This window comes from Cetorhinus maximus, chromosome 4, assembly GCF_964194155.1.
Source record: "Cetorhinus maximus chromosome 4, sCetMax3.hap1.1, whole genome shotgun sequence".
Lineage (NCBI taxonomy): Eukaryota > Metazoa > Chordata > Chondrichthyes > Lamniformes > Cetorhinidae > Cetorhinus > Cetorhinus maximus.
Window position 1 is genome coordinate 108,619,554 of NC_135882.1, and position 72,089 is coordinate 108,691,642.

Here is a 72,089-nt window from a genome sequence, read left to right on the forward strand (position 1 = left end):
GGACAGCAGCTGTTCAAGGCTACGGCTCCGCAGCACCTTCAAGGGCAATTAGGGATAGGCAGTAAATGCTGGCCTAGCCTGTGATGCCCACATCCCATGAAAAGGTTGAAAAAAATCTAGTAATCTAGCAGTCCAGGTTAATGCTCTGGGGACATAGTTTAATTTAATGGTGGGTTTTGAATCTAATAAACCTGGAATTATAAAGCTGATGACCACGGAAGTATCAATTGTTGTAAAACCCCATCTGGTCCTCATGTCCTTTAGGGATGGATCTACCGTTCTTTCCTGGTCTGACTTACAGGCAATTCCAGACCTATAGCAATATGGTTGATTCTTAACTGTCCTCAGTGGCCTAGTAAGCCACTCAATTCAAGGGAAATTAGGGATGGGCAACAAAACCCATGGAAGAATAAAGAAAATGGTGGTTCACCAATTGCTGCCTCTCTCCCTCTAGAAGGATCATTCACCTGCAAGTAAGAACTTTGCTGTTCATGACCTCACAACAAAATAATCCATTAATGCCATGACACTGACAGAAACATATTTCTCAGCTACTATCTCCATCACCCCTACAGAAAAGATAAATTCCTGAAAGCTGGTGCCTTTTTAGTTGAAAACACTTTCCTTGCCACTACCAGTAGAATTACTGGCCTAAACTTTTCATTCTAAGTACATGGATTTGGGAAGGTACACATATAAATCTAGAAGGTACAATGAAGGACAAAAACTGTTAATTCCAAAAGCCGCATAGATTGTGAGTAGGTGAAAGAATGGGAGATGTAATTTCGAGAGAAAAAGTGATGTAGAGTACAGTAGGCAATAGATTGGGAGAGAATGTGTAGATGAAGAGAGGAATTTGGGGATCCATGTACATAAATCGTTTAAGCACTAATTTACAGGTTCATAAAGAATAACGACCTAAATCTTCTGTTCTCTGGATGGTTGTACACCAGAAGGTGGACTGGGGGACCCCTCTGAAGTCCGCACACACTCACTACACGGGAATTGTCAGGAAATTTCAACTTCCATTGGGCAATTACCTGCATCTGGAACCCTCTGAACCTCTGATTTAAAGTTGGAGACTTCGGATGGTTCTGACTCACTTAAAATAGGTACCCAGGAAAAGTGAGAAATATTAAAACCAATTCTACCTCATGGTAACTATACTACTGACCCCAACTATCCCACCCTGATCCCACCACCTTCCGACCATACCCTCACCCCTCCCCAACCCAGTTTTCCCTCACCCACTTACTCGCCATCCTGCTCCCTTACATCCATTCCGTCTCTCCTGTTAAAGTGGCTTTGGGATTTTGCTGGCTGGGCCAGCATTTATTGCCTAACCCTACTTGCCCTCGAGAAGGTGGTGAGCTGCCTTCTTGAACTGCTACAGTCCATGTGGTGTAGGTGCACCCACATTGCTGTTAGGAAGGGAGTTCCAGGATTTTGACTCAGCGACAGTGAAGGAACAACGATATATGTCCAAGTCAGGATGGTGAGTGATTTGGAGAGAGCTTCCAGGTGGTGGTGTTCCCATCTATCTGCTGCCCTTGTCCTTCTGGATGGTAGTGGTTGTGGGTTTGGAAGGTGCTAAGGAGTCTTAATGAATTCCTGCAGTGCATCTTGTAGATGGTACAGACTGCTGCTACCGTGCGTTGGTGGAGGGAGTGAATGTTTATGTGGTGCCAATCAAGAGGGCTGTATTTGTCCTGAATGGTGTCAAGCTTCTTTAGTGTTGTGGGAGTCACGCTCATCCAGGCAAGGGGGGAATATTCCATCACATTCTTGACTTGTGCCTTGTAGATGGTGTACAGGCTTTGGGGTGTCAGGAGGTGAGTTACTCGCCGCAGGATTCCTAGCCGCTGACCTGCTCTTGTAGCCACAGTATTTATATGGCTATTTCAGTTTATTTTCTGGTCAATGGTAACCCCTCGGATGTTGATAGTGGGGGATTCAGTGATGGTAATATCATTGGTCATCAAGGGGCATTCAAGAGATTCTCTCCTATTGGAGATGGTCATTGCCTGGCACTTGAGTGGCACAATTGTTACTTGCCACTTGTCAGCCCAAGCCTAGATATTGTCCAGGTCTTGCTGCATTTGGACATGGGCTTCTTCAGTATCTGAGGAGTCATGATGGTGCTGAACATTGTGCAATCATCAGCGAGCATCCCCACTTCTGACCTTATGATGGAAGGAACGTCATTGATGAAGCAGCTGAAGATCGAGGACACTGCCCTGAGGAACTCCTGCAGTGACGTCCTGGAGCTGAGGTGACTGACCTCTAACAACCACAACCATTTTCCTTAGTGTTAGGTATGACTCCAACCAGCGAAGAATTTTCCCCAATTCCCATTGACTTCAGTTTTGCTAGGACTCCTTGATGCCACACTTGGTCAAATGTGGCCTTGATGTCAAGGGAGTCACTCTCGCCTCACCTCCGGAGTTCAACTCTTTTGTCCATGTTTGAACCAAGGCTGTAATGATGTCAGGATCTGAGTGGCCCTGGCGGAACCCAAACTGGGGGTCAGTGAGCAGGTTATTGCTAAGCAAGTGGCGCTTGATAGCACTGTCAATGACCCCTTCCATTACTTAACTGATGATTGAGAGTAGACCGATGAGGCGGTAATTGGCCGGGTTGGATTTGGCTTGCTTTTTCTGTACAGGACGTACCTGGGCAATTTTCCATATAGCCGGGTAGATGCCAGTGTTGTAGCTGTACTAGAACAGCTTGGCTAAGGGCACGACAAGTTCTGGAGCGCAAGTCTTCAGTACTATTGCTCGAGTATTGTCAGGGCCCATAACCTTTGCACTATCCAGTGCCTTCAGCCATTTCCTGATATCACATGGAGTGAATCAAATTGACTGAAGACTGGCATCTGTGATGCTGGGGATCTCCAGAGGAGGCAGAGATGGATCATCTACTCGGCACTTCTGGCTGAAGAAGCCCCAGGTCTCAATTTAGGCAGGCAGCAGGCTCACCACAATGGCCTAATATATTTAAATATACGCCTTTTGTTGTTGGGATCCAAAAACCATTTTGCATTAATCAGCAATGCCACCGTTACTTTAACTCCACTACCCACCCTTGACATATCACAAGCAGTACAGGTGGGTGGTACGCATTTCCTGCTCTGCGTAACAGGATTCTCACTTGCTCTCACATACATTACTGAAAATGTTTGGCAAATAACTTGCACTCGGTTCAGTTATTTTAAGCTCGAAATCAATTTTAAAATTCCTTAAGTTGCTTGTCAACCTTTACAAAGCTCAATGGGGTACACAATGTTTTTTTTCTGAAAATGGGAATTATTTTGGCTATTTCTGGTTAGAGGAGAAGGAAGTGAAACAGCAGCAAAGGCAGAAAGACTATATGGAACCGTAGCTGCAGGAAGACAACAGGAGAAATCTTTACCCTTCCAACAAGAGGTGCACTTTCCAGAGATCTAGGTTACCACCTCCTCGTTGCTGTTGATCAACATTATTGTAGGATTCAACCTTTTGCCTCCAACTCCTTGTAGGTTGCAAACATCAGTATCATTCAATCTGCAGGTCATGTTTACATTAACCAGGCAAGCAATGCAGTTTCCTGAAGTAGATAATTTCATTTCCCCCCATGAATAAAATGGAAACAGGATAGGATTCTGGAATTCATGCAGATTACAGGCTTCCCTCATGTCCATGGTGTCATTGATGTTGCCATGTGGACTTCTGATAAGTCCTTTGTCTTTGTGAATCACAAGGGCTTCCATTCCATTAATGTGCAAATGATTAATAACCAGCAGCACATCATGCACAGTGCCCACTTTTCTAGCTGCTGCCAAGATACATTTATCTTAGTCTTCCTATTTGTTGCCACTGTACAAAGAGGAGCTGGCTTGGAAATGTGTGTTTATACGCAGGTAACAGTTAAGTGAATAAAGGGGAAGGAAAGGGAAAATATCCACCATGTCGTCAGCCCATTTCCACCGCTGCTTGTCCTCCATCTGCTAATAATGATGTTGAATAGAATCCCAAGGTGGGCAGTATTTGGACTTCCACGGTTTCTAATCACCTTGTTGGGCAACCACTACATTAGAAGGATAGGCTTTATAGTCTGTATGGCCTTTCTGATCTCTGACATAAAGTATAAGGAGTATTTTTTTCAAAGTTGAAATGAAAATGCAATAAAGGGTAGAGGACAGCAGTCTGTCCCACTGGATTCCAGACTACACACCAACTATTGCAGAGTACAAACAACCTGACCCAGCTCCTTTTCCAGACTGATATGAAGTAATTTCTATGCAACGCACAAGGCAGTGCCAACTGATTCTCCCTTCCTATGAGAAAACATAAGGTCCCCAATTAAGCTCAGAAAGTCCACATTTTGGAGGAATTCAAATCCAATGTGGAGATATCAAATTATCAGGTGATGATGAATCATATCAGCTGAATCAGAATCAGGTGATGAAGAATCATATACCTAGGTTCAGAGTTTCAGATTAGATTACTTTTCAACAATTCTTGTTCATATAAAGTTAAACCACAAAGTTTTAGTGAAACATGTAAGTTTATGAATTTACATTATACAACACAATGTGGTTTTGGGCAAACTGGTTTAGGCTGGATCAGCAATATAATGGAAAAATATTAAAACTTGGCATGTAGTTACAATGTAAAGTTTACAATGCAAAGTTTACATTGTACTTTCATTTTGCAATATGGATTAAAATAATTAAAGGAAACCCATTCAACACAGTATTAACTTTGTTTCGCTCGTGTACAGCATTCACCATTAACCACACGTGACTGAAAACCACATTTAACATAAAAAGGAACAAAACAGAAGAATAATGGATCACTTGCTTTTTTTTATTCCACATTGAGAAATGTCAGAATTAAGAATAGATCAAATCCACAGGTCTTCCTCAGCTAATGCCTGATTTGTTTTCAAAAGGTGTGGTAGGTGATGTGAAGCAGTTACCAGGGACACAGTTGAGGCAACACCTTCCCTTTGCAGTCTTACTCAAGTAAGCTACAAGAAGTGAAGGCATCATAAAACAGTAATAGCCATGCAGGATAACGGAGATGAAGGTAGTTGTGCTCAACCGTGACATCATTGCGCAGTTTCATCTTCAATTAGTTCTAGTCTACGAGGCCCATACAGTAGAACATAGGCTATGTGCCAGTCACCACCACCAGACAACTTCAGAATATCTTCAGGTGCCACAACACTGACTTTATCATCGTCGAATTTGATCCACTCATCTAAAAATTAATTAAATGAAAATGAAAAACGAAAACTTCCACATTTAAGTACACATGACATACAAACCTTTGTTGCGATATACATTTGCGTTTAATCAGTGCTGATTTTCTAAATTTACTTCAAAGCTGCTTGTTAGAATACATTTGCAACAGGCAAGACTTTAAAAATTTGTGGCAGCTCTGTAGCACACCTACATTAAACAAGTACAGAGATATACAGACATAAAATCTTTCACGAATAAAAACAGCAAAGCAAAGCCTGCCAAAGATATACATGGCGTATGTCAATGCTGAATCTCCAACTGCTACTAGAGAGGAACTAAAGTTTCTTTCCAGTATTAGCTGGGAATTGCTTAAGTTATTGTGGACTAAAAAAAATTCCAGGGCTGTTGTTTCAGAGTGGGAAGGTCATGGGTTCGACATTGTGCTCCACTTCTTGGAAGTGATGTGATAGCTCCCTGCAAAGGAGAAGTGAGTGAGCAAGGGCAGAAAAACAAATGGGAATGCTGTGCCTGGACAGTGCCTCACCTTTCCAGCAGGTAGCCAGAAGAGGTCCTGATGGAAGATCTGGAAGCAAGATCTCAGAAAACATGCTCAGGTAAGCAGATGCTAAGATAAATTGTCAAGAATCAATTTTCAATTGCACACAGTTTTGTGGCAATCGCATCCTATCAGAACATGGAGCCAGGAAATAGGTCCTCTGTATTAAACACTCATTTTCCAATTCAGTGGCAGTTTGTTTCTTCCCACACAAACTAGTACATGGATTTTCATGAATTTATACTCGCTATCTTGGAGGAGCATTTTATGGATTAGTTAAAATATTCCACAAATATTAATGATTTAAATAAATGTGGTTCTCCATATTGTGTTAAGCTTGCCAATGGCACAAAGTATATAGAAAGGAATGCAGATGGGTGTATAAAATTACAAACACTGATTGATTTCAACACAGGCTACCCTGAGCTCATCCATTTTGGATCAAACAAGGATAGATCCGAGTGTTATTTAAATGGTGAAAAGCCAGGAACAGTGGAGGTCGAGAAAGATTGAGGGGTCGATGTACAGAGATCATTAAAATGTAGTGACCAGGTACAAAAATTATCAAGAAGGCTAAAAGACTGTTAGCCTTTATAACTAGAGGGCTAGAATATGAAGGAGTGGAGGCTTTGCTATAGCTGTACAAAGCCATGGCTAGACCACATCTGGAGTACTAAGTACAGTTCTGAGCACTGCAACTTTGAAAGAATATATTGGCCTTGCACAGATTCAGAACTATGGCTCCAAAGGTTAAATTACATAAATTAGGCTTGTATTCCCTGGAGTAATTTGATTTGATTGAGGCTTATAGGATTTTGAAACAAACTGTTAAGAGTAAAACGTTTTCCCCTTGGTCGAAAACTTCTCTCCTGTAAGGCCCGACTCTGATTTTAAGGTTATGATACATTTCCTCAAACAAAAGATGGGAGAGGTATGGAATACTCTGTCAAAATACTGTGGATGCTAATTCAATTCAGTTTCAAATCTGAAATAGATATACTTTTGCCAGCCAAGGGTAATAAGAGATCTGAAGCCAAGAGAGGGTTAAGATACAGATCAATCATGATCTCACTGAATGTTCAAGGGGCTGAATTGACTTACTCTTGGTCCTATTCCAGTGGGCCAATCTGTAGCAAAACCTGCTCAGAATGCAGTGTTGATCCAGCCCTTCCAGTTACACAATGTGATATAACTGAGGAACAAGTTGGGATGGTGGGGCAGCAGGGAGATAAGCTGTACACTTAATTTTACATTCATAAGAGTTAAAGTAATCTAAAAACTTCCCTCAGTTTTTTCTTCTCCTTCCTGAAGGTGCCGACTTACAGTCAAGTTTGGCTCCATAGGCATGGGGGTTTCTAGCACTTAGGCTATTAATTATATACCTATGTGGACAATAAACGGCTGAGGGATTTTCAACAATAAATAGACATTATAACTGGGCTGATGCCCACACGCGCGCACACACACGCTCACTTTCTACAGTCATCTGATAGGGATAAGGAGCAGAAACCAATTTTCCACCCTCCAGTTCTATTGTTGCACTCCTACCGTGGCTCTGGCTGAGATCAGCTAATCATGTAGCTGCTTTGCTTGATTCTGCTCATTGCCTTGCATGTTTGGAGCCAATTTTTACTTCGCAAATCACCAAGAAAATACCAAACATCACAGTAGTTCTGGGAACCCAATTCTTAGGTGTAGATAGCACTGCGGCAAAGCTGCAATCACTCTGGGTCTGGCAGAGTAAGCGATTGCATTCTGTTGCTTTTCTCCTCCTCCCCCAGTGGAAAATAAACTGCTATGTTGCAAAGTTCTCAAGATTAAAGGTTGAAGTATTCATGGTTACATTTCTCCATTAGATGCACAAGGCTCAAGAACAATGTATAGTTTATAAATTTAAAAGTCTTTTCCAAAAAGAAATGTTCCCATTAACATTAAGACCATTTGATTGAAGCATCTTTCATCTCTTACCTGAACATACAGTGAAACCTGTAAATTACAGAAACTTTAGGCACTGGCATGATGTCTTTCTTTGTGGGTGTTCTTATTTTCTAGATGTACTGTATTTTTCCCAATCTTGAAGAATTAACTGAGATCATGATCAGCACCCAAATAATTTGCAATGCTAAAAGTCCCCCTCCCACACACTAGTGTTCAGCTCTGTTCATGTAACAGTTTTGCAGTTTAAATTTCTATCTTGTTTCAAACCACTTTCACTGGAGCAGAGTGTAACTTCAGTTTCTCAGTTCTACTTAGCAACATTAGGGCAGTCACAGGACAAAAAGTGGAAAATGTGATAACAGGTTGTTCTGGTATAGTGAAGCTTCCAAATGCAAGCCTAAGAATGGATTGAGAACATCTGGGAGGGAAAAGGCAACGGGTCACATTATGTGGAGGAGTGAAACTGGTTCAGTCGTGGGCCTGCAGGAAGACTGATAAACAATCCCAAGAGTCTCAGCTACCACGCTATAGAGCGGCAGACACACCCAAACCAGCCAATGACCTCCACTCCCCAAAGCCAAAGCTCTTCAAAGTATTGGATCCGGAATCAGAAGCTGAGGGAAAAAAGATGGTAAAGTCAGGGAGAGTGGAGCTGCTAGCAGCTGATGAGCGCATGGACACTGCACTGAGGTAGAAATGGACCGTGTCTCTTGCTGTTTGCACGCTATTCACTTGATTGGAGGCTGATGAGGTCAGTGTGAGGTGGCAGCAGGTTCTATGAAAGAAACAGCTTTTGTGAAATGGAGAGCTCTTTACCCAGCACTCATAGCAAAAGAATAGCATTGTAAAAGAAGCAACTTCTGTAACATGGGGAGTTCAATATCTAGCATTCTTGGTAGCAGAAAAACCGAACTAACATTGGGATAAAGTTCTGCAAGCATTCAATTGCAGAGGTAGAATGGTTCCTCTGCTGCTATGAATGCTGGGTAAAGAGCTCTCCATTTCACGAATGTTGTTTCTTTCATAGAACCCGCTGCTCCCTCACACTGACCTGTGTATTGTGTTTTGGCCCTCAGTGGTTTTCTGGAAAGAAAACTGATTAAAAGGTGCTACCAACTCTGTTCACAAGTTCTCCTAAAAGATGCAACTTTAATAAGAAACTGAGAAGATGGGTGAGTTCCAAAGTGCTGCAACTCTACACATTAAAAATAATTCCTGACTGACTTACTGAAGCACCTTTGTTTTATTAGTTGGCCAATGCAAAACATGTATAAAACAAGAAACATTACCTGATTTTCTTCTAACCCAAGCTACATAATGACCAGATGAACTCGACCTTCCTTGATGCGTTAGCACTGCCATTAGGTCATAGTACCCACTGTTATTTGAACCTAAATCTGTTAAAATAAAACCAGAATTAGTTTCAATATGAAGCATGTTAAACAACATGCATGGCACAACTTTAATTTGCACACTGTCAAGTTATCGATCTCAGTTTACTCATGTATGAAGACACCAGCAGAGGCCTAGTTAGCTGTCAACTCAAACCAATATTTTAAGCCGGGGAAAAACTTTGTCAGCCAGATTGCAGATGGTAGTTTGGGCTTGGAAGTAGAGGGTCCCAGACGTAATAACAAAATCACAAAACTGCTTTTTTTAAAAAAGCCGTCCATCCACATATTGTGAACTGACAGCAACCATTCACTTATAACTTGATTCTTAAGAACTGATGGCATAGAAATTAAGTAAAATATCCAAAAAATTCCTGTACCAGCTTTCTGGCTTGTTCAGTATGTCTAGCTTGAGTGTCATTTCAAGCATCTAAGAATGGCCACAGCTTTTACTCTGGAAGTAAATTTAAATTGGTTCCCTAATCTACTCAGCAGCACATTAAAACTGTTATCACAGTAAACCGTTGTTATATTCCAATATCAAGCCAAAGCTGAGGTATTATAAACAAGTTTCCAAGCCACGTACAATCAAAAAATAATAATAAAATGATAGGAAAAGCCCTGTTAAAGTCTAGATTATGCAAATAATACGTATCTTCTACACACCATAGGACCAAAGCCCAACTTACCCTGGTTGGTTCTGGTATGTCGTGCATCCACATAAAAATGCAATCATTAGATTGCAAACAGATGGCACTTCACATGTTCTCAATGTAGCCTACTGTACGAAACCTGTACTATTGCACTACTTCAATTTGACCTGCACGAAACTGAAACTAAACAGTAATCATCTACTCAATGGCATGGCATGGTCCAAGAGGATTGCTGGATAGGGTTGTAGTATGTGAACGACATTAATTGTTTGTAAAATGCTGATGATCCTAAAAAGACAGGTAGCCTACAGTTGTTCATTAACCACTCACATGCCATGCGAGTACAGCAAGGTAGTACAATTAGTTGCAGGCCTCCAACAGGGGGCTGCAACATCAGCTGTCAAACTGAATTTGTGTAGAACTCAAATTTAAATGGTAATGTTTAGTAAAGGTAGATTCACAGACAATATGAATTGAAAGTTGATTGAGATATGTGGGATGCAGCTGTAACCTCTAAAATGCCCCATCAAAATAGTAGCGATACAAAATGCACCCAACCATCCACTTGGGCATTACACTGCTTGGTTACTAGTTTGCCAAAGGTCATTGTACCAAAGGAAACATAACCATTGTAATTTACAAAATTGCTTTGTATGAAACACACAAGTAACTTAGTTTTCTGCAAACACTCCCTTTTTGACTTGTCCAAGTAAGTGAGAGCAACATTTGCTACCAGCTCCAGGTGAATTATATAGACTATCTGATCATGTGCCCTCTCATTCTCAATCTTTCCACCAGTGGGAACATTTTTGCCCATATTTACTTTGTCCAGACCCCTCATGATTTTGAATACATCTATCAAATCTCCTCTTAGCCTTCTCTCCTCCAAAAAAAATATGGTCCCAACTTCTCCAATCTATCTATGTAACTGAAGTTCCTAATCACATTAGGCCGAATGACCTCCTACCGTGCTGTACAATTCTGAATCTGTAAACCAAATGCTAAAGCTGGGAATTTAGTGCAAGCGATATCCTCTGGCAAGTATTTCTCAAACTGCAACTTAGATTAACATTTAGAATTTGATTTATAAACTGCAAGCTAGTTAAGATATCTAGTTAACAGACACTGCTCATCAATGGCCCTTTCATGTAGCTTTATTTCTTTAAAAAGTTATCCAAAATATGCTTTAACAATAAAAACCTATTCACCTTCAGTAATGAATGATTACTTCATTCTACAGGACACTTTGGACCAATCTCACATTAGAACAAAGTATTAATTATCTACTTACCATCAGGGAAATAAAATGGTGCATACTTGACTTCCTTTGGCTCTCCACTTCCATTCTTAGTGTCAGCCTAATAATAAAACGAATGTGATGGTATACAAAAAAAATCTAGTGATTAAAAGTGGCTAAGATCCAAACTGGGGAAACAGAAGCAACAATTCATTTTAGGTTCTGTTAAATGGTCATCCATCAAAAATGTTGACTTGGTTTCTCACTTCACAGATGCTGCCTGATCTATTCAGAGTATTAATCAAGAAATAATTGGGAGTAACAAAAGTAACCCAATAAATTATGGGGACTTTAATCTTCATATAGATTGCACAAATCAAATTGGCAAAGGATGAGCTCATAGAATGCATATGAGACAGTTTCCTAGAATAATACACCAGGGATAAGGCTAATATAAAAAAAACAGAAAATGCTCGAAATACTCAACATGCCTGGCAGCATCTGTCAGACCTGAAACATTGTTTCACTCCGTCGTGAGAAAAGGCTAATTTTGATGTTGTATTGTGAAATGAGATAAGGATAATTAGCAATCTCATATTAAAGGATCTTATGGGGCAGAGCGGTCATATAATGATAGAATTTCAAATTAAGTTTGAAAGTGACATACTTAAACTCAAAACAAGAGCCTTAAACTTAAATAAAGCTAATTACAAGAGTATGATGGACATACTGATTAAGGTTAATTGGAAAAATAAATTAAGGTAGAACAGCAGTTGCGCAGTGACAAGCATTTAAAGAAATAATTGGATTCCGTGATTAGACAGTACTTGCTTAACAATCCTGAGTGTGCTAACAATTAGACTAACTATATATATATATATATATATCTAGGCATTGCACCTTTTTAAAATTAAACAGAAGTGTGGGGCACAATAATTCCCTGGTGCATTCAACATGGCAATGTCTTGAACAGAGTCAACTTGCCAACCAATCAGCACCCTTTTCTCATGCAGTAAAATTGTTGCTCCCTTTGAAATTTGGCATTCTTGCATTTGTCCTGAGTGCAAGAAGAAAAGCTTCGACAGCATGTCTCTTTCTTCAGCAATACTAAATAAATCATTCAAAACTCTTAAAAATACATTTCATTGAAAACAAAAACTCCATGGCAAAAGTGATCCATCCATCATTGACCAAGGATGTTAAGGATAGTATGAGACTAAAAGAAGAGGCTTATGTTTCAAATAGAGTAAGCCTAAGGATTGGGAGAGTTTTAGACATAAGCAAAGGTCAACCAAAAAAGGAAAAAAGTTGAATGACAGTAAGCCAGCAAGAAATATAAAAATGAATTGTTAGAGCTTATACATCTATGTATAAAGGAAGAGAATAGCAAAAATAAACGTTGGTCCCTTATAAGCAAAGATGGGAGAAATTATAATGGGGAATAAGGAAATGGCAGAGACGCAAAACAAATGTTATTTTGTGTCTGTCTGCATAGAAGACACGAAAATAATACCAAAAGTAGTGTGGAGCCATGGGGCCAATGTAAGTGAGGAACTTAAAGTAATTAATACCAGCAGGAGAAAAGGAACTAAAAGCCAACAAATCCCCTGGGCTTGATGACCTACATCTAAAAGAAGTGGATACAGAGACAAGGGGTGTATTGTATCTTCTAAAATTCCCCAGATCATAGAACTGTACCAGGGGTGAAAGGTTATCAGGGTAAGCAGGAATGTGGGGTTGAGACTACTTTCAGATCAGCCATGATCTTATTGAATGGCAGAGCAGGCTCCAGGGGCCGAGTGGTCTACCCCTAATTTGTAGGTTCGTATGTACCAGTGGATTGGAAGATAGCAAAAGTAACATCACTATTCAAAAAAAGAGGGGGGAGAGAAAACAAGGAAGTAAAGGCCAACTAACCTAACAAGAGTCCACAATTTTCCCTGTGACCGATAAGGGGCATTAACAAGGCATTAAGAAAATCACAGTATGCTTAGGCAGAGCCAACATGCTTTTATGAAGGGAAATCATGTCTGCAAATTTAGAGTTCTCTGAGGTTGTAATTAACAAGGTAGATAAAGGTGAACCTGTGGACGTTGTACAGTACAGTGTCTCAAATCCGGCTATCAAAATCCGGAGTTCTCTGAAAACAGGACATTTTTATGATGTACTAGGCATCAATTTTAATTAAGTTAAAAAAAAACTTACCTGGACAATTTGGCTAGGGGCTACATTAACATGCTGTGGTGCCGGACTAGTTACCCCCTTCTCCGCTTGCACGCTGGTCTATTACCATTCTCTGAGTGACCCTTGACCCCAACCAAACCAGCTTGACCTGAACCGCCCATGGCCTGAACTGCCCAACCCGAAATCCAGCAAAATCTAAAATCCGGCACAACCTCAGTCCCGAGGTTGCCGATTTTGAGACACTGTACCTGCATATATGGATTTTCATAAGGCACTCAACAAGGTGCCACAAAAAAAGGTAATTACACAAAATAAGGGTTCATGGGGACAGTAAGCTGAGAGAAGGACACAAAGAGGATGCAAAGGGATATCGACAGATTAGGTGGGCAATAAGGGTGCAGATGGAACATAATGGGGGAAAATGAGAGGTTACTTTGCTCACTCGTGTGGGAAGAATAAAAAAGCAGAGTTTGATGATTAAAAACCTTTTAAAATGTTGATGTTCAGAAACACAAGGGTGTCCTTATGCAACACAAAGTTAGCATGCAGGTACAGTAAGCAATTAAGAAAGGCATACGGTCTGGCAGATTTATTGCAAGAGGAAGTCTTCCTGCAATTTTACAGGGCTTTGGTGAGACCATACGTACAGCACTGTGCATAGTTTTGGGCCTCCTTATCCAAGGAAGGATATACTTGCCTTGGAGATGCAAGAAAAGTTCACTAGGTTGATTCCTGGGATGAGGAGGTTGCCCTGGGCTGAGTGGTTGATTAGATTGGACCTATATTTTCTAAAGTTTAAAAGTGAGGAAATCTCATCAAACATATAAGGCTCCGAGGGAGCTTGACAGAGTAGATGCTGAAAGGTGGTTTACCCTGGCTGGAGAGTTGAAGGCTAGGATAGTGCGTCTCAGGATAAGGGGAGAATCAGTTAAGGAATTTCTTCACTAAGAGTAGTGAAATTTTGGAATTCACTACCCCAATTCTGGAAATTCAGCCTTTGAGTATTTTCAGAGATGAGACATAGATTTTTGGAGTTTAGGGAAATCAAGGGATATAAGGATTGGACTGGGGACTGCATTCAGGCCAAAGATCAGCTACGATCTTTATTGAAAGGTGAAGCAGACTTGAGGATCATTATGGATCTTCCTGCTTCTATTTCTTACATAATGACGTGCTGGGTATTGTATTTCCAGCATTTTCCATTTTTAAATTTATGTCACTGATCTATATAGACACAGAAAACGCTTGTTGAAATATATTTTTCACTGGGTTACTTTCAAAGTTTCCTCACCAGGGCAATATATTTTAAGTAAGGAAAGACATTTTTAAAAATATTCTGCCAACGTTCAGAACTATTTACACACAAAATATGCTGTCAGAATTCAAACCCAGTCAATGCAATGGGTATTCTAATTTTGAACTTAAGATTTAAGGTTTTCAGCAGTTAAGGTAATCTAAGTGCACGATTGCTCTTTTGAATAATGTATCTGACTTTTCCTTACAAGAATGGTGCAATAGAATAGATAATGGCCTTTGACCTTTAGATTAAATCTTGCTCAGAGGATGTGTCTCTTCCTTCAATTAGTTGTAAAGATGTTACTGCAAAATGAGTTTGGGCAACATCAATCAAGATCCTACTTGACATGATCACAGCACTGAAATTGCATGTACTTCAAGAATACATCTGCGAACTCTCAAGCTGCTACTGGACGGCTGATCTAGGAAATGAGGCGGTTCTGTTCTGAAGTAGGGCCGAGACATGTTATTGCATATAGTAGAAGGTGTTTTGCTGTACACGTAACTATGTTACAGTTGGACCATAAATGTTTGATGGGTACCACCACCCCATTCCTCAGCATAGAAATGCTTTACTTTTGGCACAACTGAACATTGTCACTAATTTCGTGCAAAATATTGTACAGTGTTCTCTCACTCTGGCTCATTGTGTAATTAATGCACTGTAGAACAGTTTGACAGAGCAACTTTATTTCTGATTCATTAATCAGTTATGTAATCAGCTAAACTGCACTGAAGGCGGCACTTCGCTAAATGAGAATGGTCCTTTCCAGATTACCTTCATTGTCTGTATATTGACTTTCTGGTCTTCTTGCTCCTTGAATTTTGACCTGTGTGGAACCATTTTTTCTTGTAGCTCTGGTATGCATAGTTCATATACATCCAGCATTAAAGGAAACTTGACATCCTGTGGACAATAATGAAACAAATTTGTTCTATGACTGCTGCAGAAATTGTACCATGAAGTTGTTTACTTTAATATGCCTTCTGCTACAAAAGACTTTGATACAATTTGTAACATTGGAAGTTAAAAGGTACTTTACTGAGCAGCAAATTACAAAGATGACATTGACTGGTCAATTAAAGCTAAACATATGTACAAATATTTTAAACCAAAACTATTACTTTTCCAAATCTAAATTTTTAAAACTGCAAACTCCAACACTCAACAACTGGTACCCAAATTTATTACATTCTTGAGGGAGTTTAAGGAGATATACACTAAATAAAAAGCAATAGGCAGACTGCTGCTCATGGCACACAATAGGCACTTTAAAAGAGAGGAAGATTAGGCAGTCAACCGCTATAGGGCAGGGAAGGCCTCACATTTATAGGGTATTGGATAGAGCTTGGACAAAGAAATGCTGGTGAGGAGGAGCAGCTTTCAGCTGAATAGGAATGGCATCAACATCCCTAGAAAGCATAAATGAAGCAATGAGACAGATTTAAACCGACAGGGGAATGGGAAATATCCAGCACTGGCAGTACAGGGGGAGCAGGATTAATGAAGCTGTTGAAATACAACCAAGTTTAAAATATTATTAAAAAAGAAATCAGCTTTGAAGTCATGAGAGATGAAAACATAAGGGTAGAATTAGGGCTAGGATTTTTTTTTTCTGGTGAGCCTTCTTGAATTGTTGCATTTATTCTTTGTAGTGGTTTGATACATCTGACTGGCTTAAGCACATTGATATGCAAGTCACAGGCTAGACCAGGTAAGAACAGCAGGCTTTCTTTCCTAAGTACATTAGTGAGCCAGTTAGGCTTTTAGCATTTCAACATCGTCATGGTGACTTTTATTTTACCAACTTTTTAATTTCTTTTTTTAAAAAGAAAGAAAACTGAATTTAAATTCCCAAACCACCATAGTGGGATTTGAATTTACAATCTCTAGATTATTAGTACAGGTCTCTGGACTAGTCCAGTAACAAACACGACAGTGCCAGCATGCATAGGTACAAGAAAAGAAACAATGCTGAATTTTATGTTGAACTAACTGTACATTGGAAGCAAACTTTATAGATTCACTAAGATGTTACAAGCAATATGGAACTATAGTTATGAGAAGATGCTCAAGTCACTGGGTTTATTTCCACAGGAAGACAAAAGTTTGAGGAGATTGAGGTTGTTAGGAAATAGAGATAGTTTAAGTAAGTTGTGTGTATTCGGGTGTGTTAAGGATAACGTATATCTTTCAGTTTAATTTATATTTTTCCTCTTTGTGGGTTAAAAGGTAAAACCTGGGATCTAGTTTCATTTTTGAGTGGAGACAGGTCTAAGCTCTGTTTGTATACCTGCATTTCTAATGAGTTTTACGACTCCTGAAGAGAAGTTAAAGCAAACACAAGAGTAGCAAATGGGGTTGAGAGAGGGAGACCCACACCCAAAAAAAACAGCAGTTTGAGTGCAGTTGGAAGGTGGTGCAAGACAGGTAGGACATGAAAAAGGGACAGATAGCAGGTTTCAAACTAAGGGAGAAAATCCCCAAAATCCAGGAGAGTGGAACAGGAGCAAATCCCAAGACGACCTTCTAGTCAAAGGAAGGACAGGAGCCTGGAAAAGGTCCAGTTAAGTGAAGTTGAGTGAGGAACAGAGGCAGGCTCCAAGGAAGAAAAGCTGCAGGAAGCAGATTTAAACGAGAGAGGCCAGAAGGTCCAAAGACACGGCTGAAGGTCTGTAACTCTTTGCTATGGGCATGTGAAGCAGTGGTGTACTATTGATGGCTGAGTCGGTGAGAGTGCGTGGAAGAAAGCCTGAATGCATGTGGTGACCCAGGGAGAGGAACATCGGGAGAAAAGTCCGAAACCATGGAGATGGACCCTTACAGAAGGCATCTGTGAGAAAGCGTTGGTTTGGGAGGAAATTCCAAAGCAAGTTCTTGGAGAGTGGAGATTGGAGACCCTCATGTGAAAGATGGAGTTCAGTGAGACTGGTTAGCTCACAGTGTGACAAGCTTCTGGGGGAGTCGAGGAGAGATCTATAGCATTTGTTTGGGGTGGCATCTGTCACTTGGTTTCAGAGTGTGGTGTGTCTGACCACAGGTCACCTACTAGTTTGCATGGACTATGTACTTATTGTGAACATTAGAGTGTAAGATAATTTTTGTAACTTGTGTTATCCTTACTATTCTGTATATATCTGTAAAAGTATAGTTGTGGATGAAGGAGTAATGTAAGACAGTTCATCTTTCTTTGTTAAATAAATGTTTTTATTGTTTTGTTAAAAGTTCATCAGCAGACTTCTGTGGCTCTGTTCAGCAGCCACTCTCCACATATTTAAACAAAAAATAAAAGTTATGATCTATCACGCTGGGTTCCACCCTGGGATCAGGCTTGCCAGCAGTAACATCAGCTGGGGTCGTAACAATTATGAAGAGTTTTGATACAATGAGTAGGGAAACACTATTTCTTCTGCTTATGGAGTCACTGGTGAGACATCAGCAATTTAAAATTGTCATTGAGTTTTAGGAGAAGTTACTTTTTGTTGGAAAATACAGAAGGAATGTCTCACTATGAAGGATAGGTGAAGCAGGGACTACTGTACCTTTAAGGAAAAAGTGGGCAATATTTGATGCAGAGGAAGAGGTCTACGGACATAGAGCACAGAAGTGGGATTGTGTTTGGCAAAAGCAAACTACTATCGATGCTGGAAATCGGAAAAAAAACCCAAAATCTGGAGTACCTGGCAGAAAGAGTTGCCATTTCAGGTTGGTGACCTTTCATCAGAACTCTGAAAGGACATCGACCTAAAACATGAACTGTTTTTCTCTCCACAGGTGTTGTCAGACTTCCTGAGTATTTCTGGGATCACACTGGATTGGTTTAGCAAAGCACTGACACCAACGTTTTTCCTCTTCACTGCAAGATTCTTTGGTACCTTGCAATGCTTTCAGATAACCATTTGCACTATATGTCAATTTCCTGACATAGTTCCAGGAAATTTAACAAGTTGCTTCAAAACAATAGCATTGGTATGGGTAGCAATAAGAATTAAAAGGGAGAAAAAAAACTGGCTGGAGTGGCATAAAGGCCCCTTAACAGTTATACTATCAGACAGATTATTACTCAAGAAATAAGAGGAGCTTGTAACAAAGGTAATGCTCCATATTGACTAGATAAATCAAATAAGTAAAACTAGTTTGGAGGACAAGTTCATGGAATACATTTGAGATGGTTCCCTAGAATAATCAACCAAGCAGAGATCAGTCTTTAATGGAACTATCTTGTGTAACAAGATAGTATTTGCTAGTAATCTCACAATTCATAGTAAGTTTTCCTCTGGGAAAGTGTGATCATAATGATCGGATTTTACACCAAGTTTGAGTGTGACATATTTAAGTACAAAACTAGAGTATTAAACATAAAGACAACTTACTTAGGTATGAAGGGAGAATTGGCTCAAGTATATTGGAAGTTAGATTAAAAAGTAGGACTGTAGATAAGTAGTGGAACACATTGAAAATAATGGATTAAAAAAAAAATATATATATTCCATCGTAATATAAAAACTTGACAGGAAAAGTTTTTAAAAAATTCTTTCACTGGGTGCAGCGGTCACCATCTATGCCAGTATTTATTGCCCATCCCTAATTGCCCTAGGGAAGGTGGTGGTGAGCCGCCTTCTTCAACTGTCGCAATCCATGTGGTGTAGGTACACCCAAGGTGCTGTTTGGAAGGAAGTTCCAAGATTAAGACCCAGCAACAGTGAAGGAATCGTGATTATAGATCCAAGTCAGGATGGTGTGGGGTTTGGAGGGGAACTTGCAGGTGGTGATGTTTCCATGCATCTGCTGCCCGAGTCCTTCTTGGTAGAGGTCGCAGGTTGGGAAGGTGCTGTTGAAGGTGCCTTGCTGAGTTGCAGCAGTACATCTTGTAGACTGTACACACTGCTGCCACTGTGCCTCGGTGGTGGAAACAATGAATGTTTACGGTGATGGGTGGGGTGCAAATAAACAGGGCTGCTTTGTCCTGGATGGTGTCAAGCTTCTTGAAAGTTGTTGGAGTTGCCCTCATCCAGGCAAGTGGAGAGTTTTTTTTTATTCATTCACGGGATATGGGCCTCCCCAGCTGGGCCAGCATTTATTGCTCATCCCTAATTGCCTTTAAGAAGGTGGTGACTAGCTGCCTTCTTGAACTACTACAGTCCATGTGGTGTAGGTACACCCACAGTGCTGTTAGGGAGGGAGTTCCAGGATTTTCACCCAGCGACAGTGAAATAATCGTGACATATTTCCAAGTCAGGATAGTGAATGGCTTTGGAGGGGAACTTCCAGATGATGTTCCCATATGTCTGCTACCCATGTCCTTCTAGATGGTAGCAGTCATGGGTTTGGAAGGTGCTATCTAGGGAGCCTTGATGAGTTCCTGGGCTGCATCTTGTAGATGGTCCACACTGCTGCCACTGTGCATCAGTGGTGAAGGGAGTGAATGTTTGTTCATGGGGTGCCAATCAAGTAGGCGGCTTTGTCCTGGATGGTGCCAAGCTTCTCAAGCGTTGCTGGAGCTGCACTCATCCAGGAAAGTGGGGAGTATTCCATCACACTCCTGACCTGTGCCTTGTAGATGGTGGACAGGCTTTGGGGAGTCAGGAGGTGAGTTACTTGCCACAGAATTCCTAGCCTCTGGTCTGCTCTTGTAGCCACAGTATTTATATGGCTAGTCCAGTTCAAATTCTGGCCACTTGTCAACCCAAGCCTGGATATTGTCCAGGTCTTGCGGCATTTGGACATGGACTGCTTCAGTATCTGAGGAGTCATGAATGGTGCTGAACATTGTACGATCATCAGCAAGCATCCCCACTTCTGGCCTTATGATGGAAGGAAGGTCATTGATGAAGCAGCTGAAGACGGTTGGGCCTGGGACATCATTCCATCACACTCCTGACTTGTGTTTTGTAGATGGTGGAATGGCTTTGGAGAGTCAGGAAGCGAGTTACTTGCTGCAAAATTCCAAGCCTCTGACCTGCTCTTGCAGTCACAGTATTTATATGGCTATCCAGTTTAGTTTCTGGTCAATGGTAACCACCCAGGACGTTGATAGTGGGGGATCCAGTGTTGGGGGCAATGCCACTAAATGTCATGAGGAGTTGGTTTAATTCTCTCTTGTTGGAGAGCACCATTGTCTGGCACTTGTATGCTACGAATGTAACTTACCACTTATCAACCCAAGCTTGCATCTTGTCCAGGTATTGCTGCATATGGACATGGACTGCTTCAGTATGTGAGGAGTGGCAAATGGTGCTAAACGTTGTGCAATCATCAGTGAACACTTCCACTTCTGATCTTATGGTGGAGGGAAGTTCATTGATGAAGCAGCTGGAGATGGTTGGGCCTAGGACACTACCCTGAGGAAGTCCTGCAGTCATGTCCTGGGACTGAGGTGATTGGCCTCCAACAACCTTCCTTTGTGCTAGGTATGGCTCCAACCAGTGGAGAGTTTTCCCCTGGCTCCAGTTTTGCGAAGGCTCCTTGATAACAAAATCAGTCAAATGCTGTCTTTATGTCAAAGGGTTCAGCCTCGTCTTTTGCACTGATGTGCTGGCCTCCCCCATCATTGAGGATGGGGATATTTGTGGAGCCTCCTCCTCCAGTTAGTTGCTTAATTGTCCACCACCATTTACAACTGGATGTGGCAGGACTGCAGAGCTTAGAACAGATCCACTGGTTGTGGGGATGCTTAGCTGTCTATTGCATGCTGCTTACACTGTTTGGCATCCAAGTAGTCCGGTGTTGTAGCTTCACCAGGTAGACACCTCATTTTCAGGTATGCCTGATGCTGCTCCTGGTATGCCCTCCTACACTCTTCATTGAACCAGGGTTGATTCCCCAGGCTTGATGGTAAATGGTAGAGTGAGGGTTATGCCAGGCCATGAGGTTACAGATTGTGGTTGTATACAAATCTGCTGCTACTGATGACCCACAGCGCCATAAGGATACCCAGTTTTGATTTGCTATATGTATTCATGATCACTTAGCATGGTTGTAGTGCTACACAACACAATGGAGTGTATCCTCAATGTGAAGTTGGGACTTTATCGCCACAAGGTCTTGCGCAGTGGTCACTCCTACCAATACTGTCATGGATGGATGCATCTGTGACAGGGAGATTGGCGAGGGCGAGTTCAAGTAGGTTTTTCCCTCTTGTTGGCTCTCTCACCACCTGCCGCAGACCCAGTCTAGCAACCATGTCGTTTGGGGCCTGGCATGCTCAGTCAGTGGTGCTGCCAAGCCACTTATGATGATGGTCATTGAAGTCCCCCAAGCAGAGTACATTCAGTGCCCGTGCCACCCTGTGCTTCTTCCAATTGGTATTCAACATGGAGGTGTACTGATACATTGGTGGTGGTGGTAAGGGGCAGTCGGTGGTAACCAGCAGAAGGTTCCCTTGCCCATGTTTGACCTGATGCCATGAGACTTCATGGGTCTGGAGTCAAATGGCTACTCCCCTCCGACTGAATACCACAGTGGGGCAGGACATACCCAGGGATGGTGGCGGTGGTGTCTGGGATATTGTCTATAAAGTATGATTCCATTAGTATGACTATGTCAGGTTGTTGCTTAACTAGTCTACGGGACAGCTCTCCCAATTTTGGCAGAAGCCCCCAGATATTCCTAAGGAGGATTTTGCAGAGTTGACAGGGTGCGGGTTTGCTGTTGTTGTTTCCGGTGCCTAGGTCGTTTCGTTCCTTTTTTAAAGATTTCATTGCGGTTTGATACAACTGATTGGCTGGTTAGGCCATTTCAGAGGGCACTTAAGAGTCAACCATATTGCTGTGGGTTTGGAGATTTCCTTCCCTAAAGGACATTAGTGAACCAGGTTTTTACAGCAATCAACAATGGTTTCACTAAAGCCGAGGCTAGCTTTTTGATTGCAGATTTATTAATTGAATTTAAATTCCACCAACTGTCATGGTCAGATCTGCACCCGTGTCCCCAGGGCATTATTGCTTTACAAGTCCAGTGTCATTACCACCACTGCCAACTGTGGTAACTAAAAGGTTAAGATTAGTATTAGAGTAGGCTTATAAGGCCAAGAGAGAGGGCCTTAAGATTGGAAGAGATTTAAAAACCAGCATAGAATGACCAAAATATTTTTTTAAAAATCAAGGAAGAGAGATTACAGAATCTGAGATAACATAATCAGAGAAAACTAGTAAGGAGTAGAGAAACAGGTAATAAGAGCTCCGGTATGTGTGCAAGAAGGATTAGAGTAAGGAATGTAAACATGGGTCTCCTAGAGGCCAAGACAGAATGAATTAAAACGGAAAATGAGTAGCAGAGGCATTAAACAATTACAACCTAAGAATATAAGAAACAGGAGCAGGAGAAGATCATACAGCCTGTCGAGCTTGCTCCATCATTCAATTTGATCTTGAGTTTCAACTCCACTTTCCCGCCCTCTCCTCACATCCCTCAATTCCCCAAGAGATTAAAAAATCAATGTCTCAGCCTTAATAAATGATGTACACCCCCAACCCTCTGGGATAGAGAATTAAAAGATTCACGACCCTTTGAGCGAAGGAATTTCTCCTCATCTCATTCCTAATGATCGGCGCCCCCCCCCCATCCTGAAACTGTGCTCCCTTGTTCTAGATTCTCCACTCAGCGGAAACATTTCAGTACCTACCCTGTTAAGCCCCTTCATAATTCTGAATGTTTCAATGAGATCACCTCTCCTTCTAAACTCCAGAGAATACAGGCCCAATTTACTACAATCATAGGATAACCCTCTCACCTGTGGGACCAGTCTGGTGAACCTTCGCTGTACTGCCTCCAATGCAAGTATATCCTTTCTTAATTACAGAGACCAAAATTGCAGAGATTTCCAGGTGTGGTCTCGCCAAAGCCCTGTACAATTGCAGCAAGACTTCTTTATTCTTCTACCCCAATCCCCTTGCAATATCGTCATAGTAGAAGATACAAAAGACATATCAGAGAAAGCGGGTAACCAAGGGTCCAATGACAATGAGGAACTTACTGGGGAATTAACGTGGTAGATAAAGGAGAACCTGTGGTTGCAGTATATTTGAATTTTCAAAAGGCATTTGATAAGGTGACAAGGAAGGTTGTCACACAGATCAAGGGCTTATGGGGTTGGACGCAATAGCCAACAAGAATATTAGCAAGAATAGAGGATTGGTTAAAGCACAGTAAACAAAGAATAGGAATAAATGAATCAACTTCAGGTTGGCAGGCTGTTACTAGAGGATGCTACAAGGATCAGTGCTAGGGCCTCAGCTATCTGCAATCTATATTAATGACTTAGATAAGGGAACCAGGTGTAATTTATCCAAGTTCTCAGGCAAGTCAAAGCTTGGTAGGAAAATAGGTTGTGAGGAGGGCATCGTCTGCAAAAGGATATAACACGGTTAAATGAGTGGACGAGAATGTGGCAGATGGAGTATAATATGAGGAAATGTGAGGTTATTCATTTTGGTAGAAAGAACAGAAAAACAGGAGTACTTTATAAATGGTGGGAAACTATTAAACGTTTGTGTGCAGAGGGATTTGGGTGTCCCTGTACAAGAAACACAATGTTAACATGCAGACACTGCAAACAATTGGGAAGGCAAATGCTAAGTTGTACTCCAAACCCCTTGCAACAAAGGCCAAGAGCAAAAAAAATCTTGCTGCAGTAGTATAGGGCTTTGCTGAAACCACAACTTGGAGTACTGCGAACATTTGAGCTCGCATCTAAGAAAGGATATATTTGCCTTAGTTCAATGTCGATTCTCTAAATTAATTCCTGGGATTGAAATGGTTGTCCTATGAGGAGATTGAATAGAATGGGCCTATACTTTCTGGAGTTCAGGTGATTGAGGTGTGACCTAATTGAAACAAGATTCTGAGAGGGTTCAACAGGGACGAAGCTGAGAGGCCATTTTCTTTGGCTGCAGAATCTATGAGCACACAAAATAGGAGAAGTAGGCCATTCGGCCCCTCGAGTCTGCTCCAGCATTCATTACGATTATGGCTGATTTGTTTGTGTTTCGAATCCCACATTCCCAACTACCCCCAATAACCTTCGATTCCCTTGCTTAACAAAAGTCGATCTACCTTCACCTTAAAAACATTAATTGACTCCACTTCCACCGCCTTCTGAGACAGAGTTCCAAAGTCGCACAATGCCCCGTGAGAAAAAAATTCTCATCTCTGTCCTAAAAGGGCAGAGATTTTAAAACAGTGTCCCCTAATTCTGGACTCACCCACAAGGGGAAACATCCTTTCCACTTCCAGCTTGTCAATACCGTTCAGGATCTTGTTTACTTCATCAAGTCAACCTTCAATCTTATAAACTCCAGTGGAAACAAGACCAGTCTGTCTAACCTTTCCTCATAAGACAGCCCACTCATTCCAGGTATCAATCTAGGTAAACCACCTCCAATGCATTTACATCCTTCTTTAAAATGAGATGACAAACTGCATAAAGTATTTGATGTGGTCTCACCAATGCCCTGTACAACTGAAGCATAACATCCTTACTTTATGTTCAATTCCTTTCATAATAAAGGATAGCATTTCATTAGCCTTCTTAATTAATTGCTGTACCTGCATATTAGCTTTTTGTGACTCATGCCCTAGAACACCTAGATCCCTCTGCACCTTGAATTCTGCAGCCATTCTCCAAGTAATACTCTGCTTTTTTATTCTTCCTGCCAAAGTGATCAACTTCACATTTTCCCACATTATATTCCATCTGCCAGATTTTCACCCACTCACTCAACCTATCTATATCTGTCTGCAACCTCATGTCCTCTTCACAACATACTCTCCTACCTATCTTTGCTTCGTCTCCAAATTTAACTACAATGCCTTCACTTCCCTCATCTAAGTCATTGATATAAACCATAAGTTGAGGCTCCAGCAGAGACCCCTACAAGACTCCACTTGTCACATCCTGCCAATCAGGAAAAGACCCATTTATGCTTACTCTGTTTTCTGCCAGCCAGCCAATCTTCTATACACGATAACATCCCCTATGCCATGGACTTTAATTTTCCCCAGTAACCTTTGCTGTAGCACCTTATCAAATACCTTCTGGAAATCCAAATACAGCAGGTCTGCAGGGTCCTCTTTAGACACGATGCATGTTACTCCTTCAAAGAACTCCAATAAATTGGTTAAATATAATTTCCCTTTCACAAAACCATGCTGACTCTTCCCAATTACCTTGAGTTTCTCTAAATGATCAGCTATAAGCTCCTTAATGAGCTATTCTAACATCTTCCCCACGACAGACGTCAAGCTAACTGGCTGTAGTTTCCTGTTTTCTGCCTCCCCCTCTTCTTGAATAGAGAATTTGCTACTTTCCAGTCTGAAGGAACCTTTCCAGAATCTAACGAATTTTGGAAAATTAACACCAATGAATCTACTAGCTCATTAACCACCTCTTTTAAGACTCTAGGATGAATTCGATCAGGACCCAGAGATTTGTCAGTCCACAGCTCCATCATTTGCTCAGTACCGCTCCCCTAGTGACTGTAACTTCACTAAGTTCCCCTCTCCCTGCCACCTCCTGATTTACAGCTATTACTGGAATGTTTATTGTATCCTCCAAAGTGAAGACAGAAGCAAAATATTTGTAAATTTCAAATGTCCACATCGCCTGAATGAAGAAAAACTAGCTTGAGGGGAATAGGGCATAAGGCATGCCCTATTCCTGTCCATATTTCTTTCTGTACATACGTTTCAAAGCCTGGAAAAATTAAAGATAGTTTATACCAACCTGGCATAACACTCCCAGTTCTCCCTTCTATGATTCCAGTATATATCTAAACCAGATCAATTTCATTTTTGAAGGACCATGAAAGAGTAGTACCAGTAGTTGACTATGACCTGTTAACTATGTTAACTGCACATAGTACATAGGTCGTATTTTCTTTATAAAACATAGCTGTATGAATATTGCTGAAGACAGACATGATGCTGAAACTTTTCGTCTAGCGCTTAAGACAAAGACAAGAATGCCAAATTTCAAATAATCATGACAATTTATAGTACAGGAGAAAGGACGCTGATTGGTTGGCAAGTCGACTCTGATTGACCGAGGCATTGCCATGGAGAAAGCAACAGGGAACTGTAAGCTCTCCAAGCTCCCAAGTGACTCAAAAAAAGGCACGAAGCTTGAACACATTCCTTTTGTTTGCAGAGAATGGGTTCACGTGTATGAATGTATGTTGCTTCTAGCAAATGTAAATGAGCCACATTACAAGCTTGACCGATTATCTTAAATTATTTGTTAATGTAGCTATTAGTGCACCAGGATTGTTCAACAAGTGCTACCCAATTGTGGAATTACAGAATAAAATTGTTGTGATTGTTTGAAATCTGGCAGCGTGTTTGTCCTGATGAGTGCAAGGTGAAAAGCTTTGGCAACATGTCTCTCTTTTCAGCAATATTCAAGTTTTGTACTACCAAGAGAAGGGTATATGAATAATTTTCATGAGCTCTTTACGTAATATTAGATTTATTTCAAGAAAGGTCCCTTTTGAACTTAATTAAATCTCCCAAGCTTTGCTGTCTGCTTTGCAACCAAAACAAATGAATAACTTAAGCAAAATTAAAGTCACTTAATCTGAAATGGGCATCTAAAAAATCAAATGCACATATTTTTCAAACAACTCGTGTTGATCTGCAATACTTTGGAGCACAATTACAAACCTTGAGAACTTTGGCATTTACAGACTCTTTCTCCTTGTAGAAAAACCTCACCATCTGAACCGTAAGGTATGCAGGCAAACGCCGAATTTTAGACTAAATGAAATGAAAATTCAAATCAAACTGAGCACATATAGGGTTGCACAATATTACAATTCATCCCAGGACTGCTTTACCCATTGAAGCTACATAACGATTTGTATTAGTGTGTACAATTTCCGTACATTTCCACAAACATCTACCATTTAAAAAATATTGTACATCAAAGAGCACTTCTGCAGAAATCAAAGAAATTTGGCATTCTCGCATTTGTCTTCGGCTACACAATTCTAAAAACCAAGCTTGAGACACATCAGCAACCTTAAGGTTGGACGGGCAGCTATGTTAGGTGCTTTAATTGATATTTAAATGGTCTTACTAGGCTTTTGACAGTTCAGCGGGCATGCAGCTGACTCCGGTGTGCGCCCGCTGAACTGAAAATCGTAATGACACGCGGTGAAGCGGGACGCACGACCAATGTCACCGCACGTCATTTTACGCATTGGCGAGCAGGACCCACCCCTGCATGCCGACCCAAAGGTTCTGGCCCTACATCTTTCCCAACCATTTGGTTATGCAGTGATAACATTTAATTATATCGGCCTAACCAAAAATACACTACATTTTTTCATAAATTGAGGTTACACAATATTCCATCTTTTTTCTTGAAGCCCATATTTAATCTACTAGCAATTTACAAATGCTCTTTAACCATGCCTTCTAAATGTAGCCAATAATGTTAAAATGACACTTACAGATTTTATGTACAAAGCATTTCTTTGCAAGGTAGGTGAATGTTTGGTGATCTCTTCATGAAGACGCTGAGGAATTAAAAATTGAAGTTACTTGCTGACCTCATACAGCTGATGCAGTTTTGGCAATTCTTGAGCAAATGTTAAGCCCTCAATGGTCTCTACCGTTGACAATTCTGGACATAATATAATGAAGTACACCTCTAATTACAAGAGAACAATAAATTCCAATTGTAAGGACTAAGGTGATTTTCAATCTAAATAAATTGTCAGAATTTCATGTGTCCCAACCTTCTTTAAAAGCCTTTAACATTAATTCATTTGACAAGTTTTGGTACTCACCAACTTCAGCCCCGTAAAAAGATATTTGACTTCTTGATTAATGAAACAACTAAGTTGAAGTTGCGTTTCCTTGCCCTTTGTTACTTCCTCATCATCTGTTTCAGTGCACTTCATGCTTTAAGAAAATTAAGGATGAACCAATATGAAGCCAGTACTGATAAAGCAATATATGGATTACTCCAAGTATCCGAACTATAAAAAAGATTTAAAATGTGTATCAAAATGCTGGAAATACTTAGGTCAGGCAGCGTTCATGGAGAGGCAAACAGAGTTAACAGTTCAGTTTGATGACTCTCCATCAGAACTGGGATAAGTTAAGAGATATAATAGGTTTTAAGCAGCTGAAAAGAGGGAGGGGGGGAAGAAGGTGGGAAAAGGAACAAAGGGAAAAAGGCAGGAGAGATTAAATGACAAAAGGGTTGGTGGTTTCAGGCTAAAGGGAATGATAGTGGGTCAAGAAATAAAAAATATTTGCAGGCAACGTGAATGGCAGAATGATGATCAGCTGCCATCCAAAAGCAAAAAAGCAAAACAAAAGTGTAAAACCTAAACTAGCAAAGAAAAAGGAAACAAAATAGGGGCAGAGGTTATGGTTTGAAATCAATGAACTCAAATGTTGAGTCCGGAAGGCTGCAAATTGTCTAATCGAAAGATGAGGCACTGTTGCATTGAACTTTGTTGGAACCGTTAGGAAATAGAGATAGTTTAAGTAAGTTATATTGGTATTTGTGGGTGTTAGGAATGAGTTTTAGCTTTAATGTTTAAGTTTGATTTATATTTCTGTATTTGTGTGTTAAGGTTAACTTGAGTTTTAGTTTTACTTTAAAAGGTGCTTGCAGTTCTAATGAGTGTTTTACGACTGTAAGCTAAGTTAAGCAAATAAGAGTAGAAAACAAAGTGCTGTTGCATAGCAGCAGGAGTCCAGAGAGGCAGCTCCCACACACAAAGATTTGAAACAGCAGTTTGTTTTTGGAAGCTGTTTGAGTTCAGTTGGTTTTGAAAGCAGCTGCCAGGAGAGACTGGAAAAGGGGACAGATAGCCAGTCCTAAACTAAAGAAAAAAACCCAAAATCCAGGGGAAAGTCACAAGCAGACCTTCTAGTCAAAAGGAAGGACAGGAACCTGGAAAGGAACCTGTTAAGTGAAGATAAGAGTGAGGGGCAGAAAGGCTCCAAGCTTCAGATTTAAAAAGACAAAAGCTGCAAAAAGCAGATTTAAAACAAAAACAGCTTGCAAGAAACAAGATCATCCAAAGAGGCAGCTAAAGGTCTGTAACTCTTTGCTATGGGCATGTGATGTAGTGGTGTACTATTAACACTGAATCGGCAAGACAGTGTGCATGGAAGACAACCATGTGGTGACCCAGGGAGAGGAACATCAGAAGAGTTCAAAATCCTGAAGTTTAACCCTTGCGGAAGGCACCTGAGAGAAAGCAACGGTTTAGGAGGAGATTCCAAAGCAAGTTCTTGGAGAATGGAGGATGGAGTTCAGTGAGACTGGTTGGCTCACACTGTGACAAGCGTCTGGGGAAGTTGAGGAGAGAACCATAGCATCTGGTTGAGGTGACATCTGTCGCTTGGTTTCAGTGTGGTACGTCTAACCACAGGTCACAATTGGTTTACAGCGACTGTGTATTTACTGTGGACAATAGAGTATAAGATAGCTTTTATACCTTGTGTTATCCTTGCAAATCTATACATATCTGTAAAGGTATCTTTGTGGGTGAAGGAGTGTTGTAATATAGTTCATCTTTTCTTGTTTAATAAAAGTTCATTAGCTGACTCCGGTGACTCTGTTCAGTAGCCCCTCTCCACGTATCTAAACAAACAAATTACAAGTTAGGATCCATCAAACTGGGTTCCACTCTGGGACCAGGCTTGCCCATGGGTAACCTCAGCTGGGATTGCAACAGAACATTGCAGGAGGTTGAGAGCAGAAAGGACAGAGTTGAAGTTGGAGGCAAAGGAGAACAGAAACAATATAGGTCAGTATGGACAAGGATGATAAGTGAGTGGGATGGGATGCCAACAGAAGAGTTTTGGTTGAGATAAAGTTAGAAGGTGAAGGACAGATAGCCAGCCAGGAGGGCATTGGAATAATTGGGTCTGAAGGGGGACAAAGGATTTCGGTAGTAAACAAGTTGGGAGGGGACAGGGGCAGGCAATGTTATGGAGGTGGGTCTAGATGATCTTCATGAGAGAGGACATGGAGTCAGATGCTCAGCCTTGTTCAATCTGAAATGACAGTCAGAAGAACTATGAAATCAATAGTAAAGGTTTAGAGCTTGCAGCATGGGCCAAAGATGGTGCTTTTGGTCTTCCCAACGTTTAACCAGAGGAAATTGCAGCTCATCTCATGGAGATACATATGACAACACAGAGGCATTGGAGGAGCCAAGGCAGGTGGTGGACGGAGAGTTGTCATCATGCATATACAATCTGATGATATATCTGTGGATGATGTTGCCAAAGGTTATGGGGAAGCCATGCAAGAAGACAATGGGCTGAATGAGAGGAGGGCATCATTGACAGATGTATCAAGAATTCTGGAGAAAACAGGGCAGGGTAAGTGGAAAAACCATTGCAGGTGTTATACAGGCCATGATCAGTTAGATAGGAGTAGAACCAAATGAGGACAATCCAATGAGCTGGATAACAGATTTAAAACTCTGGAGCAGGACAGTTTTCCAACCATGTCAAATACTGCAGAAGTTGAGCGGGAATAAAGAACAATGATCATGTTGCTATAATTTGTGACTTTGGTTTGGACCACTTCAATGCTCATGCCAGGGTTGTAAACCCAATTGGAAAATCCATACATGGAGTTAGTAGAAAGATGGACCTGGATTTAAGGTGACATGTTCAGGAATTTGAAAAGAAAATGGAGATTTGAGATGGGGCAGTAGTTTCCAAGGAGAAAGAGGCTAAGGATGTGTTTGGGAATTTTTTTGAGGAGAGCGGGTTTTGGAAAATGAGGGGGCCAATACTGGTGGTAAGGAATCGTTTATAATAGTAATAATAAAACAGAAAATGCTGGAAATACTTAGCAGGTCAGGTCGAGAGAGAAAGAGTTAAAGTTCGGGTCGATGACCTCTCAATATTTCAGGTTTCCAGTATCTGCAGAATCTTGATCTTAAATCATATACAATATCTGCTTTCATGGGCCCCAAGAAGGGTAGTTAGTTGATCAGTGATTTAATGGGAATGGGATCTAAGGGACAGGAGATGGACATCTTGGACAAAATGAACTCAGAGCGCATGAAGGAAGACAGGAGAGAAAATCCAAGAGGGAACTCTAGGGGGAGGTTTGGCTGATGGGCACGTGAAGGTGGGGACAGGGAAGGAGCTGGGGCAGCTGAATGGATTGTCTCAACCTTATTCATTTTTAAAAAGTCCATTAACTAATTGCACTGGTTGCTGGAGGTGAGGGTGGAATGGATTAAGATGATGGTCAGTAGTGGAGAATAGCAGTCAAGTGTTATCTATGTTCTCTGGGATGATCCTGGAGTAGTGTGCGGTTTTCAGAGGGGAACAAGGTACCAATAGCACTTAATGTTATCTAACTGGATTTGGAGGTGAAAGCAAAATACTGCGGATGCTGGAAAAGAGTCATACGGACTCGAAACGTTAACTCTATCTTTCTCTCCACAAATGCTGTCAGACCTGCTGAGTTTTTCCAGCATTTTTTGGATTTGGAGGTGGATGACTACATGAGTTTTGATGAGCTAAAGTTTGTGATCCCTGGATTCAATGGAGGAAAAATGGTGTCTATACCAATGGAATCAACTGGAATGGGAGAAAGTAAAAGTTTTGCTGGGTACTTCTTTAAAGAGATTAGGCACTTCACAAATTGGGAAGGAAGCAAGATGGGGGAAACCACATACTGACAGCTTTTCATACATAGTTTCTTACAATTAATTAATAAGGTAGCATTGGTAAAGCCTGAAGAACACATGTTATGCTCATTTGAAAGGCAAAGCAAGGGGGTAGGGATGTTGGAAATTAGAAGAGATAAAATTAACTACAGTTTATTTTTAAGCATCACAACACAATATAACTGGTTGCTTCCTCCAATTTTTCCAAACAAAAGAGGCTTTCTACCTGCTTTGCTCTGTATTTTAAAAAGAAAAGGATACGAGGTTTCATATTCTATGCCAAAGAACTGATCAATGAAATTTTTCTTGGTTGTTGAAGCTGCTGCTCCCTCTGAATTAGTCTAGAGAGAAAAGTAAAACATAGGAAATAGGTGTATCCTTCAGATTAATTAACTACAAATGCTGTGAAACTGTTTGAAAGGCTATACATTTTGCTGACAGGAACTGATATTACCAGTTCGTTAATTCCATGCATACTAAATTAAAAATCCACTACAGCATTTGGAAATTATTATATTCATAGCATTACACTGAACATACAGTACAACTACTATATCCTTTCTATAATATAGGAACAGAATTCTACCTCATTTAGATTCTTACTTTCCAAGCAGTATGTTGCCTCTTTACTCTTTTTATTCTATGCATAAGATTGAATTCCATGAATAGTACCAAATCAGTTACCACAACATTCAAACCCCAATTAAGTCATACAATCAAGAATATTACAGACAGGAGGGGGTTTAATTTAAACAGCCATGATTTCCCTACAAAATAAAAACAGAATTACCTGGAAAAACTCAGCAAGTCTGGCAGCATCGGTGGAGAAGAAATCAGTCAACGTTTCGAGCCCTCATGGCCCTTCAGCAGAACTGAAGCATAGTTTCAACAAGGGTCTGTCCGCAAGAAAGACCCAAACCTCCCTGTCGCTTGCCATTTTAACACTCCACCCTGTTCTCTTGCCCACATGTCTGTCCTTGGCTTGCTGCATTGTTCCAGTGAAGCCCAACGCAAACTGGAGGAACAGCACCTCATCTTCCGACTAGGCACTTTACAGCCTTCTGGGCTGAATATTGAATTCAACAACTTTAGATCTTAAACTCCCCTCCCCCCATCCCCACCCCGTTTCTTTTCCCCCCCCACCCGCCTTTTTTTCAATAATTTATATAGATTCTTCTTTCCCCACCTATTTCCATTATTTTTAAATCTAAAACTAAAACCTTTAGTCTTTCCACCCCACCCCCACTAGAGCTGTATTTTGAATATCCTGTCTTGCATTCTTAATTAGCACTTTTCTCAGACAAAGACCACCACCTTCAACACCTCTTTGACCCTTTTGTCTCTGACATCTTTTGATTATCTGCTCACACCACACCCTCAATGTGTCTCTTCCCCCCCACCCACCTTAAACCAATTTATATTTCTCCCTTGTTGAAACTATGCTTCAGTTCTGCTGAAGGGCCATGAGGGCTCGAAACGTTGACTGATTTCTTCTCCGCCGATGCTGCCAGACTTGCTGAGTTTTTCCAGGTAATTCTGTTTTTATTTTGTTTTGGATTTCCAGCATCCGCAGTAGCTTTTAGCTTTTTGTTTTTATCTTTATGATTTCCCTACCACCTGCCTGTAAACAAAGGTGTTTTGATTTTCACCTTTTATTAGCAGTGGCATCATTCCCAACCCCTCAGTTTAGTGAGATCCAATTTCTATTAATAACTCCAGCAAACTTGTGATAGGATGAACTCAGATGGTTAGTTTATTTACACACTCAAAATGCGGGAAGGATAGTAAACCTCCTTTTCACTCATACAATAAAAGAGTGGGATAGAGAAAGAAAGATTTATAGGGCAAAGACCACTAAGAAAAGAATTGTTTCATGTGTGTCCGCAGTCCAGAATCAAAAACCAATGGTAATTCTTTCACAGAGGTCGGCAGGCTGAACTGACACTGGATAATTCACTTTTCCAGTAGAACTAACTTCCACGATGAGATAGGCCTGTGGAGATGAATCAGTCTTATAGGTGATGGCACAGAAGTTTAGAAGTTCCAGCAGAAACAGTGTAGATGGGGCCAGGCATTCAAACTTGGACACAGCCACTTCTCTTATGTGGTTGCTAGGTAGATGGAAAGACGGCAGACTGAGATTTGCAGCACCACAAGGTAATATTACAGGTTCCACCAGCTGGAGGTTGGGAAGTTTGGGGGGTGGGGGGGGGGGTGTGTGGAGAATCATGTCACATGACTCCTAACTGTCCACTTTGGCTTTGACAAAGGGTGTATATCCCTTTGTCTGTGTTCCTGAGATTGTTGACGTTCCAACCATTACGTCTTGACAGAAGGCTGCAGGGTCCTTTGTCCTAGCAGACAAATTGACTCCAGTTGGCAGACCTGGCTTATGAAAACGTAGACGGCCTTTGTGTAATTCCCTTTGAATTTGGTCTCTGCAGCCCACAGGGGCCATTAGTGTCTCTTCGGAGATAATGGAGCACAAATTTCTATGATACTGCCTAATAGCCCCTTTTTGTTCAGGGTCCCAGACAGGTGTAGTTTCAGCCATTTTAAAAAGGTCATTGTCCAATTTTAAGTTTTTAAGGAATTAACCACGAGGATTTCCATATATATATATTTTAAAAATATAAAGTGAGAGGTCTTAGCCCCGTTACAATTACTAATGTAGACTCTCAATGGCACAGTGTGTTTAAGTAAGTAGCTGAAGCAAATTACCCATGAAAGTTGCTGGTGTAATCCCATTTGTGCCAGTAAACTGATCAGTGTGATGGTACTCTGGTCCTCACTACAGCTATATTAAGGCAGAGGGTATGGGGGTAGGCCAAACTTCCTACTTCTTATCACTATCCATTATAGAAAATGCATTTGTTGACATTGGCTAAAAGTTGGATTCACTGTGATGTTCCCCATTATCAAATAAGTCACCACCATTCACAAAGTTCACACACTATGTATGGTCACAAGGGTAAAGATTTGTAATGCACCTATGGAAACAACCCCTAGGGAGAAGTCAGGAAAGACAGGGCTAGAAAATAAAAGTGCACCAATGGGAGTAAGGTGCAAGGATCTTCCATGAAAACAACCAAGGTAGTAACTTTTTAGGAACTAGCCATGAGAACAAGTTAAGACAGTTAACATTGTGCACAGATGGGAAAAAATAATGTACAAATAGAATAGAAATATCTTTGTTAGCTGCAACTTTACCTCCATAGGTGCCTCTGATTCTAGAGGGTCAAGTTTCTGTTGCAGCACTCTCATGATCTGTATCCAGCACTCATTAGCATCCTAAAAGGGGAAACATATAGACTACGAGAAATCTCCCAGGAGTCACGAGCTTCAGAGATATTAAATTTTACTTTTTACTTTATACTTCTACAAATGTAATAATTTATCTTGGCCCTTAATTTACCGTGGATAGCAATCCGTTGACAGCAACCCATAAATCAGGCTCATGCTATTGAATTAAAAAAATATTTAATTTCTTTAAAAAAAATTGAAGGAACTTTAAATACTATATTGGATATAAAAACTAAGGTTTCAAACTCAAGTAACATTACTGCTCTTTAATGATTACAGTTGGGTGTTGTTATTAACCTTACTATCTTGCTATTAGTCATTTGGTTGTACAGAACTTGAGTATTGCTGAAAAAAGATATTTTGTCAAAGCTTTCCATTTTGCATTCATCAAGACAATCGTAAGAATACCAATGTCAGGAGGAGCAACAACTTTACACAGTATGAGAAGAGTGTTGATCGGTTGGCAAGTGGACTCTGATTGGTAGAGGCATTGCCATGGAGAATGCACCAGTTAGTGGTGACTGACAGCTGCCAAGCATAGCTTGAAATTTTAAACCAGGCAGTTTGACTCTGATTGATCAAGGCATTACTTTGAGGAATTAACCAGTGAATATCACTTATTTTGTTTAGCTGAAACAGGTACAATGTGTGTCCGTGTTCTTTTTGTCGGCAAAGAACAGGGCTCTCTGTGTTAATATATGTAGTTTCCAGTACACGCAAATGCACCACACTACAAGCCCGACTACCAATCTTAAATTGGTTGTCAGCGTAATTCTTAGCACACTGAGGATTATTTAGGAAATGTTGTCCAATCACGGAATCATATCTAATGTTGGACACTGTTTTGAGTGTTGCGAGCACGGGTTGGTTGGGTACAGTCTGTACCTTGCCCGTTGTAAACAGTGGAAGGGACAGGCTGTATGATACGATCACTGGTGTTTGGGACTGGCTTCGACAAAAAATCTTGCTATTATTTAAGCTGTGTAGCAGAGATAAACTAGCAAATTATAAGCCCATTAATCTAATATCTGTAGTGGGGATGTTACTAGAATCTGTTAGGAACAGAATGACTGAACACTTGGAACCAATATGAACCGATCAGCATAGATTTGTAAAGGATAAGTCATGTTAAACAAACCTAGCTGAGAAGGTAACTAACGTTGCAGATAAGGGCCTGTCTATTGATGTTAATTACATGGGCTTCCAGAAGGCATTCAATAAGGTTCCACACCAGAGACGATTAACAAAAATTGCAACATGTGTAACTGGAGACATCCTATTGACATGGTTGGGGATAACTGGTTAATAGATACGGGACACAGAGTAAGGGCAATGGGTATGTATGGTTGGCAGCATGTGATTAGTGGCGACTCCAAGGACCTGGGCTGGTGCCACAGCTTTTCATTATATTCATAAATGGCTTGGAAGAAGGAAAAGACAGCTGTACATCCAAGTTTGCTGGTGACACCAAGTTAGGTAGCACAGTAAATAGTGCCAATGGGAGCAGAAAGTTGCAAAGGCACAGTGATACATTAAATGAGCAAGCAAAACTGTGGCAGATGGAGTTCAACATGGGGAAGTGTGAGGTCATCCACTTTAGGCCCAAGAAAGAGAAAACAGTTTATTTTCTAAATGGTAAATAGCTAGGAATTGTGAAAGAGCAGAGAGATTTAGGGGTTGAAACACAGAAATCACTAAAAGCTAATTATTATTTTGCACCTGCCCATTAAAAAGGCTAATGAGATGTTGATCTTTGATCCCAGAGGGCAGGAACACAAAAACGTTAATTATATAAAACTCTGGTTAGACCCTATTTAAATTAGTCAAGTTCTGCACTCCATAACTCAGGAAGGATATTTTGGCCTTGGTGAGGTTGAAGTGCAGATTCACCAGAATGACATTGGAGGTAAAAGGGTTGAATTACAAGAACAGGCAGCACAGAGGAGCCTTGTATTCCCTCAAGTACAGAAGAGAGAGGGGTAATTTAATTGAGGTGTTTAAGATGATTAAAATGAGTCGATAGGTTGGATAGAAAGAAACTATTTCTTCTGGTAGGGAAGAAAAAGGGGGCATATAGAGGTAGTGTCAAGAAGCACTTCTTCACAAATAAAGGTAGCAGAAATCCAGAACTTTTCCTCAAAAAGCTGTTGAGGTGATAGATTGTTGTGTAGAGATATTAAGGGATATGGAGTCAAGGCAGTTAGATGGCGTTAAAATATAGAATAGCCATGATCTAATTGAATAAGAAAACAGGGTCAAGGTGTTGAACGGCCTATTCCTGTTTCCATGTACCTGACCTACTTCCAACACAAAACATGGTAGCTGAGCAGATTATCGCATGATTGTCACTGGTATGGAGGAAAGAAGATCCTTTTAGTTAGATTATTGGCATTTTAATACAATTTGAATTGTATTCGGCAGTAGGATTACAGCCCATCATAATTAGGGCTAGAAAAAAAGGGCAGCTAACATTCCAGACCAGAAGAATAATAAAAATCAAAATGGCCACCTAATATCCAATGAGAATATAATTATATCACTACGGTTAAAAAAAAGAATCTTTTATATTCTACTTTTGTCAGGGTGAGGGTATACAGCAGAAACATTTAAGATATGTTTTTAAATAACTAACCTGCTGAAGATATTGTCCTTGATCTCCCTTTTCTGCAAACTGTGGGAAGGCCATGTGAAGAAACTGAAGTAGAATTATAGGTGGAATGCTAGAGGATGTTTTATCCATTGAATCAAATAAGTCTCGAAAAGCTGTAATAAACGCACACACATTACAATTTATCATTTTTAACATTATTAGTGGATCTCCTGTTATATAGTCCTTGATAAACTGAAGGATATAAGCTCAATGAGGGAAAAAAACAGACTGGGGAGTTTGAAACAGGTATAAATAAAATTTAAAAATAACATAGCCTGTGAGATGATGGTTGAAGAATTTTTGTTAAGCATTGGGGCCGGGTCACTTTGATGAAACAAAATCTTAGAAGCGCGAGTTTGGAATATGAAGGAAGGGATTGATTTTGAACAATCAGGGCTAGGGACCTGTACACAGGCTGCTGTTGTGAAGAAGGGTTGAAGAGAAACAAGCTCTGGGAGTTAAGATTTAAAACAGCAGGAGTTAAGACTCAAGAACTACTGGTGCTGGTGAGATCTAAAGTTTACAGTAACAAAGCTAGGGCTGGATTATCCTGCAGGGAGGAAAATCTGAGAATTTTTAATGAATAGCGCAGGGGTTGTGTTGACTTGTGAAGCAAGAAAATGTAAATTTTACTTTTATATACAAGGGCTGAAAAGTCAACATTTTTAAAAATAGCGTGGCTGGAACATGAGCTGGCCCAGTTTACAGATAGCCTGAAATTAAAAGAAAAACAATCCTAGCAGCTGAAACAAGCAAGCAGGCAGGCACAGAAATGTTAGCCATCAGCCAGAAGGATTCAGCAATACGGTGATGGGATGGGAAGGCTTTACAACACCATCAACGAGAAAAGACATGCAACTATACTGCGACAGTTAAATACTTATAAAGGGAGCCGCATTATGTTTACAAAGGCATTTTTACTGTAAATGTTGATGAAAAACATAATATGAACCATGACAGGGAAGTGTGCACATACACAAGTCTTAATAGTAGATGAATTATATAGGGTACGATGTACAAAATTATTAAACTGCAAACACAATGTGCTGGGACCCAAGGTTAATAGAACTTAAACTACAATTTAAATAATTTTGTTCTGGTTAAAGCTCTCCACTACTTAATAACAACTGGAAAATAAAAAACTAATTCAGGATCCACTATTCAACAAATGGAGTATATGCTACCTTTAAATATGCGCTCAAGATAGAACACTATAGGAAATGGTCATTTAGTTTCTTTCAACATGAAAACCATGAAAACAATACTGATTTTAACATAACAAAAAGGACAACATTTCCCTGCTCAAAATGTTATACCTCTTATGTTCACTCTTCACCTTTATTCTCATAAGTATTGTTCCAGGGGGCCAGTTAGCTAGATCGCTAGCAAGGATCAGATTAATGCCAACAGCATGAGGTCAGATCCCCATCCGAGCTCAAGCAGACTGAGGCCTGCATCTGTGCCCTCCCTGTAGTAAACAATCACAGCACTATGCTGTGGTTCAGTGAATAACTGCCAAGGACCTGTCTTTGGGCACAGAACTCAAGAAAAAGTATAGTTCCATGGGTAGCAGTGGCCTCTTAAATTGATATTTTTCTGTTATGAGCCTAAACAGTGAGGGCTAGCAGGATATTCAACAATAGGAGCGATTACAGCCAAACCCAATTCTGATACATACACTACACACTTTCCAGTAAGAGTCGTTAGCCAACAATCAAATGCGTGTATCCTGATTGATGCTTCCCCCCTTTCCACTCCAGAAGGCTAAGTTCGATGGTGGACCATCAGTGCCACCTTAGGTGACGAAAAAAAAGTCTCGGTTCTTCTTGGTCGAGACTCAACGCCACATAACGCACTTTATATAACCAGAATGATCAGAAGGGATGCAAATTTTTCTTGCTTTCTCATGGAGGGGGAGAACATGCAAAGATAAATTGAAGGAATTAAATTGAGATTTTTATACAAAATATCAAGACAGACTGCTCACCTGCTGTTATATACTGTGGTGGAGTCATAGCTACTGAAGTTCTCAAGGCACCTTTAAACCTAGAAGCATTTGAGAAAATAAATGAATATTTTCAGTAAATTGGACATAGATGCACATAGAAAGTACTTTCTAAAAAATTTGCAGCAAGAATTGTTTCTTTGCCTTTGTTGTGTTCTGGCACTACAAAAATTCACAGGCTCTCCACTACTGATTTTAGCATATCATATTCTATGCATGTAAATTTTCATTAATGCAGATACCTAATGTTCTTAATTCTTTTTTATGGCAGCCTTGCTAAGTTTAGTCTTTTTTTATATAAATGTGGCATCTAGGGTACTTGCAATATAATCAAATCACATCTCCACGAAACATGCTTTGTGTTTCATGGAAGGCATGATTGAGACCAACCAGCACTGAAGAAAAAAATCAACAATCTCTCTGCGATCCAGTTAGCTATATAGCTTATTTTAAATAATGATTTTAAATGTTCTAAATGCACAATATGCCACAGAACAAAATCCAATTCCCAGATGCAAAGCTCATCATAACTCACTCTCAAGTTATCAGGCTAGATAACATGAGAATGTAAATTGCACCCCATAGCTCCTTAATATATGCAATATACCAAATAATTTTTTGCTCTTCTAGTCACTTTAAGAGCTTTTACTTATCTTCCTCCATCAGAGCATTTTGCTATTGAGAAAGGCATCCTCAATCATGTAATCTGCAGCAACAAGGCGTGTAAGTGTGAACATAAGTGACTCTATGAGAAAACGTCTAGCCTCTTTTATAACCTTTTGCACCATGTGCTTATTCTTATTTACCATTAACAACTGACAGTTATTACAATTGCTTCCTTTATAGTTCATTAATTTCCTAGTCAATTCATGTTTTGAAGTAGACTAGACTTGAAACAATGTAAAAAGAAGCGACATCAATCCAATTCAAATCCTTTTAAAAAAATAATCCTGTATTGTATCAAACAATAAAAACATTTTGAAGAGGAAAATTATCATGTAATGTATGTATTCTAAATCTTGCTGCAAGGCCACCTGCCTTTTCAGGGTGTCCCTGAGTTCAGGCACTGAACGTAGACACTGAACTGTAGCATTCATATAGCAAGTGTTTCCAAGATTGGTGAGCCCACATGGAAGGTCCATCTAGCAACAAAAAGAAAACATAATAACCAGTCATTTGTATGAAAAGAAAATCCCAGAACTGAGCATGGTCATCAAGCAGATTGGTACAGCATGAACAGAGAGGTGCCTCACAGATTTTATTTCCATGTGTCAATTCTTGCTGTGGGGCGCTACCAAATATGAAGGAAGGAAATTAGAGGTTCTTATCTGTATTTTTCTGCTATGAGCCTAAACAGTGAGGTTCTTATCTCTTGTGCACCTTTACAGGTGTGAGAATATGATAGCTACCCTTTTACTACAAATGATACCAAAACCTGGGCTTGCTCCCAATATGTTGTGTATAAATTCAAGTCTACACTGTCCACCACTTCAAATTTCCAAAATTAGTAGCTTGGATCAGACTGAGTTAAGTGAAATGACATATGCTAATGTAAGATTATGCCTGAAATACTACAGCAAAGCACTCGCGCTTATAAAGAAACGTGATGAATTGAACAGCCTATTGCATTGGAACCAGGAAAATAGTTGCAAGACTGGCTAGCTGCATACTCGTGACTGGAAATAGCATACATGGAATCCAAAGGATTAGGTGGGGGGGCAGGGGTTGGGTTTTAGGGAAAAGAGCTGGAAAATTATAATCTCATCCTCAAATCTTACTTTAGGTCTCTTTCACCACATACCATTGCAAAGCCATGACAATTTCTAACATTTCACTAAAATTTGCAAGGCCAAGGGAAAAGAGCAAGGAAGTGGGACTAACCGAATAGCTCTTTCAAAGAGCAGGCACATGCATGACAGGATGAATGGCTGACTTCTGTTTTGCCTCATCCTATGGAATGCAACAGTAGCCAGTCTATTTTGCTCCCAGAACATATTCTCTGCTGGCCTGGCAGAGATTGGACAAGTACATTGCACAAGTACCCTGATTAGGAGTGGGGAAAACAAGGGAAGCAAAGTTGCATCGACATTCTAAATTTGATGGGAGTCTGGAAAACAACAACTGCTTATTCACCAGTAAAAAGTAAAATTTAACACAAACTAAATATTTTACAATTTTAAGGGAAAAACACATATACCCATTAAATTCCCCACTCCTAAATCACCCCAGCAGCTTTCCACCATGGCCCCCTGCATTTTATGGCTCTTGAGAACATGCCCAACTTCCAATATTCTCTTCTCCAACATTTCACAGCCAATTCTTTGTCCACCCAATTGCAGCTTGACTTCAATAAACATACTTAGAAACCACAAGCATAAAGTTATTTCTGGTGAGCTGCCTACCACAACTGTGTAACGAACTATATATCAACAAAAAAAAGGTCGAGGAGTTGTCATGTGGTCGGAACTTCAATTTGTGCATAAGCATTTATGCCTCTTCACATAATGTTGTTAATGCTCAGGACTCAGGCCTTGCCCTTCAACTTTCTATGCTCTTGAGGCTCCAGCCCTGCTGTGATCCATCCTTAGCCCCCAGACTACTAACGTTAAAGAAGGTGCACATTTGAGACACCTTACAGGCTCGTCTATAGCACAATTGTGCTATTGTGGAAATAATGTAACTTTTGAAAATACTTACAGCTGAAGCTAGCTGCTCTTCTGTCATGTCTTCCATAAAGGTTGGGCGCACAACTGGTTCTTCAGGCAATGCCTCTGCTGACCCCATCATTAGCAAAGTCATTCCCTGTAAATTTTAAATTACAAATATTTGTAGTTAGGCAAACTTCATATTCCAGTTCTTCATGTCCCCTACAGGTCACTTACATTTTATGTTGGACAAGCATTATTTTTAAAGTTAAGGAAACAGAAATGAAGATATGTGGACACCATAAAGACCTAAAATATATATAGAATGCACAGCACAGAAGCATGCCATTCATTCCAATTGGTCCATGACAATGTTTGCGCCTAACAAGAGCCTCCTAATGAACCTTGGAATCTTTAATGTCCACCTGAGAAAGATAAGAACTTAATGTCACATCAAAAATACTGCATCTTCTAAAATGCAACACTGAAGTCTGAACCTAGATTACGTACTAAAGTACAGAGTGGGACCGAAGCTCTGAACCCCCGATCAAGGTGCTGCAGGTCTTACCAACTGCGTTAACGTAACACAATGATATAGTATTTTGAGTAAGCAGTTGAAGGAATGAAATCCAATTTCAAAAACTGGAATTTTCACAATAATTAGCATATTCCACAAAGTCCAAAATCTGATTGACTGGGCATTGCTATAATGAAATTTAGCGAAAAATAAATCTACTAATCTTCTACAGGACATTAAAAAATTTGAAGGCACTTATGTATACTTTTTTCTAAAGTTACATATTGAGTTTTACCTACAGGAAAAATATGCAATTTTTTTAGGTCAGGCCTGAATTACAAACAGGGAATGACTCAGGTGTATATTGGATATGCTACTGGGCTAACAATTCCAAGAACTAGAGTACAAATTCCACCATTTTTAAAAAGTTAAATTTCAGGATGTATGCATCATTGGCAGCTCAGCCCTAATGCAAAGTCTTTTCATAGAGTAGTTAAAAAGCAACGATGTTTGTGCGGAGCCACGTATAAATCAGAGTTGTAAGACTGGTGATAAAAACAAAAAGCTACTGCGGATGCTGGAAATCCAAAACAAAAACAGAATTACCTGGAAAAACTCAGCAGGTCTGGCAGCATCGGTGGAGAAGAAAAGAGTTGACGTTTCGAGTCCAACATGACCCTTCAACAGTGAAGTTCTGTTGAAGGGTCATGTTGGACTCGAAACGTCAACTCTTTTCTTCTCCACCGATGCTGTCAAACCTGCTGAGTTTTTCCAGGTAATTCTGTTTTTGTTTTAGTAAGACTGGTGGATTTCCTTCCCTAAAGTATATTAGAGAACCATTGTGATTTTTTTTTAAAGCAACAATTCCATAGCTTCAATTACTTTGTGTCTGTCTTCACTAAGCAAGATACAGGAAATCTCCCAGGTACTAGGGAACCAAGGGACTAGTGAAAATGAGGAACTGAAAGAAATTAGTATTAATGACGAGGTATTACTTGAAAAATTAATTGGATTGAAGGTTGATAAATCCCCCTGGACCAGGTGAGCTACATCCAAGAGTATTGAAGGAGGTGGCTATGGTATAGTGGAGGCATTGGTGATTATCTTAGATTTTGGGAAGGTTCCTGCAGACTGGAAAGTAGCAAATGTAACCCCACTATTTAAGAAAGGGAGGGAGAGCGAAAACAGAGAACTACAGACCTGTTCGTTTGAGGTCAGTAGTAGGGAAAAATGTTAGAATCTACTATAAAAGATGTGATAACTGGACATTTAGGAAATAATGATACGATTGGGCAGAGTCAACATGGATTTATGAAAGGGAAACCATGACTGAAAAACCTGCTGGGAGTTTTTTTTGAGGATGTTACTTGCAGCATAGATGAAGGAGAACCAGGGGGTGTGATGTATTTGGGTTTTCAGAAGGTTTCTGATAAGGTCCCACACAGGAGGTTAGTAAACAAAATTAGAGCACTTGGGATTGGGGGTAATATACTGCTTTGGATTGAGAATTGGTTAACAGACAGAAAACAGAGCAGGAATAAACCAGTCATTCTCAGCAGGCTGTTACTAGTGAGGTACCGCAAGAATCAGTGCTTGGGTCACAGCTGTTGGCAATCTATATAAGTGATTTGGATGTGGGAACCAGATGTAATATTTCCAAATTTGCTGATAACAAACTAAGGTAGGAATGTGAGTTGTGAGGAGGATGGAAGGAGGCTTCAAGGGGATTTGGACAGACCAAGGGAATGGGCAAGAACATGGTAGATGGAATATAAATGTGAATAAGTGTGAAGTTATTCACTTTGGTAGAAAAAACAGAAAGGCAGAGTATGTCTTAAATGGTACGAGGTTCAGAAGTGATGATGTCTAAAGGGACGTGGGTGTCCTTGTTCATGAGTCACTAAAATCTAGCATGTAGGTGCAGCAAGCAATTAGGAAGGCAAATGGTATGTTGGCCTTCATTGCACGGGGATTTGGGCACAGGAGCAAAGATGTCTTGCTGCAATTGTATAGACCCTTGGTGAGATTGCACCTTTGAGTATTTTGTACAGTTTTGGTCTTCTTATCCAAGGAAGGATGTATTTGCCATAGATGGTGTGCAACAGAGGTTCACTAGACTAATCCCTGGGATGGCAGGATTGTCTTATGAGGAGAGATTGTGGAAACTGGATTTTATATAGTTTCAAAGAATGAGAGGTGATCGCATTGAAACTTACAAAACTCTTACAGGGCATGACAGGGTAGATGTGGACAGGATGTTCCCCCTGGCTGTTGAGTCTAGAACCAGGGCACACAGTCTCAGGATAAGTGGCAGGCCATTTAAGACTGAGATGAGGAAGAATTTCTTCACTCAGAGGGTGGTGAATCTTTGGAATTCTCTACCCAAAGGGCTGTGGAAGCTCAATCATTGGGCATGTTCAAGGCAGAAATCGCTAAGATTTCTGGATACTAATGACATCAGAGATAGGGGTATAGTGGGGAAAATGGAATAGAGGTAGATGATCAGTTTGAATGGCAGACTGACCCGACAGGCCGAATGGCCTACTTCTGCTCAATTTCCTATGTTACTATGTTCACAGTAAGAACATGTTCATGGAGCAGAATTGTCCACAAGGTTGGCCATTAGTCACATGAACTAAAATAAAAAGAATAGGTTACAAGGTCATTGGTCAGGTGATCTCAATGCTCATATTTGCATGGCATTTATATGGGTGCTTCAACATTTTTGAGAGTTTGTTGGTAAACGTATGAAAAGGTGACTGCTGAACATCATTTTTACCTTCTACGTTACAGAACAGTGATAGGTGTTGAAGTAAATATATGTATGATTATGCATTAAGTTCATTTATCTGTATTACTTGTTAAATGTGAGGAGTTGTCAACTAAATTTAGTGCACGTGGTTAAAACGTTGTCGCAGTTGTCACACATGCAGCCAGTAAGGATTTTTATTGTTCAACACAGGCATAGTAAAAGCTAAGTGATCTCTCAAAAAACAGAACAGGTCTAAGCTTTGCAACCTTCTCATATTCCAATCACGAGTGGTGATGGAAAATTAAGCTACTAAGAGGAGGAGGCAGCTCCATGAAAATGTGCATCCTCAACAATAGTGGAATTCAGCACACGAGTGCAAAAGGCAAGGGTGGAACATTTGCAAAACATCTTCAGGCAGAAGTGTTGAGCGAACGATGCGTCTCTGCCTCCTCCCAAGCTCCCCACCATCACTGATGCCACTCTTTAATTAATTCTATTAACTTTTCATGATATCAAGAAATGGGTGAATGGGCTGGACACAACAAATGGTATGGGCACTGACAACCACCAGCTGTAATGCTGAACACCCATGCACTAGAACCAGCTGCATCCATTGTTAATCTGCTCCAGGACAGCTACAATATTGGTATCTGTCCAAGAATTTGGAAAATTGTCCAATTATGTCCTTTCCACAAAAAGCAGGACAAATCCAACCAGGCCAGATATTGCCCTATTAACTTACTCCCACTCAACAAAGTTATGAAAGGAGTTGTCAATGATGCTATCAAATGGCACTAATTCATCAATACCCTGCTCACTAATGCTCAGTTTGGATTGCAATAGGTACAGTTGGTTCCAGACATCATTACAGCCTTGGTCCAAACATGGACACAACAGCTGAATTAGAGACGTGAATAACTTCCCTTGTCACCAAGGCAGTAATTAACAATGCAGCACCAAGGAGCCCTAGTACAACTGAAGTCAAAAGATCAGGACAAAACTCCTCAGTAGTTGGAGTCACATTTGGTACAAGGGAAGATGGTTGATGGATGCCAATCATCTTTATACCAGGCCATCACTGCAGGAGTTTCTCAGGGCAGTGTCCAAGGCCCAACTATGTTTAATTGCTTCATCAATGACCTTCCCTTCATTATGAAGTCAGAAATGAGGTTGTTTGATGATGATTTTGGGGCAGAGCCCTGTGCATTCACGACTCCCTCAGATAATGAAGCAATCTGTGTTCACATGCAGCAAGACCTAGGTAATATCCAGACATAAACTGATAAATGGCAAGTAACATTCAAACCACAAGTGCCAGGCAACAATCATATATAAGAAACATCTAACTGTCTCTCCATGACATTTAACAGCATCACATCACCGAGACACCACCAACATCCAGGGACAGCCAATACAAGTGGACCAGCCAAATAAATGTTGTGGCTATAATAGAGCAGATCAGCGGACAGAGACGGAATATTCAATTGTGGATGGCTTCACATCTGACTCCCAAAGCCTATCCATCAAGATGACACAGGTCAGGAATGTGATTATTAATGTTTTTCCTCTCGTCAGGTACTGTACTCCTTTCCTTCAAATCTGCCACCACCACCCACTCTTCAAAAAAATAAAAATCCTTGACCCCCCTTGCAACCAACCGTCCCATCTCGAACCTCCCTTTCAAAAGACCTTCAATATGTGTTATCTTCCAAATTTATGCCATCAGCTTCCAAGGCCCTAAAGCTTTTCCTCTCTTTCCTTCTCAAAACCACTACTTAAAACCTACTTCTTCATCCACCCTAATATCTCATGTGACTTGGTATCAAACTTTGTTTGCTAATACTCTTGTGAAGAATCTTTGGAGGCTTTGCTAAGTTAAAGGTGCTTTATAGATACATATATTGCTATTCATCAATCACTGGGTCAAATCCCTGGATCTTGCTACCGAACCATACTGGGAGCAACTTCATCACATAGGCTGCAGCTATTCAAGAAAAAGGCCTACCACCACCTTTTCAAGGTGCAACTTGGGAGGGCAATACATGTTGACCTCACCAGCAAAGGCAGCATCCAAAGAATGAGCTATTTGTTTTTTAAAACAATTATTAACTCAAGCCGACAACTGCATTGCAAATTAACTTTAATTTCAAACTTGGTACCACTCGCTGACTGGCAATTATTTCTACTGTTTTAAACAAATATTAAAGGGTTTCATAATAAATATTTGAATGTAATATAAATTTTTATTGTTCATAATAAATATTAGTGCATTAAAATATTATAATACTTTCTCATCTTACTTACACTCTTTATCTTAATGTTGCCCCATTCATCATCCTGAAAATACAAAAAAAAAATTTGGTCATCAAGAAAAAATGCTAAGTAAATTTAGAATGGCTTTTCAACAAAGGTTATCAAAGGAAGCAATTTTGATAAATTTCAAGCAGGTTTCACACCTCAGGAAATTACTGCAGATGGGAATAGTAATATCGTTGGGAAGATCAATCATGGGGAAAGATTCAAGATTTGGAAGGCAACAGTAGTACGGACAATAGGTTTTCAATATGTTATAGTTTACACTCAAATAGGCTGGCTACTCCCAAGTTGCAATGAGAATGTAATGAGAATATAACTGAGTAACTGGCCAATGATTACATATTGATGACATGTACCTGGGACATTTAGTTATTGGGGGCATGGGATGAGTGAAGGCTGCAGGTCCATGAAGATAGGAAATTAGTCATGCATAAACTAATGCATAACATGAGAAATTTCTGTCCCTGGTTAAGGCTAAAAAATAAGGGAGATGCTCAGCTTATAAAAGATTTACATATCCTTCCCAGTTTCTCTCATAGTGGAGCAAATTATTCAAAAGCAGTGGGCGAAGCAGTTGTATGGGAATATATTCCCATAAGCTACACCTCTGCAATGCTTAAATTACAACGTTCCCTTCTGACTTCAGTCCAAAGTTCCACTCCAACCTAAAATGAGAGTCCATTCAGCAGATGAGATACAGGGAAGAAAACAGTAGAAGTAAGGCAGCAAATGGTATTTTGGCCTTCATTGCGAGAGGACTGAATACAGGAGCAAGGATGTCTTACTGCAGCCGTACAGGCCTTGGTGAGATCACACCTGGAGTACTGTGTGCAGTTTTGGTCTCCTTACCTAAGAAAGGATATACTTTCTACAGAGGAAGTGCAGCGAAAGTTCACCAGATTAATTCCTGGGGTAGCAGGATTGTCATACGAGGAGAGATTGGACCAACTAGGCCTGTGTTCATTGGAGTTTAGAAGAATGAGAGGGGATCTCATTGAAATGTATAAAATTCTGACAGGGCTGGACAGACTGGGTGCAGGAATGATGTTTCCTCTGGCTGGGAGAGTCTAGAACAAAGGGTCACAATCTCAGCATACGGGGTAGGCCGTGTAGGACTGAGATGAGAAGAAACTTCTTCACTCAGAGGGTGGTGAACCTGTGGAATTCAGAGGGCTGTGGAGGCCAAGTCACTGAATATATCCAAGAAGGAAATAGATAGATTTCTAGACTCTAAAGGCATCAAAGGGTATGGGGAGAGTGGGGGAATATGGCATTGAGATAGAGGATCAGCCATGATCATACTGAATGGCGGAGCAGGCTCAAAGGGCCGAATGACCTACTCCTGCTTCTATTTTGCTACGAAACAGAACAGACGTGATTGAAATGAGGAAGGCCAGATATAACATTTAGACGTGGATGTTATTTAATGCGAAGATAATTTTGATGTTCTCAAAATATGACCTTGGCCTTATTTATGCGTTTCAGTTTTTAGGATGAAGTTTGGGGGTCATCTTATGAGCAAAAAGATTGCTGAATGGTATGTTTCATTTGTCTATTGATGGGGAGTATTATATATTAACAGCAATCTAGCAAGGAGCTTGTATTTGAAGAATTTTTTCTTGATCAATCCTATGGATCAATGACATGGAATTTGTTATGAACTGTTGGCACTGACTTAATACCAAAAAGAAGGAATTAAGCCACTTAAGATTGATCTTGGTGAGCCAATATACAAAATAAAGTACACCTGCTGGTAATATTGAGACATTTAATTGAAATGTTTATTCAAACAATAAAGGCGAAAACAGAGAATCCAAAGATGCTTGCACACACAGCCCTTCAACATAGTTGTAATGTTCCAGCTCGAGTTTTAGAAAATTATAAAAATGATAAAATAAGCAGAGACAAAGTGATTAGTCTCTGGTTAGTCTTAGATATTTCCTGGACAACATGTTGTTGATCTGTTTTCTGGATTTCAAGTGGCAAAGGGCAAGAGGAAACATAAAAGGTTAAAACACTTTAACATGATTCACCCTCACACAAAAAGCAAACACTAAACATTAAAACAGGTTTGATAAAACTACCCAATATAGAATTATTAGTACAAAAAAAACCTTACCTTTAGTGTGCCTCCTTTAATCATAACCTTCTGTCTTTCAGGCTGAACTCCAGTTAATGCAAATAACTGTGCCTTGAAAACTACAGGTGGATCATCAGTGTTCAACTCCAATCCATCAAACTTCTCCTTGCCCCATTTGACATTTACTGGGAAGCAGACAGAAATCCTCATTTATTCACCAGCAAAAACTGAGTTCATATAGGATAGCATGTCTAAAATTGTCTTCAGGTATTCCTGCAAGTGAAGATTTTCTCTCTCCCACTAGGAACACTAATGCACAAATGTCATACTGAATAACGCAAACATACATTGCTTTTAAGCAATATAAAAGTGCTAACCACATTTAGTTGACATGATTCTCTGAAATATCTTCATAACCGACCTAAATACTGCTGTAGGATTAGTAAACGAGATATATTTTTGCTTCCATTAACTTACCAGGAAGAGCATCTCAGCCACTCACTTTATTGAAGAACACTTTGCAACATTAGTCCTAAACTTGCCTTTAGCTAGTTTGCAACCTTTCACCAGGAGTAACCATCTTTATTCCACTTAGTATCTTGCTTTCTCCAAAGGTCCCCTCTCATTTGCCTGCATTCAAGGCTGAGGAGCCTAAGTTGTCCAGCTTTCACTCATAACTATGTCTTGATACTAAGCAGCAACCTTTCGGTAATTCTCTGAGCCGTGTGTCAAGGTAGGACTCTGAATTAGGAGGCTGTAGGTACAAGAACTACTTCAGACTTGAGCAGAATTCAGGCTGGTACTTCAGTGCAGTAATAAGGGAGTGTGCTGCACTGTTGGACGTGCTGTCTCTGGATGAGAAGTTACCACCTGCCATTTCAGGTGGCTATAAAAGAGCCTATGGCACTATTTTGAAGAGTAGTGGGGAGGTCTGCTCCTTTTCACCCTTGAGAGGTTGGAGGAAGTGTCAGATTGATAAAGTTGTATATTCATTAGTATGCAAATTGAGATTAAGGTTGTGCTTATGGATATCACCAAACTATAGTAAGCTGATAAAGAGAAAAGGGCCAAGAATAAATCCTTGGAGGACTTGAGGTGAATGTATAGGGGGTTCAAAAAGAAAATCGCTGTGAGTGTGCTAGCTGCATTGGGACAAGTAGTGAGTGTGGAACAATATGAGGGCGGTCCAGTCAAGCTGGACAATGGAAAAGGATGGTATCTAGTTACCACCATTTACCATACCTAGCACAAAAGAAGACGGTTGTGGTTGTTGGAGGTCAATCATCTCAGTTCCAGGACATCACTAGAGGAGTTCATTAAGGTAGTAACTTCACCCCAACCGTCTTCAGCTGCTTCATCAATGACCTTCCTTCTATCATAGGTCAGAAGTGGAGATGTTCACTGATGATTGCGCAATGTTCAGCAACATTCACAACTCCTCAGATACTGAAGCAGTTCATGTCCAACTGCAGCAAGACCTGGAAAAATATCCAGGCTTGGGCTGAAAAGCGGCAAGTAAACATTTGCACCACACAAGTGCCAGGCAATGACCATCTCCAATGAGGGGATCTAAACATCACCCCTTGACAAAATAAATGCTAGCTAGGCTAGCGATACCCACATCCCAGGAACAAATTTTTAAAAATTCAATGGCATCACCATCGCTGAATCCCCCACTATCATCCTGGGGTTACCATTGGCCAGAAACTGAATGGACATCGCCAGATAAATACTCCGGCTACAAGAGTCAGTCGGAGGTTAGGCATCGTGTGGTGAGTAACTCACCTCCTGACTCCCCAAAGCCTGTCCACCATCTAAAAGGCACAAGTCAGGCATGTGATGGAATACTCCCCACTTGCCGGGATGAGTGTAGCTCCTACGACACTCAAGAAACTCAACATCATCCAGGACAAAGCAGCCCACTTGATTGACAACCCATCCACAAACATTCACTCCCTACATCACTGACACACAGTGGCAGCAGTGTGTACCATCTACAAAATGCACTGCAGGAACTCACGAAGCATCCTTCGACAGCACCTTTCAATCACACGACCACTACCATCTAGAAGGACAAGGGCAACAGATGCATTGGAACACCACCTGGAAGTTCCCCTCCAAGCCACATGCTTACTTGGGGACATACTGCCATTCCTTCACGGTTGCTGGATCAAAATCCTAGAACTCCCTCCCTAAGAGCATTGTGGCTGTACCTATACCACATGGACTGCAGCGGTTCAAGAAGGCAGCTCAACACCACCTTCTCAAGGGCAGCTAGGGATGGACAATAAATTCTGGCATCACCAGCGACACCCACATCCCATGACTTGAATTTAAAAAAAATTATTCATGGCAAGGCCAAGGAGGAATGACGTATCATGGTCACAATCGTCGAGAATGTCAAAACCAATACTGAGGACTAGGTGTTAGATACCTGACGAAGTAAGATGAGGCCAAAATCTAGGAAGTGTTGACGGTCTTCACAACGAAATTGTCAGGAATACAAAGAATATAGCATTGGAATGTAAACAGGACTGTGGTACCTATCGATAAAACAAACCTACAAAACCACAAACCAATTAATCATTGCCAAAATAATGATATATCATTAGGAAATAAAGTTGAAGAGCAAACTTCTCAAAACAACCTAGTGGGTTTGAATGTTTGCATGGAATTTGATGATCAGAATCAAATGCAGTACTTGATGTACAGCCTGCCTAGAGCACTTTACAGCTTCAGCATGAATGCCTTAGACTACAACTGATTCCCTACCTGAGCCTGTGTCTTTCCTCCATTAAGGCACTCCTTTAAACCTACCTCACCAAGCTTTTGGTCACCTACCCTAACATCTCTATGTGGCTTGGTATCAAATTTCGTTTAATAACATTGCCTCCTCCAGAGGTCCCCATCATCACAGATGCATCTTCAGCCAATTCGATTCACTTATGTGATATCAAGAAACAGCTGAAGCACCGGATTCTGCAAAGGCTATGGGTCCTGACAATATTCCAGCAATAGTACTGAAGACTTGTGCTCCAGAACTTGCCACACCTCTAGCCAAGCTGCTCCAGTGCAGCTACAACGCTGGCATCTAGTCAACTATGTGGAAAATTGCCCAGGTATGTCTGTACATAAAAAGCATAAATCCAAACCCCCACCAGTCTACTCTCGGTCATCAGTAAAGTGATGGAAGGTGTCATCAACAATGCTATCAAGTGGCACCTGCTTAGCAATAACCTGCTCACTGATGCTCAGTTTGTATTCCACCAGGGCCACTGAGCTCCTGACCTCATTACAGCCTTGGTTCAAACATGAACAAAAGAGCTGAACCCCAGAGGTGAGGTGAGAGTGACTGCCCTTGACAGCAAGGCCACATTTGACTGAGTGTGGCATGAAGGAGCCCTGGAAAAAGTGGAATCAATGGGAATCAAGGAGAAAACTCTCTACTGGTTGGAGTAATACCAAGCACAAAAGAAGATGGTTGTGGCTGTTGGAGATCAATCATCTCAGATCCACGACATCACTGCAGGAATTCCTCAGGGTAGTGTCCTACGCCCAACCATCTTCTGCAACTTCATCAATGACCTTCATTCCATCATAAGGTCAGAAGTGGGGATGTTCACTGTTGAATGCACAATGTTCAGCACCATTTGCAACTTCTCAGATACTGAAGCAGTTCATGTCCAAATGTAGCAAGACCTGGACAATATCCAGGTTTGGGCTGACAAGTGGCAAGTAACATTCACACAACAAAAATGCCAGGCAATGACCATCTCCAACAAGACAGAATCTAACCATCACCCTTTGACATTCAATGGCATTACTATTGCTGAATCCCCCACTATCAACATCCTGGGGGTTACCTTTGACCAGAAACTGAACTTGACTAGCCACAAATACTGTGGCTACGAGAGTAGATCAGAGGCTAAGAATCCTGCGGCAAGTAACTCACCTCCTAACTCCCCAAAGCCCGTCCACCATCTACAAGGCACAAGTCAGGAGTGCGATGGAACACTCTCCACTTGCCTGGATGAGTGAGCTCCAACAACACTCGAAGCTTGACACCATCGAGGATAAAGCAGCCCGCTTGACTGGCACCCCTTCCACAAACATTCACTCCCTCCATCACCGATGACCCAGTGGCAGCAGGAGTGGCATCTACAAGATGTACTGCAGGAACTCACCAAGTCTCCTTAAACAGCACCTTCCAGTCCTATGGCTGCTACCATCTAGGACAAGGGCAGCAGATAGGTGGGAACACCACCACCTGGAAGTTCCCCTCCAAGCCACTCACCATCCTGACTTGGAAATATATCACCATTCCTTCACTGTTGCTGGGTCAAAATCCTGGAAATCCCCCCCGAACAGCACTGTGGGTGTACCTATACCACAGGGACTGCAACGGTCCAAGAAGGCAGCTCACCACCACCTTCTCAAGGGCAATTAGGGGTGGGTAATAAATGCTGGTCTAACCAGCAAAGCCCACATCCTGTAAATGAATAAATAAAACCAAAGAGCTATGCTATGATTTGCTACATAGGAACATTTGGCCCTTCGAGCCTGCTCCACCATTCAGCAAGATCATGGCTGATCTGGTTGTGGTCTCAATTCCACTTTCCTGCCTGTCTCCCATAACCCTTCACTCCCTTGTCTATCAGAAGTCCATCTAACTCAGCCTCGAATAAGTTTAAAGACCCAGCCTCCACTACTTTCTAGGGAAGAGAATTCCACTAACAACCCTCAAAAAAAAAATTCTCCCCATCTGTCTCATTCTTAAACTATGCCCCCCAGGTTTAGTCTCAGCCATGAGAGGAAATATCCTCGGATTCTCCACCCTATCAAGTCCCCTCAAGATCTTAAATGTTTCAATAAGATTGTTCTTCTAAATTCATTCCTCTAAACCCCATGTCCATTTAGAATTTCACTTTCTCAGAAGTCAAGGAAATTGGTGAAGCAAGTTATGCTCGCTTCTAATACTACACTGGCTATTTTTACCAGGTTGTTTTGATAACTTTGCTTCTCAACTTTATTCCTAATGATATATTATTTTGCCAATAACCGAAAGGTTAATTGATTTGTGGTTTTGTAGGTTTGTTTTATCAATAGCTACCATTGTCTTGTTTACATTCCAGTGCTGTACTCTTTGTATTCCTGACAACATCATTGCGATGACCGTGAATACTTTATGGATTTTGGCCTCATCTCACTCAGCTTCCTCAGATATCTAGCACCTAGTCCTCAGTATTGGTTTTGACATTCTCGATGATTGTGACCACGATGCACCATTCCTCCTTGGTCTTGCTGTGAATGATGGTAACTACATACCATCCTAATGATATATTATTTTGGCGATAGATTAATTGATTTGTATTTTGTCAAGTCCAACTTGACTGGACTGTCCTCATTGTACCATACCCACTACGTGTCCCAATGCAGCTAGCACATTTCCAGCAATTTTCTTTTTGAACCCCCTATACATTCACTTCAAATCCTCCAAGGATTTATTCTTAGCCCTTTTCTCTTTGTCAATTTACTATAGTTTGGTGATCTCCATAAGCCTTAATCTCAACTTGCATACTGATGAATATACAACTTTATTAATCTAACACTTCTTTCAACCTCACAAGGATGAAAAGGAGCAGACCTCCCCGCTACTCTTCAAAATAGTGCCATAGGCTCTTTTATAGCCACCTGAAATGGCAGATGCAACCTTGGTTTAACTTCTCAACCAGAGACAGCACGTCCAACAGTGCAGCACTCTCTCTCATTACTGCACTGAAAACCCAGCCTGAATTCTGCTCTCTGACTCAGAGTAGCATTCAAGGCTGACACCCAAATTATTAAACTGATTTATGAGTTCTTGCTCAAGACATTTTATTTACAGACTTGCACAAAATCATAACATATTTCTTTGAACCATCTCAACGCACTTCAATAAACACAACGAATACAATGAATCAAAGTGCAATGACTGTTACACAATAAAACACTGCAGCATTGCACACATGATCATGTAAATAGTAAAAAGGTAAACGATCAACTAAAGTGTTTTTCATTTTAAAAGATGTTACGATCCTGGTAAGGACCATTAACAGTTAAAGAGAAATAAAGGCATCCCATTATTAACTGATGGAATTATGCCATAAGATTTCACTTTTTTTAAATACAAAAACAAACTTTGTATATAAAAAGAATTAAGCAACACAAACACTATTAACACTATAGTTTATAACTGCTTATGCTATGAACTCAGTTTTACTTTTTACTTTACCCTCCAAGAGTTTTCTTATACAAGAACCTTGAAGGTCCATTCGCTTCTTTAGGGACCAACCCACAAGGAGTGCCACAGCCCCTCAGAAGCTAACTCCGCTGACTACTTTCTGCCACGAGGCTCTGTGAGGACCTGTGGATTTCTTTCTCTAGCTGCAAACTAGGAAAATCTTCCAACCATTTATTTCCCTCACAAAATCGAAACTAAGCTTAAGTCCCACCTGCATTCAGTGCAGCGAATGATAAATTTAGTATTTCTCTGCTTAAAATGCAGGCCTGACTAACAATCATCTCTGTTCTGTTGAAGGGTCATGTGGACTTGAAACGTCAACTCTTCTTCTCCACCGATGCTGCCAGGCCTGCTGAGTTTTTCCAGGTAATTCTGTTTTTGTTTTGGATTTCCAGCATCCGCAGTAGCTTTTTGTTTTTATAACAATCATCTCTTGCTGGCTCTCTCAACCCAGTGAGATGCAATCTACAAAGCAAAACTGCAACTGCCAGCCTTCTGAGCAAACACCCAAATAAATTCAACAAAAGAACACTCTACCCCCACAGCCCTATGACAAGGTGGCATGCTTTGGGATGGTCTCCGACAGAAATGTAAATAAATTATTTTACCTTCAACACAACTCTGATTCTGTAATCCAAATGAATAATTTATATTGCTAATGGAGTTTACGATCTGTTCTCCAGAATTTATATCACTATCAAGAAACACTTTTTTTTACAACCAACTTTCAATTTTTTTTCATCTAGGAACTGCATAAACAATTGAAACAATTCAAATAGCTTGAAGTTAATTACAGTTAAAAGCTAACTTATGTTTATCTTAGAAGGTCAGAGATAGAAGTGTAAAATTTATTGAAGGGTAGATCTAATCTAAGATTGTTTTGAAGTGCATTCACTTAAGATGTCTTCCAATATTTAATCAGGCACCCCCATTTATCTAGTTAAAATTTTAATTCCTCAGAATAAGTTAGATTCTAAAACTAGATATCCACAACGCAGAACATCGCTCTTTTTGAATCATGCCATGTGATCTTGAATGTCTGGAGTACTGTGTACAGTTTTGGTCTCCACATTTAAGAAAAGATATACTTGCATTGGAGGCGGTACAGCAAAGGTTCACTAAATTGGTCCCTGGGATGACAGGGGTGTCCTATGATGGCAGGCTGAACAAAGTGGGTCTATTTTCTCTGGTGTTTAGAAGAATGAGAGGCGAGCTCATTGAAACATACAAGGTTTTGAAAGGGCTTGATAGGGTTGACGCTGAGAGATTGTTTCTGCATGTCTGGGAACTAAAACATGGCAGCAGAGTCTCAGGATAAGGGGGCAATCATTTAGGACTGAGATGAAGAGAAATTACTTCACTCAAAGGGTTGTGAATCTTTGGAATTCTCTGCTCAAGAGGGTTGTGGATGCACCATCATTGGCTACATTTAAAACTGGGATAGATTTTTGGATCTCAGGGAATCAAGGGCTATGGGGAATAGGCAGGAAAGGGGAGTTGAAGCCCAAGATCAAACATGATCACATTGAATGGTGGAGCAGGCTCAACAGGCCATATGGTCTACTCCTGCTCCTACTTGTGTTCTAAAACAGTGGACCAATGCAGGCTTAAAGCAAGTCTGAAGAAAGTGCAGTCTCTTTATTTAAATCCATATTTTCTGCAATGTGCATATTTCTCTCCAGACAAAATAACTGTGCTACACCAGAACATTTTACTAAAGAGAATAGCAGGCATAAAATCTTTCCACTGATCATCTAGACTGTGAAATTAAAAATAATTCAGTTACTATGCTTCACTAAACTATAAAATGGGTTTTAATTAACATATGAATGAAACATTGAACCAAACAGTTTAGGCATAAAACAGGAGTCCTTCTGAAAAATACGTTTACGAGTGAGGCTTGAAGAGCCGAAGGGGGCAGTAGTAGCAGCGGCCGCTACCCAAGCTTTCTGCACAATCATCGTGGCAGCTTTTCTGCAAACGACAATCACAGCTGCTCAGCTCCGAACAAAAAACATACCCGGAGGAGAAAAAGGAAACATTTCCCACATTAATCTCCAGAAAATAAACGCGTTAAACCAGCTGATTCAGACGCGGGCCCGGACGAGGGGGAAAAAACCCAACAATTCATTTCAGCTCAGCCACCGCCTCCAGTTCGCACAAGGCCTGCACACTGACGGTGAACAAAGCGCCATTACACTGGTCAGGCCAGCGCGGGGATCCCGAAACCCAGAGCGCATTAATGGCCCGACTTGGATGAAGCAATGCAAGAGGAGTGGACCGGGCCTACCTGTGAAGACCGGCATCTTGCCGCTGCTCTTGCGATCCGAATAAGCTCGAGCTTGGCCTCGGCCTCATTCAAACCCTGCCCCCCACGCCACTCCCGCCCCGCGCGGCACTGCGCCTGCGCGCGCCCTCGCTCTGACAGCCACTGCTCAGCCTGATGATATCGGTGCTCTATTTGCAGCGCCTGACCCTCCGCTGGCAGATGGAGTTTTCTCTTTGGCCCTTCGGGTTGGTGCAAATAAACACCGGGAATTAGGCTATTAAACTGGGCAGCGAAACAAATAAAACTTCCTGCTAAAACCTTCATCTCATTCAACCTCACTGGCCGCTGTCTCCACACAGCCTGCACCTTTTTCTGGTTCCAGTATTGATCGAATTGTCCTAAAGGATGGACTGTCTCTCAAACGCCCAGCGTGGTCCCTTCCACATCAATGCAGCAGCCCTCACCAAAAGCACGGACGACAATCCAAATGACTGACTATCCCTAATTCATCCTTCTCGAACTTTGCTCTGGTTTTGACCACACCATCCTCCTCCAAAGACGATCTCTGTTGTCCAGCTTAGTAAAATTACCCTTGGCTGGTTCCATTCTTATCTAAGATAAAAGCAAAATACTGCAGATGCTGGAAATCTGAAAGAAAAACAGAAAATGCTGGAAAAACTCAGCAGATCTGACAGCATCTAGTGCAGCAACACTTCACTTGCACCTCCTTCAATTTGGTCCACTGCATTTGCTGCTCCCAATGTGGTCTCCTCTACATTGGAAAGAACAAATGCAGACTGGGTGACCGCTTTGTGGAACACCTTTGGTCTGTCCACAAGCATGACCCAGACCTTTCGGTCGCTTGCCATTTCAACACACCGTCCTGCTCTCATGCCCACATGTCCGTCCTTGGCCTGCTGCAATGTTCTAGTGAAGCCCAACACCAACTGGAGGAACAGCACCTCATCTTCCAATTAGGCACTTCACAGCCTTCTGGTCTTAACATTGGGTTCAACAACTTCAGACCATGAACTCTATCCTCCATCTTCATCCCTTTTTTATCCCATTTTCGATCCTTTTTCCCCCACCCCAATCCCACAAGAGCCATATGTTACTTGTTCATATTGTTCTTTTCAGAGTGCTTACCCCTATTCTGCTATTATCACATTCTGCTTTCTTACCTTTGCCACTATCATCACCTCTTTTAGCCTTACCACTAGCATTAACACTCCCTTTGTCCTTTGTTCATGACATCTTTGTCAATCTCTCCTTGGTCACCACCTATCACTGGCCTTCTATCCAGCTTCACCTCCATCCACCTTAAACAGTATAAATTTCATCACATTTTTACTTCTCTGTAGTTCTGAAGAAGGGTCATATGGACTTGAAATGTCAACTCTGTTTTTCTCTCCTCAGATGCTGTCAGACCTACTGAGTTTTTCCAGCATTTTCTGTTTTCCATTCTTGTGTATTTAATCGTAGCAAGAGAATCACCTGCAATGGCTTCTTTTCCTGCATTGTTATCTCTGCCATTGCCCTAGATACACCAGGCCCAGCTCCATTTATTCCCCATCTACATGCTGTCCCTCAGCAACATAATCCAGAAAATGGCATGTTGACTTTAATTTCAAGGGGATACAGGAATAAACAAATCTAGCTACAATTGTGCAGAGCTTAGGTGAGACCACACTTGGAATTGCACACCTGTGTGCAATTTTGGTCTCCATATTTAAGGAAGGATATATTTGCATTGGAGGCAGTACAGTTGGAACAAGAGCTCAAGTAAAACTTGGAAATGACTGGTACTGGTCCAATCTGGAGTTCCATTTCAAGGTACACAAGCCCAGTTTGGACCAGTACCAGGAATTTCCAAGTTTTACTGTTTCTTCCTTCTGGGAGGGTTGTCATTTGATGAGAGGCCGAGTAAATTGGGCCTATATTCTCTCGATTCAGAAGAGTGAGAGGTGATCTCATTGAAACATACCAGATTCTGAAGGGGCTTGGAAGGATAGACAACAAGGTTGTTTTTGCTTGTTGGAAAATCTAAAATATGGGGCACAGTCTAAGGGGATGGACTGAGATGAAAAATTTCTTTATTCTGTTTTGAAACCATGCTTTATATCAAAGAAATGATTTTTGAATTTACTGGCTGGAAAGCCCTAATTGATTTTTTTTTAAAAAAGACTAAAGCGACATTCTACTGACTTGGGATCACAGTCAAAAATCATTGAGATGGGAGACAGCCTGTCTGCAAAGCTGCTCTGGGAACAATTACATTGAAAAAGATGAACGGGGCCATCTCCTACCTCATTAGCTAAGTGTCCAGACAATCAACTGGGTGGAGACAAACCATACAACATAATGACTTGGACAATGGGACCGTGGTTGAGAGAAGAATTCCCAGACATGATCTAATCAAGGTAACTGGAATACACTAGCCATGACCATATTTGGGTCACTGGGCAGTTGGAAAGAAGGCCATGTAACAAGACAACCCTTTGTGTTTTTAAAGCATCTGATTTCTCTGCAGAACAGGACAAGCAACTGAGATGCTGAAGGAACAAGACCCTGAGTGAAACAAAAACAGAAAATGCTGGAGAGACTCAGCAGGTCTGGCAGCATCTGTGGAGAGAGAAACTGTGGGAGACCCTGAGTGAGTTCCTTCTATCTACATTCAACTTGCCAGGTTTGAATCCTGTCTGTTGATTTTGACTATCCAGGTGTCACAGACAGAGATTTTAAAAAGAACTCAACTCAGCGCTGGTATGTCCAGAAGGACTGATAAATCATCTGATTACAACTTTAAATCGCATCAATGCCAAAAGCAGCTGGACCACCGAATTCAGCCTGAAACCAGCCAAGTCAGCAACCTTCAAGAGCTGTATACCCCTTTAATTCTACTGGACTCTAAATTACTTAATCTATTCTCCCCAGTCTGTAATCTATGTGTGTGTGTAAACTTCCAAGTATGTGTGTATGTATGTGTATGTGTGTGTGAAAGTCAGCATTTTTATTATTTTTCTGAGACCGTGTTAAGTACAATAAAGCTATCCTTTTAAAAAAAAACAAGAAAACCTGTCTGATCATGACTTTCATGGTCATAGCACATGAACAGTTAAATATGGAATTGGGGGGTATATCAGTTTTTTAAAAAATCTGTTGTGGTCAAATGTGGAGAGGGAAAAGAGGTTTACAATGCCCTTTAGGGAAGGAAATTTGCCATCCTTACCTGGTCTGGCGTACATGTGACTCCAGATCCACAGCAATGTGGTTGACTCTTACTTGCCCTCTGAAATGGCCTAATAAGCCACTCAGTTGTATCAAACTGCAAAAGGTCTAAAAGGAACGAAACTGGCATTGACTTAGGCACCGGAAAGGCCAATGGCAAACTTAGCTGTTTCCACCCTGCAAAGTCCTCCTTATTAACATCTCGTGCCAAAATTGGGAGAGCTGTCCCACAGATTAGTCAAGCAACAGCCTAATATAGTCATGGTCATGGAATCATACCTTACAGATAATGTCTCAGACATCACCATCCCTGGGTATGTCCTATCTCACCAGCAGGACACAGCCAGCAGAGGTGGCAGCACAGTGGTATGCAGGATAAATGAAGTTGCCCTGGGAGTTCTCAACATTGACTCCAGACCCCATGAAGTCTCATGGCATTAGGCCAAACATAGGCAAGGAAACCTCCTGCTGATTACCATGTACCATTCCCCCTCAGCTGATGAAGCAAAACTCCTCCATGTTGAACACCATTTGGAGGAAGCACTGTGGGTGGAAAGAGCACAGAATGTACCCTGGGTGGGGGCCTTCAATGTCCATCACCAGGTGTGGTTCGGTAGGACAATTACAGACCGAGCTGGCTGAGTTCTAGAGGACATAGCTGCTAGACTGGGTCTGCGGCACGTGGTGAGGAAACCAACAAGAGGGAAAAACATACTTGATCTCATCCTCACCAACCTGCCAGCTGCTGATGCATCTGTCCAATGGCAGTATCAGTAGGAATGACCACTGCACAATCCTTGTGGAGACTAAGTCCTATCTTCACATTGAGGATACCCTCCATTGTGTTGAGTGGCACTACCACCGTGCTAAATGGGATAGAATTTGAACAGATCTAGCAGCTCAAGACTGGGCAACCATGATGTGTTGTGGGCCATCAGCAGCAGCAGAATTGTACTCAACCACAAACTGTAACCTCATGGCCCGGCACATCCCCCACTCTACTATTACCACCAAACCAGGAGATCACCCTGGTTCAATGAAGAGTGCAGGAAGGCATGACAGGAGCAGCACCAGGCATTCTTAAAAATGAGGTGTCATTCTGGTGAAGCTGGAACACAGGACTAAGATAAAAGCAAAAAACTGCGGATGCTGGAAATCCAAAACAAAAATAAAAATACCTGGAAAAACTCAGCAGATCTGACAGCATCTGCGGAGAGGAACACAGTTAACGTTTTGAGTCCGTATGACTCTTCAACAGAACTAACGTAAAATAGAAGAGAGATGAAATATAAGCTGGTTTAAGGAGGGGTGGGACAAGTAGAGCTGGATAGAGGGCCAGCGATAGGTGGAGATTGCCAAAAGATGTCATAGACAAAATGACAAAGAGGTGTTGACGGTGGTGATATTAGCTAAGAAATGTGCTGATAGGTGACATTAAGGGTAGAAAGCAGGACGAGCAAGGTACAGATAGCCCTAGTGGGGGTGGGGTGGGGGGAAGGGATCGAAATAGGCTAAAAGGTAGAGATAAAACAATGGATGGAAATACATTTAAAAATAATGGAAATAGGTGGGAAAAGAAAAATCTATATAAATTATTGGAAAAAAGGGGGATCGGAAAGGGGGTGGGGATGGAGGAGAGAGCTCATGATCTAAAATTGTTGAACTCAATATTCAGTCCAGAAGGCTGTAAAGTGCCTAGTCGGAAGATGAGGTGCTGTTCCTCCAGTTTGCGTTGAGCTTCACTGGAACATTGCAGCAGGCCAAGGACGGACATGTGGGCATGAGAGCAGGGTGGAGTGTTGAAATAGCAAGTGACTGGGAGGTCTGGGTCATGCTTGCGGACAATTAAATACCTCACTGGAGGAGGAGGCTCCACAAATATCCCCATCCTCAGTGATGGGGGAGCCCAGCACATCAGTGCAAAATATAAGGCTGAAGCATCTGCAACAATCTTCAGCCAGGTGTGCCTAGTGGATGATCCATCTTGGCTTCTGGAGTTCCTCAGCATCGCAGATGTCAGTTTTTAACTAATTCAATTCATTCCACATAATATCAAGAAATAGCTGAGGGCACTGGATACTGCAAATACTATGGACCCTGATAATATTTCGGCAATAGCACTGAAGACTTGCCGTGCTCCTAGCCAAACTGTTTCAGTACAGCTACAACACTAGCAACTACCCAGCTATGTGCAAAGTTGCCCAGGTACGTTCTGTACACAAAAAGCATGACAAATCCAACCCGGCCAATTACCGCCACATCAGCCTACTCGCGATCATCAGTAAAGTGATGTAAGATGTCATCAAAAGTGCGATCAAGTGGCACTTGCTTAGTAATAACCTGCTCACTGATGCTCAGTTTGGGTTCTGCCAGTGCCACTCAGCTCCTGACTTCATTGCAGCCTTGGTAGAAACTTGGACAAAAATGCTGTTCTCCTGAGGTGAGGTGAAAGTGACTGCCCTTGACATCAAGGCAACATTTGACCGAGTGTGGCATCAACGGGCCCTAGCAAAACTGGAGTCAATGGGAATCAGGGAAAACGCTCCGCTGGTTGGAGTCATACCTAGATGGTTACGATTGTTGGAGATCAATTATCTCAGTTCCAGGACATGACTGCAGGAGTTACTCAGGGTAGTGTCCTAGGCCCAACCATCTTCAGCTGCTTCATCAATGACCTTCCTTCTATCGTAAGGTCAGAAGTGGGGATGTTCGCTGATGATTACACAATGTTCAGCACTATTTGCAGCTCCTCAGATACTGAAGCAGTCCATGTCCAAGTGCAGCAAAAGCAGGACAATATCCAGGCTTGGGCTGACAAAGTGGCAAGTAACATTTGTGCCACACAAGTGGCAGGCATTGAACATCTCCAACAAGAGAGAATCTAACCATTGTCCCTTGACATTCAATGGCTCACCATCGCTGAATCCCCAACTATCAACTTCCTGGGAGTTACCATTGACCAGAAACTGAACTGGACTAGCCATATAAATACTGTGGCTATGAGAGTAGGTCAGAGGCTAGGAATCCTGCGACGAGTAACCCACCTCCTGACTCCCCAAAGCCTGTCCACAATCTACAAGGCACAAGTCAGGAATGTGATGGAATACTCTCCCCTTGCCTGGATGAGTACAGCTCCAACAACATGCAAGAAGCTTGACACCATCCAGGACAAAGCAGTCTGCTTGATTGGCACCCCATCCACAAACATTCACTGCCTCCACCACAGTGGCAGTAGTATGTACCATCTACTTGACGCACTGCAGAAACTCACCAGGGCTCCTTAGTACTTTCCAAACCCATGATCACTACCATCTAGAAGGACAAGGGCAGCAGATACATGGAAACACCACCACCTGATGGTTCCCCTCCAGGCCACTCACCATCCCGACTTGGAAATATATCGCAGTTCCTTCACTGCCGCTGGGTCTAAATCCTGGAACTCCTTTTCTAATAACACTGTGGGTGTACCTACACCACATGGTCTGCAGCGATTCAAAAAGGCAGCTCACCACCACCTTCTCAAGGGCAATTAGGGATGGGCAATAAATGCTGGCCTAGCCAGCAAAGTCATCCCTTGAATGAATAATAAAAAAAAGCATATACTATGTACAGTTAGTCAGTGAGGATATTTCATCTCATTAGCTGACGTAACAATCACTGGCACCATGCCCACATACTGACTAGTACTATCTGTCTGTTGTCTTCCAAATATTCCAGCCATTAGTGTCTATGTCCATCTCTAATGGCCTTCAATTCCTAATCTCTCTGAAATACTATGATAGAAAGAACCATTCTCTTTTCACACTCTATAGAACTTAGGCAACCCTGGCAATAGTCCAACAATTAAGATCCCTTTCTCACATGTTCCCCACCTCACTGCAGTGATGGATTCAATTCCTTTATGTCTCACTACTTTAATTTAGCCCAATATCATGTTGGCTATTCTCCCCATCTACCTACTTATACATGTTGGCCTCAGAGCTTGTGAAAAGCTCCCTTTCTGTGGTTCTGCAAACATTGAGCAGGATTTTATGCGTCGGTGAGCGGGGGCAGGGCCCGCTCGCCAATATGTAAAATGATGCGCGGTGACGTTAGGCGGAACTCCCGACGTCACCGCGCCCCATTTAAATTTGCAGGTAGACGGGGGCGCAGCAAAATCAGCTGTGCGTCCGCTGACCTGTCAAAAGCCAATTGAGGCCATTGACAGAGTTAATTAAGTAATTAAAGGACCTGCCCGTCCAACCTTAAGGTTGGCAGGCAGGCCAGGAGCCTTGGCGCAAATTAGAAAAATTATGAAACCTCATCCACGGGCAGGATGAGGTTTCATGTAGGTTTTAAAAAATTTTAATAAAGTTTTTGTAAAAATTATGGACATGTCCCAACTCATTGTCACATGAGGGGACATGTTAGAGAAATTTTATTTTTCTACTTTTAGGTTTTTAACATTTAGAGCCGATCTCCCTGAGGCTGCACATAGCCTCAGGGAGATGAGTGTGCTCTTTTGTGCACATGCGCGAAAGAGCGCACTTTCGAATTTGGGATTCCCACCCCACTCTGCACAGGAAGCGCACAACACTTCTGTGCAGATGTCACACCGGGCGGGCCTTAATTGGCCATCCCATGTAAAATGGCGCTGCGCCCCCAATCAGGAGCGCCGATCTCGGAACCGCGCCTGTGCGCACCCACCCTTCAACTTCGCCCCCAATGGGGGCAAAATTCAGCCCATTATTACCTGGCCAAAGCCAACATTTTAATTGCATTCAATTTCCATTTTAACTTTCAGGTCTTTCTTACTTGTCAAACCATAATACCAAGGATAACAAGCTGCAGAATTAATAGAAAGCAGAAATTGTCCTTATCCAGGAATACCCACCAATTGTGAACATCTATGGTAGCAATAAAACATTTAATGTCATAATTTTGCTGTTGCATGTGCACTAAGTATTTCTGAGAGGTGCTGGAATGTTGTAATGTAGCTTTAAGGCTTAAAGAGAGTGGTGGAATTGGATGGCCAAACCTTATAATTGTCAACAGAGCTCACGTTTGGAGGGCTATGTTTACTTGTATCTCCAATATGTTATGGGACCTTACCACAATTTTAGTCATATTGGTTGGTGTGAAACACAAAGTTAACTGCAATATTGGACACGCACCTTGACCCCAATGTCCTTACAGACCACTGCCCCAACCCCAACATCCCTTTTCTTCCCAAAGATCTTGCGCATGTTGTTTCTCAAATCTGAGCTCATTTTTCTTGCAATTCTATTTTTAAATCCATCCAACCTGGTTTTTTCCCCCAACCAAAGTACCAAAACGGCCTTGAACAAAGTCACAAACAACATACTATGTGACTGTGACTTTGGTAAACAATACCTCTTCGTCCTTCTAGAATTAAAACGTAGGGAAGATATGCTAAACCAGTATGGAACCTTGGTTAGACCACACTTACAGTACAGCATGCTGTTGTGATCGTCATATTATAAAAAGGATATAACAACTTATATTTCTTAGCACCTTTAATGCAATGAAAGGTCACAAGGTATTTCACAGGAGAATTATAAAACAAAGTATGACACCGAACCAGATTAGGGCCTGCATTTTACTCTTGGGGTGTGCCCAAAGTTGGCGTGGCTGGAAGTGGATGTAAAATCCCCTCTTGGCTGAGATCGTACTGTGAATGTGATATTATGCTGGGAGGTCAATTAAGGCCCACCCAGCGTTGAAATGTGACTGCCAGTTGGTTTTTCCGTGCATGGGGTTGGGAATGCATCGGGCACCAGGTCCAATGGGACCCAGTGGGATGTTCAAAAGCTGAAGAGGCAGCAACCTGAAGGCTGCCAGGAGTTGTGGGCGATGATGAGGGAGCTGTTTTGAAGCGATCCTAGAAGGGTCCTGGTGAGCAGTCATGGCCTCAGCACCTGCTGGTCATGGAAGGCAGGAGCGCAAGTCAGTTGGGCACTCTGTCCCTCATTTCTCAGATGAGTGTTTGGGAGTGCTAGTTGAGGACGTCAGTATCAGATGGTGTATCTTAATGCCCAGGCACAGCAAGAGAAGGCCGTCCCACCTGACCAAGAAGGCCTGGACAGAGATCGCTTCCCAGCTCAGTGGGAATGACGTGGTTTGCCGCACGTGTCTTCAGGCCGCAAAAGGTTCAACGATTTTCTGTGGTCAGCAAGGGTAAGTGCAGAGATGGCATGGACCTATGCGGAGAACTTTAGTCAGGTGCCCGTTGCTTGGAACGTTCAGGGGTCTTAAGAGTGTGTATGCCAACTGGCACTGAAATCTGCCCTGCCAAGGCTGGGATATCAGCACGACTGGCCTCAGTGTATAGCAGGGCACGATGTGCTACAGTGACATGGCCTGCCTAATGCCCAGGTGGACGGGGTGGGAAGGGAAACCAGGAAAGAACCTTCAGGGAGACGTAGCAATAACGAGGCTTTCTATTTTTCCCCTGTCAGGAGAAGAGCAGTCATAACGCTACGGAGTGCTGCAGAATGGGTGGAGGAGTGCCAAATCTGTGCATCCTCACGAAGCACAAAAGCGATGCACTGGAGCTGGCATGTGTTAGAATCATTTCTCTCAAGACCAAATTTTTCTTTTACAAAATGGCAGGACATGGCCAGATCCGGACATTTGGATGTTAACCTGGGTTTTTTTTAAAAAGTTCATAAGTTCACCTTGGAACTGTCAGCAAGCAGGCCTCTTCCAAGAAATCACCTGACCTTTATGGTACTTGAGGAAGAACTGGTTGGTTGTTTTAAACTGCAGTCAGTTTAATCGATGGAGAAAGAAAAACTGAAAAGGAAGGTTGATAACTTCCTGGAAATCACATGGGAGAGAGGGAAAAAACTTAAGTTGTGAACCTGCTTGTTTTGGAAGCAGTTTTGTTGGAGAATAAGCTGAGAAAGGAAGGTTCCCTGTCTCTACCTTGCTTAAAATTGAGTGTGGCTATCAATCTGTAGCTAGAGAACCCTCATCTGAGTGTAACCAGTCTGCATTTGGACCTGCGAAACTGAACCAGTTGGTGGGAACTTGCAGGCATCTACCGGGACCAGTGGACCATCTGCACACGAGAGAACTCTAGGTTGACAGCATCGAGGCACTGCGGACTTTATCCTTTACTTTATAATGTCCATCCCCCAAAGCCCATCTCTGCAGAGAGAATCTATCTGTTTGTGATTTGTTTGTGTGTATGTCTGTGCGTGTGTGCTGGAAGAATTCTCTAGGAAGTGAGAGATAGTTATACTTCCCAATTACAATTGTGTGTTAACCAGTACTTGCAACTTGTTAAAAGAAGTTTTGTTTTAAAATAAATGAATCATTCTGAGTGTTTGAAAGAAGCCTGGTCAGAGGCTGTTTTCTTCTGGGTACGAGAGGTATAAGTGCACAATTGGCCATTTTAAACATTTAAATTAATAGTACAGCCTGCGGAGTAGTGGGGCCTGATAATTCGCGCACTCCTCCCATCCCAGTTGTAACAAATGCCACCGGCCAGCTCGCTCCTCTGGTTGTGGCGAGGCGGGGGTCTCGGATGAAGGCAAGAGTACAGGTGACAGATACACGTACGGTGGCTACTGGAAACAAAACTGGCTCCTCTCATCAGGAACTGAAGTGTAGTAGTCAGAGAGCCCATTGAAGCTCCAATGCAGATGGCACCATACAGCGTGTCTCCACTGTCTCCTCAGACCCCCTACCATGCATAATGACTATGATAAAAACAAAAAAACTGCGGATGCTGGAAATCCAAAACAAAAACAGAATTATCTGGAAAAACTCAGCAGGTCTGGCAGCATCGGCGGAGAAGAATAAAGTTGACGTTTTGAGTCCTCATGACCCTTCAACAGAACTGAGTAAAATTAGGAGAGGGGTGAAATATAAGCTGGTTTAAGGTGGGGGTTGGGGGGGTGGTGGTGGTTGTAGGGACAAGCAAGCTGTGATAGGAGCAGAGGAGCAGATAATCAAAAGATGTCACAGACAAAAGAATAAAGAGGTGTTGAAGGTGGTGATATTATCTAAGAGAATGTGCTAATTAAGAATGGATGGCAGGACACACAAGGTACAGCTCTAGTGGGGGTGGGGTGAAATAAGACTAACAGGGCATAAAAGATATAAATTTAAAAATAATGGAAATAAGTGGGAAAAGAAAAATCTATATAAATTATTGGAAAAAACAAAAGGGAGGGGGAAGAAACGGAAAGGGGGTGGGGATGGAGGAGGGAGTTCAAGATCTAAAGTTGTTGAATTCAATATTCAGTTCGGAAGGCTGTAAAGTGCCTAGTCGGAAGATGAGGTGCTGTTCCTCCAGTTTGCGTTGAGCTTCACTGGAACAATGCAGCAAGCCAAGGACAGACATGTGGGCAAGAGAGCAGGGTGGAGTGTTAAAATGGCAAGCGACAGGGAGGTTTGGATCATTCTTGCGGACCAACCGCAGGTGTTCTGCAAAGCGGTCGCCCAGTTTGCATTTGGTCTCTCCAATGTAGAGGAGACCGCATTGGGAGCAACGAATGCAGTAGACTAAGTTGGGGGAAATGCAAGTGAAATGCTGCTTCACTTGAAAGGAGTGTTTGGGCCCTTGGATGGTGAGGAGAGAGGAAGTGAAGGGGCAGGTGTTGCATCTTTTGCGTATGCATGGGGAGGTGCCATAGGTGGGGGTTGAGGAGTAGGGGGTGATGGAAGAGTGGACCAGGGTGTCCTGGAGGGAATGATCCCTACGGAATGCCGCCAGTGGGGGGTGAAGGGAAGATATGTTTGGTGGTGGCATCATGCTGGAGTTGGCGGAAATGGCGGAGGATGATCCTTTGAATGCGGAGGCTGGTGGGGTGATAAGTGAGGACAAGGGGGACCCTTTCATGTTTCTGGGAGGGAGGAGAAGGCGTGAGCGCGGATGCACGGGAGATGGGCCGGACACGGTTGAGGGCCCTGTCAATGACCGTGGGTGGAAAACCTCGGTTAAGGAAGAAAGAGGACATGTCAGAGGAACTGTTTTTGAAGGTAGCATCATCAGAACAGAAAATGACTATGATGATTGACTGTTCTGATCTTTTGCCTTCCTCCCGCAGATGCACCATCTGCAGGAGCCGCCGGCAACCCCTTTCTGTTTATGAAAGCTCCCAGCTCATCTGCTGGCGCCTTGATGGCCACATGAGTGCCATCAAGGAACCCAACCATCGCAGCAAAGCCTTGTGCTCTCTCCACCTGGCTCGCCTCGTCTGTCCAGAAGTGAATGAAAGTGCGGACGTGTCTAAAGATAGCATCAGTCATGAGCTTGACACAACTGTGTGCAGCTGATTGAGAAACGCCGCATAAATCCCCCACTGAGCCCTGAAAAGGACCGGAGGCATGGAAGTTGAGGGCCACTGTGACCTTCAAAGCTATAGGCATGGGGTGTCCACCCACGCAGTTGGAGGTGATTTCCAGACCTATCATGTGATATATTGCTGTCACTGTGTCCCTGGAGAGGTGGGGTCTCCTGCGGCACTGGACCTCGGACATCTGGAGGTAGTTGGAGCACTGCCTGAACACTCTAGATGCTGGGTAGTGGCGTCTTCACCCTTGGCCTCCCACCTTGGCATCCCTGCTGGCCCTGCACCAACTGAGCCCGTGCCTCTCCTCTTAAAGGTCTGTCCCTGGGACGCTGCCTGCGCTCACCTGGCCTCCTCTCCCTCCTACCCCTCTCTTCCTCTTCAGAGGAGGTTGCATCAGCGGGATACACTATCCGCATTAGATGGGCTGCAGAGAACCAGTGCCTTGAAAATGAAGGAGTACTGTGTGCTGTAATACTCAGGGGAACCTCCCAGGGAAAATGAGGACCTGAGATGCTGAAAGACAGACTTGACAATCAAATGAGATGTGAAAAAACTCTGGGATACTTTGTACTTTCACAGCAAAGGACTGGCAA

The 72,089-nt window shown here is 41.7% G+C and overlaps 1 protein-coding gene across 2 annotated transcripts; it reads right to left on the minus strand.

Moving 5' to 3' along the window:
- Positions 1-4,829: 4,829 nt before the first annotated feature.
- On the minus strand, positions 4,830-59,094 carry usp14 (ubiquitin specific peptidase 14 (tRNA-guanine transglycosylase)). 2 transcript variants are annotated; one of them, XM_078540615.1, is made up of 16 exons: positions 58,985-59,094; positions 50,454-50,599; positions 48,323-48,355; positions 42,802-42,906; positions 41,143-41,246; positions 40,087-40,145; positions 38,082-38,212; positions 35,357-35,437; positions 32,408-32,487; positions 28,274-28,388; positions 27,935-28,000; positions 27,144-27,236; positions 15,264-15,392; positions 11,060-11,126; positions 9,014-9,121; positions 4,830-5,246 (listed from the first exon to the last, which is right to left on the minus strand). In XM_078540615.1, the coding sequence occupies exons 1-16, from the start codon at positions 58,998-59,000 to the stop codon at positions 5,095-5,097; spliced, it is 1,485 nt and encodes a 494-aa protein (XP_078396741.1). In that variant the 5' UTR covers positions 59,001-59,094; the 3' UTR covers positions 4,830-5,094. The 2 variants fall into 2 exon arrangements, with proteins under 2 accessions (XP_078396741.1, XP_078396742.1); XM_078540616.1 differs by lacking the exon at positions 48,323-48,355 and having other exon boundaries at positions 58,985-59,077.
- Between the last annotated feature and the right edge of the window lie 12,995 nt (positions 59,095-72,089).

Bases quoted from the DNA above. Each gene is read 5' to 3' on its own strand.
- usp14 (XM_078540615.1), bottom strand. The intron at 28,389-32,407 runs GTATCCTTTTCT...ATTTTCTTAAAG, and splicing joins GGCATAGAATATGAAACCTC to CATGAAGTGCACTGAAACAG. The intron at 9,122-11,059 runs GTAAGTAGATAA...TTATTTTAACAG, and splicing joins ACCATTTTATTTCCCTGATG to ATTTAGGTTCAAATAACAGT.